Source organism: Pyrus communis, chromosome 14 (genome assembly GCF_041283825.1).
Source record: "Pyrus communis isolate YQ-2024b chromosome 14, ASM4128382v1, whole genome shotgun sequence".
Classification (NCBI taxonomy): Eukaryota; Viridiplantae; Streptophyta; class Magnoliopsida; order Rosales; family Rosaceae; genus Pyrus; species Pyrus communis.
The window spans coordinates 10,626,872-10,698,736 of NC_142578.1; the positions used below are offsets into that span (position 1 = coordinate 10,626,872).

General features: G+C 36.2%; 5 protein-coding genes across 7 annotated transcripts; 4 read left to right on the plus strand and 1 right to left on the minus strand.

The window, feature by feature from the left end:
* The first annotated feature begins 22,508 nt into the window (after positions 1–22,508).
* LOC137711950 (protein LURP-one-related 17) lies at positions 22,509–24,326 on the plus strand. The gene is made up of 2 exons (XM_068451101.2): positions 22,509–22,920; positions 23,677–24,326. The coding sequence occupies exons 1-2, from the start codon at positions 22,633–22,635 to the stop codon at positions 24,073–24,075; spliced, it is 687 nt and encodes a 228-aa protein (XP_068307202.2). The 5' UTR covers positions 22,509–22,632; the 3' UTR covers positions 24,076–24,326.
* Positions 24,327–31,477: 7,151 nt separating this feature from the next.
* LOC137712759 (uncharacterized) lies at positions 31,478–37,174 on the minus strand. 2 transcript variants are annotated; one of them, XM_068451913.2, is made up of 7 exons: positions 36,624–37,174; positions 35,989–36,300; positions 34,479–34,634; positions 34,000–34,340; positions 33,125–33,647; positions 32,873–32,911; positions 31,478–32,338 (listed from the first exon to the last, which is right to left on the minus strand). In XM_068451913.2, the coding sequence occupies exons 1-7, from the start codon at positions 36,802–36,804 to the stop codon at positions 31,818–31,820; spliced, it is 2,073 nt and encodes a 690-aa protein (XP_068308014.2). In that variant the 5' UTR covers positions 36,805–37,174; the 3' UTR covers positions 31,478–31,817. The 2 variants fall into 2 exon arrangements, with proteins under 2 accessions (XP_068308014.2, XP_068308013.2); XM_068451912.2 differs by having other exon boundaries at positions 33,125–33,653; positions 36,624–37,171.
* Positions 37,175–39,146: 1,972 nt separating this feature from the next.
* On the plus strand, positions 39,147–43,533 carry LOC137712571 (serine/threonine-protein phosphatase PP1). Of its 2 annotated transcripts, none has more exons than XM_068451662.2 (4): positions 39,147–39,677; positions 41,204–41,763; positions 42,458–42,664; positions 43,151–43,533. In XM_068451662.2, the coding sequence occupies exons 1-4, from the start codon at positions 39,500–39,502 to the stop codon at positions 43,160–43,162; spliced, it is 957 nt and encodes a 318-aa protein (XP_068307763.1). In that variant the 5' UTR covers positions 39,147–39,499; the 3' UTR covers positions 43,163–43,533. The 2 variants fall into 2 exon arrangements, with proteins under 2 accessions (XP_068307763.1, XP_068307764.1); XM_068451663.2 differs by lacking the exon at positions 43,151–43,533 and adding an exon at positions 42,981–43,044 and having other exon boundaries at positions 39,196–39,677.
* Positions 43,534–46,710: 3,177 nt separating this feature from the next.
* On the plus strand, positions 46,711–50,776 carry LOC137712570 (serine/threonine-protein phosphatase PP1). Its single transcript, XM_068451661.2, has 4 exons — positions 46,711–47,246; positions 48,685–49,244; positions 49,906–50,118; positions 50,453–50,776. The coding sequence occupies exons 1-4, from the start codon at positions 47,066–47,068 to the stop codon at positions 50,462–50,464; spliced, it is 966 nt and encodes a 321-aa protein (XP_068307762.2). The 5' UTR covers positions 46,711–47,065; the 3' UTR covers positions 50,465–50,776.
* Positions 50,777–59,452: 8,676 nt separating this feature from the next.
* Positions 59,453–67,127, plus strand: LOC137712569 (E4 SUMO-protein ligase PIAL2). The gene is made up of 16 exons (XM_068451660.2): positions 59,453–59,814; positions 60,263–60,335; positions 60,438–60,503; positions 60,704–60,769; positions 60,848–60,930; positions 61,265–61,316; positions 61,399–61,470; positions 62,551–62,618; positions 62,706–62,754; positions 62,857–62,941; positions 63,016–63,117; positions 63,238–63,289; positions 63,940–63,991; positions 64,684–64,800; positions 64,887–65,744; positions 66,080–67,127. Exons 1-16 carry the CDS (start codon positions 59,618–59,620, stop codon positions 66,776–66,778), a joined length of 2,691 nt encoding a protein of 896 aa, XP_068307761.2. The 5' UTR covers positions 59,453–59,617; the 3' UTR covers positions 66,779–67,127.
* The last annotated feature ends 4,738 nt before the right edge of the window (positions 67,128–71,865 follow it).

Genomic DNA, 71,865 nt, shown 5'->3' on the forward strand with positions numbered 1-71,865 from the left:
GTAAGAGCGTGCTGATAACCTATTTTATCTGACAAGGTTAAGGGGGGTAGGCGGCAAGGGTAGAGGGATTGAGATAGATGTGTTTGTAGAATTGTAGGGGAATGTTTGTGTTATCCCTTCTACATAGTGCCTTTATTTATAGTAGTAAAAGGAGAGAAGAAATTCCTTCATTCCCAAGGAATACAAGTTGTAATAGGAAATGATAACCAAAATCAAATCTAATTTAGGATTTATACAATCACACTTAAACTAGGAAAGTTTACAACACATTTGAATTTTTTTTAGAATAATTTGGTATTTTATTTGGTATTTTTTTATATTTTTTGTATTTTTTAATATTGAAAATCCAATAGTCTAGATGGAATAACCGTTGGAAATCCAACTGTCAGTAGGGCCAAACAATGGGCTGGACAGTCACGTGGGTGGGACCTTCCATCTCACCCCCGCTGATTCAAAGGGCACAAGCTCTGGTAAGAATTGCAAGGCCATAAGCCCTTTGCCCAATTGCCCCCTTGTTTTCGAACTGCTGAAGCTGTTTTCTGAAGGCTATTTGATCCAATTGGTAGGGCAATTGCCCTACTGCTGGAGAAGCTCTTATACAAAGGTTATTATTTTTTAGAGTGAATAGTTTGCCCTTGTCTTCCGATTGCCCTTGCCCTCCACAAACAGGTGGAGATGTTCTAAGCATTAGGTTGGCACCCATTGTTGAATGCCAACGACGAGTGAATCTGATAATCTTACCAAATAGCGAAAAGGCCAAAATATCACTAGACTTGGTTTTCACTAACACTATAATCTAGTAATATTCATCTTAATTTATAAGTAAGATATTTCAAGTTCAACTCCAATAAATGACAAATTGAAATACAAATCAATATTGTGTTACGGTGGAGGAGAGTCCCGATTAAAATCAGACGAAATATGCGGTGGCGGAGTTATGTTGCGTTACTTCACACTTTTTATCAAAAAGATTGTTGAGCCATTCTCCATTGAACTTGAGTTTTGGGCTTTTAACCTTGAGAGGCCATTTGGGCCCTTATCCATGTTTTGATCTTTTTCAAGAGGAAATATATTTCTCGGAATATTGACACAATCAGATGAATATCTTGTACTCATAATTATTTTATGCTTGGAAATAATTTTTGAAATCATGCAAAAAGCTTAAAAGTAGAACTTGATTTCGAAAACACCAATTTGAATTGAATCGCTCTATTAAATAAGTGAATGTTTGTTGGGAGATATTCCTTCTACTTGCATGTGAATATTAGGATTATAGAGCATTTTTTTAACAGAGGCAGTAAGTGCATGGCAGAAAACTTTGAACATCCTCATCATCTGCATAATATAGGTCAATATTGTACCATCTGTCTTTGGTTTTTTCTTAGTCTCCAAACTCCAAAGCACTTAATTGACTTTTTGGAGTCTCTTTTCCAAGTCATTTTTCTTCAGTTGAATAATATCTAGCTATTTCGTGATTGATCTTATTCAAAATTGTTGTTCTTACTGTTTATTTTGTACCATCATATATCATTTCTTTAATAGAGATGATACCCATACGTATTGACAAATCTTACCTCTATTAAAAAAGTAATACAAATAATGATACAAATAAATAATAAATGTAAATATTATTAAGCGAACTCCTGGAAGCACAATAATAGTAATATTACTTTCGCACCACGTTTCATTTAGTTTATTAGTCTTTAGATTTGCTTAGGTTACTAGTGAAGATTAGGTCAAAGATTTACCACATTAAGATACCTAACTGGATGCCAAGTCACTGGAGTTAAACCAGCAGAAACGCACGTAGCAGACTCCAGTTATATAATATAACTATTGTATTATTATTTTCTTCAAATTAGTAGTGACTAATATCTCAGGAGAGGCCCTACAGCCGGAATAGTCTGATCCTAAACACTGTTATGTGATGTGATCCTGTCCCATATGCGGTTGCGTGCGGTTGCGTCGCAGTTGCCATAAAGTGCATGCATGCATATCTCATGATCTGAGTCATCTCGTCTGGGCGGCTCTCCCAAGACGCCCATCACTTCCTTCCACACATAAACAATAAAGAAAATTAGAGGAAACCCCCTAGGGGACATATCTAACTGATTGTCTATGCTTTGATGGGAACTTCGATCGGTTTGGTTTTAGGAATCTCAATCAGTCGTAGCTATATATTTTTTATTAACTTCCTCGCCAAGGAGTTATTCCTCTTCATTTAGTTGATTAAAAACAAAAAATAAAAAAAAATGTCTATAAATGCGTCATACAATAGGAGAGGAGACGCTCCCCTCTCAACACATATGTAAATTTTTTTATAGATTTCAAGGTAATTTCTTTTGCGTTAATCACAAGTCAGTGAACAAATAAGTTCATCTATGAGATAAATACAAGTAGTTTCCTTTCTTTCAAATTGTGTGAAGTGCTCCTCGGAGATCTTGGAGAGTAAGAGCTAAGTATTATTTTATTAAGAATCTAGAAGGTGTGCTACTTAATAAGAATCAAAATATGGGAAGGTATTTTTTTTGTCCAAATTAGATTTATTGCTTTCATGCATAGTCAGTGACGTGAGGTAGTGGTCTAACAGCAGCTGCAACAGTTCTTTTAAATTTTTGATAGCTTAGCTGATAAACAATGTCAAAAAAACTACTTTATTTAGTTTCTTTAATTTTTCATCTTCACTAATACTCTCTATTTTAACAAATTTTATATATTTTATTATTAATCATTTTAAAAAGAAAAATCTCAACCCAGTTATTTTTAAGAACCACCTTAGCTCTTTATTTTCTCCTTGGCTCACGGCTCCACCCTTGAATTTTATTAATTTTTTTTAGGTTAATTAGCATTTGAAAAGTGACTATAACTTATAGAGCAATTGTTCACTTTGCTATTATATAGAGTCCTTTATAGACTCTATTGGAATTTGGAGATGACTTTTATAAATTTAACTCTTTAAACTAGATTTATATTGATTTTTATAGTCTCCTGGAAATGCTTTAAAACTTGAAAACGTGAAGTAGTGGCGCAGGAGGGTGATCATCACTGAGAGTTAAGGCCAATGTGCGTTTTGGTCGTGTAAAAAGTTGGTTGGATTTGTAGATTAACCCATATTTGTCTGGGCATGTAGAATATAGCTAAGCTACTATATATAATCACATGAAAAGTAAGTACCTAAAGCTTAAATAAGTTGATAAGTATTGAACGGAAATCAAGTAATGGAGGTGGGTCAAAGCATATAATTAGAGTCAGTCGGCTGCTAAGACTAATAGCAACAGAACACCAAAAGTGTCTTCTTATAGCCAATAGCCAGTAGACGGAAAACACATGCTGATACAATTATCATACTTGAACAAAATTCAGAATTTATATTACCATTAATTTTGATACTCTTGGTGGGTACTACTAATGCATGTTACTCTCGCCACTTTCCTGTATAGGTGCGTTTTATTAATGCATATTTCATCTGTAGTAGAGAAAAGGTAATTAAGTTTAATCTAAATAGCACTACTTTTAAATTATAGCATGTGGAGTTGCTCCAATGTGAATTTTGGCATATGTATGGGGGTTATTGATTTGTTAGTGAAGAAGTAAATATATAGTATGAACAAAATATTTAGGAATGTTCTATCATGTATTCTTCTCCATGGTGGAGGAAATATATATAGGAAATTATATGGAGTTCTATACAAGTAATACCAAAAAGAATACAATGGGACTACAAAAAGATTATTGAAGATATAAATTAACCTAATTATTACAATTTAAACCCGAACAAAATTACTCATGCGAAAATGTATGAGCATGGTCATGGCTGTCATGACAGCAATTGTAAGCATATATATTGCAATAAGAATGAGCCTACTGGTCATAAAATTTGTGACCAGAGATATATTTATGTTGTGGACAGAACGAAATATACCTCCAATTGCAGGGCAAATTTCTTTTATTTGTCTTCCTTTCAAGACCATGGCATGTCCAATTAATTTTAATATTACTATGAAACTAATGGCTAAGTTTTAAACTCATCGTTTGGAACAAGAGATGTGTGATAGGAATTTTACCACCTACAAAAGGAAAGATAAAAACACTTACAAGAGAACAAGGTAGTTGTAGTAAGAATACCCATGTCAGGTCATTCCCACATGAATTATTTAAAACAATTTTGCAAAAACCAAATCTTAATTAATTATTTAAACAAAGTTTAGAAAAGGTGGATTTTATGACTTAAAATACTAAAACGAATTTAATTAAAAGTATTAAAGAAATAGGCAAGATTAAAGAAACTAAAAGAAAATAGTTTGTGAAAATCAAGTTGTAAAAGCACTAGGGTTCCCATCATCACCTTAACAATCCTACGTCACTCTCTCAATTACTTATGACTTATACATGCATATTTCATATTTTGAAGGTTAGGTTTTCCTAAATATATTATGCTTGGACTCCCAATCTAGAATGTATATAAAACATACAATCCATCTGTGGTATTTAAATGAAATATAAATATCAAGACTTATTAAGCTTTATGAAAACCCTTGAAAAGCCATGCAACTCCTAAGACATTGTATTCATCCTCAGTGAAATTACAATTGTTAACCACAAGAAGCCTTTGTTAATTTCAGGGACAACCCTTCAACCAAAACCGCATAAAATTACTTTTCTAAATATCCTAATGGTAGCTAAGCATTAAGATAAATAGATAGTTTCAAACACAGTGATTAATAATTTTAAACCAACATGCATAATATCATAAGTAAATAAAAAAGAAACTACATATTCTTGCGAAGGCTTGTGGCCTCGCCTTAGCAAAAGAGAATTAGTTATGCATAATCATAATTAAAAAATTATCATTAAAAATGGATAGAAAACACCTTGTAAAATAAAGTTGAATCTTCAAAAACTCTCTAAGCAAAGTTCTCCAAAGTAGTACGTACAGAACCATAATGGCTAAATAGCCTTATTTATACTATTATAAAATAAAATCTTTCCTAGAAAAGGTTTTCTAAAAACTAGAAACAAAATAAGTTAAAGTAAAGTAGGCAACATAATCCTAATCAGTTATGGAAAATCAACCTAGTAGAGTATTAGCCACGTTTCTAGACCACCGTAGTGTAAACCATAGTGCAGAAATGAAGAACACAGTTTGTAGATAAAGGAAACTTAGATAAGAAGATATGATAACTTAGAGAGAGAGCCAGAGAGATCTTTTAGAGAGAGAAACAGAAATCTTTGTATACATTTTCTTAGTAACAGTAATCCATACAATCCCGCATATAAAGGGAGATCTTATTACAACCATATCTTCTAACAGCATCCTTATCTAATCTTAACAAACTAACTAATTTCCTCTCTTATAGATTGCCAAGTGTCACAATCCTAACCATTCATTTATATACTCTAACATCCCCCCTCAACCTCATGTTTGGAGAAACCAAGCATGAGGTTGGAACAATGAGTGTGGAAAATAGGTGAACTGAGACCCTTTGTGAGAATATCAGCAAACTGCTCCGAAGAAGACACAAACTGAACCAGTAGTTTCTTTGTTGCAACTCGTTCTCGCACAAAGTGAACATCGATCTCAATGTGCTTTGTCCGTTGATGTTGAATGAGATTGAAAGAGAGAGCTATAGCGGACAAATAATCACAAAACAATATAGAAGTATATAAAAGCTTAATTTGCAGAAAAGTAAGTAATTGTTGAATCCAATCCAACTCTACAGTTGTTGAAGACAATGCCCTATACTCAGCCTCGGTTGAAGAACGAGAGACTGTTTGTTGCTTTATAGAAGACCAAGATATAGGATTATTGCCCAAGAACACAACCAAGCCGGTAGTAAAACGTCTGCCATTAAAGTCACCAGCCTAATCAGCATCACTAAAGGCTTTAATCATCAAATCTCCTGAGCTATAAGTAACACCATAGAAAGCTGAACATTTTAAGTATCGCAATATGCGTTTCACAGCAATAAAATGAGCAATCATAGGAGCTTGCATAAACTGGCAAACCTGATTAACGGAAAAAGCTATATCAGGTCGAGTGAAGACAAGATACTGTAATGCACCAACTATGCTTTTGTATAATCATGGATTATTAAATGGTTGACCATCATCTTTAAGCAATCTATTGGAAGGCAAACAAGGAGTGGCAGTAGCTTTGCAATCCAACATATCAGTTTTCTTCAATAAATCCATGGTATACTGCTCTTGAGATAAGAACAGCCCTGTGAAGTACGAGTAATTTGAATACCCAAGAAAAAATGCAGTGGACCAAGATCTTTAAGATCAAATTCCTTGGTAAGATCTGTAATAACCTGTTGAATAGCTACGTTGCACTCCCAGTGATGATAATATCATCCACATACAATAACAATACAACAATTGAACCATCAACATGCTTAACAAAGAAAGAAGAGTCTGAGTAAGTATTACTAAATCCTAACTGAGGCAAAAACTGTGTAAACCGATCATTCCAAGCCCGTAAAGCTTGTTTCAGGCCATAAAGAGATTTATGTAACCGGCAAACCAAGTGTGGATACCTAGAATCCTCAAAACCTGGAGGTTGAGACATGTAGACTTCTTCTTGCAAAATGCTATGAAAAAAATGCATTCTTAACATCCAATTGTCTCAATGGCCAATTGAAATGAGTTGTTAAGGCAATGATTAAACTCACAATTGTGAGCTTCACAACAGGGCTAAAAGTTTCACCATAATCAAGCCATTGTTCTTGACTAAACCCCTTGGCAACCAATGTTTTGTGCCGAGCAATAGTCCCATCAACATTTCTTTTCACTTTAAACATCCATTTACACCCAACCAAATTCTTATGTGCTGGAAGATCAACCAAACTCCAAGTCTTCTGCAAATACAGTGCATCAATCTCTTCCTGCATTGCCTTATACCACACAGGAACTTTTAAAGCAAATTTATAATTGGCAGGCTCAGTCTTTGTTAAATCCACAGATACTGCAGTATCAACAGAAGTGAAAAACACCTTGTTTTAACAATACCACTCTTGGACCTCGTTTGCATAGGATGCAAATTCAGTGGTGGAATAGTAAGAACCACTTGTAAGGTCTCAGGACAAAACTCAGGTACCACAGAGACTAGAGATCCTTGAGCAACAATGGACTGAGATAATGGTTGGGAGGTTGGTTGAGATAAGGGCTGAAATGATGAGTGAGAGGATGGTTGAGGTGAGGATGAGGATAATGTAGTATCTGGAAGTAAGGGCAGTGATGTAAGAGGTGTTACTAGGACATTTTGAAGGTTTGGAACCATAGAGGGATAAGTATGGGAATCAGGTTTGGGATGAGATATAGGTTTAGTACCTAAGGTAACATACGGAAGATCATTCTCATTAAAAATCACATGCCTAGAGATATAAATCCTTTTATAACTCAGTTCATAACAAATATAGCCTTTATTATTGGAGGCATAACCTAAAAACACACATTTAGCAGGCTTAGGTTGTAATTTGTTACTGTTGTAAGGCTTCAAAAATGGATAACAAGCACACCCAAAGACCCTAAGATGTTGAATTTCTGGAATGGCAGAGTATAGCATTTCAAAATAAGACTTATTGTTGATGACAGATGAGGGCATTATATTAATTAAGTAAATGGCAGTGTTACAAGCAAAGGTCCAAAATTTTAAGGGTAAATGAGCATTTTGCAAAAGGGTAATTGTGGTTTCAACAATATGTTTATGTTTTCTTTCGGCCAAACCGTTTTGCTCAGGTGTATAAGGGCAGGACTTATGATGAGATATACTATGGGCAATAAGAAAGGACTGTAATGATTTGCCTGTAATGATTTACCAATATACTTCCCGCCTCCCGCCCCCCCCCCCCCCCCCCCCCCACAAAATCACTTTGCAAAATTTTGATTTTTGCAAAAAAACTAAGTCAACACTGAATTGTAAAATAAGACAAAGATGAAAGAAAGATCTGATTTATTTATTAAGGGAAAAATCCACGAAAATCTGGTACAATCATCAACAAATAGGACATAGTATTTGTAACCATCAATTGATGTACATGGTGCAGGTCTCCACAAATGACTATGAACAATTTCAAAAGGTATAACAGACCTAGAGGAGACAGGACAAAATGGAAGTTTACTAAACTTACCCTCTAAACAACTTTGACAAACAATAGGGTTCACATTTTTTACAATATTAACATTGGATTTACTAAGCATAAGAGATACTATAGAGTTGGAAGGATGACCTAAACGACTGCTAAATTGTAGTCTTTGACAGTGTGTCCAAGGCATGCAATTGTTGGATAAGCTTGTTTTTTAGCCACATGAGAAAGAACAGGAACGAAGGGTATAGGGTATAGTCCATTATTGCATAGTCCTTTATATATGTGTCTCCATGTGGCCTTATCCTGAATCCAAAAAAAAAATGCATCAAATATGAGACAACAATTATTGTCCAAGCAAATTCGATGAACTGACAACAAGTTATGAGTAATTCTGGGAACATAAAGAATAAAATTTAATCTGATAGACTGCACAGGAGTTTTGAGAATGGAATGCCCAAAATGAGTGATTGATAAACCTTCACCATTTGCTGTTTTGCACTGTCTCATTCTAAGGATATGAAAAAGCCAAGGATAAATTGTTCAAATCATTTGTCAAATGATTGGTAGCACCAGAATCTATCAACCATACTTGTGGTGAAGCTAAATTTGATGAAGATGATGGCATAGATGACATATCATAAGAAGATGAGGCATTCATAGAAACTGGCAACTAAGAAGATGGCATATTCATCATAGACGGCATATTATTCATCATAGAAGGCATAGTATGCATAAACTGAGAAGATTGCATTGAACCAGGATAAATTGCATTCATGGCAGTCATTTGGGATCTAGAAGTCTTGGCTTTATGTCTATATAAACATGTCTTGGCAGTGTGATTGGTTCTATCACAAATCTGACAAGACTCAAAAGGTTCAACATCTCTATAAGCACAATTGACAGCTGAATAACCTTGTTGAGAACACAATTGACAAATAACACTGGAAGATGAGGCAACATTATTGAACTGAGAAGGATTTCCAAGAATACCAGGAGCGTAATCATGAACAATAGGTTTAGAATGGTAGAACCACTAGCTCTGATTATTAGAATATATGTTGCCCTGCTTGTTATTCGATTTCCCTTTGCCTTTGTATTTGGAATGATTACCACCATTGAAGAAATTGGATTGCCCAGAATTCCCACTTTGATGACCAGAATTACCATTGTGATTCCCATTAGTAAAACCATTACTGCCATTTTGAAACCCAGAATTGCCATTGTAATTTTGATTCTGAGCCATCAAAGCAGTGGGAAAATTAACAGAAGAGTTACTCTCAAGAGTTGCTTCCTCAGCAAGCAATTGAGCACGAAACTCCTTGAGGGAAATCACATTTTCACGACCACGAATAACACACTGAAACGTGTTATATTCAGCTGAAAGACCATTTAAAGCCAAGATAACAATATCCTCATCAACAAAAGTAACCCCTGTTGCAGAAAGGTAATCTCTAGTCTCCTTGATGCGCTAAAGATATTGACTCACAGAATCAGCCCTTTTCTTGATAGTTTGTAAGTCAGACTTCATTTGGAAAATGGAAGTCTTTGTAACTGTAGAAAAATTTTCCTGAAGACGCACCCATAAATCTCTTGCACTGGTGCTTCCAATTGCACAAGAAATTGCAAGCGAAGACAAAGTAGCAGTGATAAGTTGCATTAGTGCTCTATCATGCATCTTCCAAACCTTAAACTCATCAAATTCAACTCTGGAATTGGAACTAATGGATAGAACCTCTGAATCTGCAGAACTTAAAGAAGTAAACTGAGAGGGGCAAGGATGTGATCCATCCACAAAATTCATAATGCCATACCCATCGAGCACCAATTTCATCTGAAAATGCCATTGAAGATAGTTGGTATCATCCAACTTAATAGAAACAGATGAAGAAACCAATGAAATCAACCCAGTAATTGGGGATTGTAAAATTTGCAATTGACTCACTGTAACCATCTTGATTAGCTTTTGTTGAGAACCAACAACAAACACTTGGTGTGCAGAAATTCGAAGAAAGAGAGAAAAAAGGAATGGGTAGTCGGACAAAACCCAAATAAACAGAAACAATCACAAAGAAGAGAAATTAGGTAGCGGAAGTAAGAAACCCAGATCAAAGAAGCTTGCAGTTAAGCTAATTCGGCGAGTGATACCATGTAAACCATAGTGCAGAAATGAAGAACACAGTTTGTAGAGAAAGGAAACTTAGAGAAGACGATATGATAGCTTAGAGGGAGACAGAAATCTTTGTATATAATTTCTTAGTAATAGTAATCTATACAATCCCACATATATAGGGAGATCTTATTACAACCATATCTTCTAACAGCATCCTTATCTAATCTTAACAAACTAACTAATTTCCTCTCTTATAGATTGCCAAGTGTCACAATCCTAAGCATTCATTTATATACTCTAACACATAGCTCCAAATCAGGCCAAAAACAACTTGAATTAAAGCTTAGGATGTTTTGAATATATTTGCATAAGGGTCCTAAAAGGCCATTTTGGACGCCAAAAATCCCAAATAAGCCCAAATGTGACTTTGACAACACTGCATGCCGCTCCTTTATTTCATCGCTATAAATGAACCACTCCGTAGAAAAATCTGATAATTTGATATGAACAAGTTGAAAGACTTGCGAACACCCTCCAATTGGAATCACTCCAAAGTTCATCTGTTTGATTACTTTTTGCTCAAGAAGAAGTCACATATCCTACATTGGAAATAAACTCAAAATGTCAAAATGTCACCAAAACATACTAAGAATAAAGTAGAATATATAGTATTAAAAGGACTCAACAATGTGCAAAGATGGGAATTTGGAAATGGACAATAGATGGGTTCTACATTTCGTCCCATCCCATTTGTCGCCATCAGGCATTACAAATAATGGACTGCAAGAGCAAGAGTCCACCTTCCTCTGCCTTTGTATATTAGTTGCCAACGGCCAAGAGGGCGATTTTACTATGATACGACCGATGATGCAGCTACAGTAGACATATACATGATGATCACCAAAATAAATGTTCCAAGAAATTGTAATAAAATAATACTAGCATGTGCAAAAGGCTTTTTTACATCATGACGTGCTACACGTAACATATAGAGTTTTTATCCTTTCCACATTTGTGCATGCATAAAAACATCTTTGATTTAGAAACACTTCATACATGTTTTACATGCATTGATTTTATATGTCCATAATTTTCCATATTAAGGGAGTGATAAAATTAATTTTGATTGGGGCTTATCAACTCTCCAACTTTCCCAGAGGTTGTTGCCAATAAGAAATTTGTGTACTTCACGGCAGCAGAGTTGATAGGGGCCACTATAGTAGTCTATAAACTTCATTCCTGCATGGCTTTTATATTCTAGACAATGCAAAATGTAACTTAACAAAATATAAAATAGTAATTTTCTGCAAACATTTGTCCGAAGTATCTACAGTTGGAACTTTTGGCTGCCACATCCATTTGGTATCAAAATGAATAGTTGATTTTGTAAAACTACACGATCCCTTACCCAGAGTAAAGGAACATTATAAATTATCAAAAGAATATAAAGAGTTTTTATATGTGAAATAAGTGAAGAGACAAAGGAATCATGCATACTCCAATTAAAATAAAGTACCATACAAATTAGTAAGCAAGTCAAGAAACTACCAATGAGAATAAAATGATTCTACTTTTATCTTCCAACATTCTAAAAACCTATAAAATAGAAGATAAATTTTCAAAATTATTAGGATTACAAACTCCCAAACCTATACATGTTGATTGAACCAACTCACTCAAACATTCGACTCTGATCGAATTTGGATCCTGATTTCTTCCTTTTGCCGCAACAATTTTCTCACCACGTTTTATATTCTTTCTAATTCCTTGTGCCAAAGAATTCTTCCTGCAACACATTCATTTCTGGTTTCAAATTAAACCACATCTCTTGCTTATCCCTTTAGGCACTTCTCACACAGGACAGAAGACCAAGTAATATAAGCAAAGGAGAATGGTTAAGTAAACCAAACTTAAGCAAACTAAAGGATGGTTAAGTAAACCAAACTTAAACAAAACTAAAACTCACATAAAAACCTTTGGGTATCAATGGAGAAGAGCGTGCTTTCAAATTTCACAATGGAGCAATCGATTTTATTTCTTCGCTTCCGCGAAGCAGTTTTCTCACATGTTCGCATTTTCCCTCCTTCGTTTACACGTTTGCATAGCGAGCTTTATCATGTTTGTAGATTAAAACTTCTACAAAAGAGATTCTTTATGTGTATGTATAATTAAGCAGAAATGAGAGTTGCAATACCAGGACGTGCTCCATGTAGATTGCAGAATGTAGCCATGAACATCATGAAAAAGTAGGCGAAGCACGAATGGGAAGAGGCCATGATGTTTTTTCAGTCAAAAAAAGGGTGAACCTGCAAAACAAAGTTGAATTCCCAAGAGTCATGAAATGGTTTTCTTCAAAAGTGCTTCATAGAATGCAATCAATATGTATGTACATGCAAAACATAGAAATACAAAAACTGAACAAAGTAGAATAAAAACAATCAATCAGTCTTAAATCGTGACCGACTCAAACATAGAAGAGGAACGATGAGCTTCTCAATGCACAATTTGTGTTTTTACTGGACTCTAGTAACTGTTGGCAGCATCGTAGAAGGAAATTGAAAACAAAAATTTACTCAAACCATTCGAAGTAGCAGGAACAATGAAGCTTCTTCCCTCATTCTCTAATGTTGGATTTGTGAATTACTGAATGTGAATGTGGATTTGTGAGCTCTTGGGTGTTTATTCATCTTCTCAGTCAGTTTGCAGCAAGTTACTCTCAGAGTCCTCCACGATCAGGTTTCCTTTTTGCACGTTCAATTTCTTTTCTTTTTTTCTTTCTATTTTATCTCAATTTGTAGCAGTTTAGTTTGAGTCATCCACGATCAGGTTTCTTTTTTGCACGTTTAATTTTTCTTTTTCTTTTTTTTTTTCCTATTTCTCTCTTTTAATTGTTATTTTTTTTTCTTACAAAACTACCCTTAGTAATAATTTCTTTGCATTTCTTTTTAGTTAATGACTTTTTTTGTTTCAGGGTTATTTTGGTCCAATTATTTTTTGTGAAGCCTTGAGACACCAAACTTGACTTCTGGCTTTCTAATAGTAGAGATATATAAATGGAATTAGTGTCATTCTGTATCCAATGCAATACATTAATAAAATTAAACCATAAATTGTTAACATAATAGTGCAACAGAATTAGGGGTTCGTGAAATCACGAAAAAAATAAGATAAAAATACACATTAATGTACCTTAAAAACTTGATAGCAATATCTTCGTCACTCAAGATTAATGATTACATCCACCTTGCATTACATAAGTAATCAATATAAATTGGAAACCATCATATTAAAATGGACAATGAAACTAAAAGCCCCTCACCCTGTAAATTCTGCAAAAATGAGTAACCATTATTTAATTAATAAATTAGTATATAATAATGAAGTTAACAGAAATTTCGTACTTCTTGCAATAAAATAAATGGAATGAGGCTGAAACCTTTCATAGTCGGATGGTGCAAAATATACTTCTTCTGTATTTTTCCTGTCAAACCAACTTCAAAACTGATTATACAAATTAAAAATTTTCAAACGTTCACTTACCCAGAAACCAAAAATGAAAATTTTATTAAATTAATTAAAATAAACTCATTGGCAGAATGTGACACACCTCGACCGAAATTAAGGCGTGCTGGCCGTCACGTGAGGGTGACGTAGCTATGTGCACAGTGCGGAAGCAATAATAATAATAATAAAAGTACGAATAAATAAAAACCAAACTACTAAAGAAGCTAGTTAAAGTAATACGCAAATGTAGGACTAAGCGTGATAAACAATAATCAGAGCACAGAAAGCCTAAGTGCAGTCCAATAGAACGAATACTAATTACACAACACCCAAAGGTGATCCTACATTTGTGATGTTCTGTCAGAACCACCATCAAGTCCTCGTGAGCCACCAAAACACTTCTAACTAGAACTTGGAGGGGCGCAAAACAGAAAGTGTGAGTGGGCAAAAATAAAGCATTTCAATATCATTTCATTCTCATAAGTTCTAACCCCTCTCCGTAAAACCTGTATAATTTCCTAGAAAATAGAATATATAAATATATCATAACCATGCTCAGAGTAGCAACATTCACAAATATGTATGTATGTAAGCCATGTCAACTAACTCATCATATAATGTAAGTAACCCAGGTAATGTCAATCAATGCAGAATATATGTTAGCCGGAGTCACCTAATGTGACCTGTACGGTTGAATCTAGAGCTCAAATTCATAACTCAATCACTACACCTGCACACGAGTCGGAACCACCTAAAGTGGTATATACGACAGGACTAGGTGTAAATAAATACGCTCAAGTACTACGATCACGTGAAAACTGTGCGAATAATCGCGGGTCACCTACGAGTAGGAACCACCTAAAGTGGTCTGTACGACAGGACTGTGCACCTCACTTGGATCCAAGATGAGCATGTGGTGCGGGAGGTGAACATCACGTGAAGAACTGTGCCCTACTCTGGGCGGGAGCACTAACACTGGGGTGCAGGTTTATGAGCTCTCAATGCATCTCACATAACCACTAGTTCACAACCATAAACTATAAACTTACCTGACACTTACCTGTGTGTCCACAGTACTAATCATAAATATATGCAACTACTAATGCATAATTAAAATAGGCAAACACTATGCATGGCATTTAAAACATATAAACATTCAATTTCATTTTCTGGGAAAAATCACAAGTATATAGGTGTATACGGAAAACCAAAAATTCACTCACTGGTATGTGGAAAGGTCGTAACCCCCGAGCCTTGAGTGACTGGGCTCATCCTCAGGATAGGTCTCACCTATATGCAAAACAACTATAAAAACGTCAATTTAAAGCACATAACCAAAACTAAGTAACAACTTCTCATACAATGCTCAAATGGGGTGTTTGGATATACCAACGTGATCTACTCAACCTCAAGAACATTCCCATATTTTTAAAATAATTTTCTGACCTCCCACACGCCGCCACGCGCCGGCCACACGCAGGCACGTGCTTGGCACACGTGTGGTAACCCTAACGACATTAGGGAATATTCCGTACAAAAATGGAATATACCGTTAAATATACCTGACGCCGTTAGTATAATCCGTCAAAGTTGACGGAATGTTCCTTGTCTTCTCTGGTGAGTCTCGCCGGTCATCGCCGTCAGCACCGCCGTCTGCAACTCGAAGTCTCGCAGGAAACTGGAAAATTTTCAAAACTTCATATCTTCTTCATTAGTCAACTAAAATCCATGAATTTTGTACCAAAATGAAGCTTACAACGAGTAGAACAAAACCTTACCACTTTCAAGCCCTTAAATTCATGGAATCTCGCTGGAGAAACCACGAAAATTCCGGCCAAACCTACAACTCGCCACTCCTGGCCTTCTCGACGTCCAATTTCTTCCAAAATGCTTCTCCAAGCTTCGCGAGAGTATTCTAAAGCTTCCTATGACCTTAGAAACTTCTAAAAATCCCACGATCACGTGTGCATGAACAATGCACAAAATCGGGGTTCCCTGGTTCTCGGGTTTTCGAGGGTTTCACATCCAACCAACACCACCAATCAACTCCTGAGCTCGAAGAGAGTCCAAAAACACCAACAATTGTCACAATCCGTGCTAGAAATGGTTGAATGGAAGCTCGTCCGTACAAGTTGTAAGGAAAATGGAATGAAGTCCGAGAGAGAAAAGAGAGAGAGTCACAAGAGTGTGTGGTATGGGTGTGTGTGTGTCCTGTAGAGTCAACCACCAAAAACAGCTAAACAACACAGCAAAATGGCAAATACCCACCAAGGGCAAAATCTTCATTTCACACCTACGGTACAAATAATTCAGGACGGGCTGTCACAGAATGAACATAAAAATGAAAATTTCTACTAATTAATTAAAATAAGCTAATTCGCAGGAGAAACATAAACAACCTTTTGAATTAATCTAAAGAGATACAAACTAAAAATACTAAGATTAAGATTGATAGCAGGAAATGATTGAGAATTGAGAGTAAAAGATAAAGATGGAGAGTTGAGAAGTTGAGAAGTTGTACCGAGGAAGGCTCTTTGTCGATTTGTCTCTCTATTTCATCCTCTACCGCGCCCTCGTTCTCTTCTTCTTCTTTATTTCTACAATGAATGTAAAAACAATTTGCTATAAAATATATATATATATATGTGTAATCAGATAATATGTAGCGAACCTAGTTGAGAAGAAATTGGGAATTTCGTAAGATGGAGACTCTGTACACGTTTATCTTTTCTAATTCTTGAATTTAAATGAGATTTGTGGAAGGATTTATCAAACTGCTTTTTGCTCAACGTGGGTGCAGTTTTCAGTTTCCACGTTCTATTTTTTATTTGACGGATTTATCATGTCTCTTTTGTATTTTTTTTATCAATTTCTTTTTTTAGCCGAATTTTTATCCTTTTTTTTCAATAAAATAATATATTGGTAGTTCAGTTTGATTAGAAACTCTGCTTTTTGCTGAATGTTGGGTGCAATTTTTCAGTTTCACGTTTTATTTTTTATTTGAAGTATCCGTCCTTTTTTATTTGTTTTTTTTTTCATTTTTCCCCAATAAAATAATTTTTTACAAATTTTTATACATTTATATGGGATAATAATCTCTCTCCTAAAATGGAGGAGGAGGAGTGGGGTTATTGGCCACCTTTTCTAGTGAGATTTAATACACGTCTTCCCCTTTTTTATTTTTTTTATTTTTTGTTTGATCTAATAAAATGAATTTTAGATTTATGTTTTTTTACAAAATTGCCCTTGTGTGTTTTCATGTATCAAATTCGGTCAGTTCTAATTTTTTTTTGTTTAAGGGGCTTTTCAGTCCAATTTTTTTGGTAAAACCTTCCGACACCAAATTGTGCTTCTGGCTTTCTAATATTAGAGATTTTCCTGATTCTGAGGAAATTGAACAAATACTAGCTGGCAAAAAGCACTACTCTTGTTGCTTCTTCAATTTGTCTTAGGGAGTTTTAACGAAAAGTCCGCGGTACTGTTCACTTTAACGAAAAATCAAATTTTTACACTAAAAAGTCAAACTTAGTACTATTCACTTTACCCTTTATTTTGTCCTTATCTTTAAAACTCAAAGTTTTCAAGTCATTTTCATTAGTTTTCCTTTTGTTGTCATTAGAAGGGGTGGTGAATAGACCTGGCATTCGTGTCGTGTTTCTCGTGTTCGTGTCGTTTTCGTGTCATACCCGATAGCTTAACGGGTCGTGTCGTGTAATACCCGTTAAAGTAAACGGGTAATATGACCCGACCCGAAATCAACCCGTTAATATTTTCAGGTAATATGACCCGACCCGTTACCCGTTAAGAAAATTATATTTTAAATCAATAAAAATGAAAATGAAAAACATAATTTGACCCAAAAAAATGTAAAACATAATACTAAATCAGTATATGCATACTAAATTTCGGAGTTGACCCCTTAATGAAAGTTGTAAAGCTTTTTATTACGAGTGATTACATTTTTCACACTTCTACAATAATTATTATTAATTTTATTAATTTTTCACTAAAATAAATAACATTGTTCATGAGATTTGAAGGGTTTTAAAAATCTAAACGACCATGTAACCTTGCCAATGGAACTCAAAGCTTACATGTTATTCTTTTTACAAAATCCTCAATTTTCATAGATCATCATGACATAAGATTTTGTGGTATATATCCACTTCTGTAAATATTTTAAATTGACGATCAAATTAGTTCATTGTATTCATATAGGATCAAGGAGTGTAGCTGTAAAAAATCATCAAAATCAGAGTTAAAATAACCGTTAAATCGTGATTTTTCGTTTATAACCGTCGAAACATTTTCTCTCGTTACTTGATCTCTGAATGTTTGTTTTTTGCAATTTCTGGCGTATGCAATCTTGAAGCATATATAAACACGTTTGATGGTTGGATCATTGAAATTAGTTTCATATGATGCGTATCCCATCAAAACGATACATTAACTAACACTTAGAGTTTATTTTATTTTCATTAAGTATAACATAAGATTTTGTGGTATCCACTAATGTAAATATTTTAAATTGAAGATCGAATTCATTCATTGTATTCATATAGGGTCAAGGAGTGTAGTTATAAAAAATCATCAAAATCGGAGTTAAAATAACCGTTAAATCGTGATTTTTCATTTATAACCGTCGAAAAGTTTTGTCTCATTACTTGATCTCTGAATGTTTGTTTTTTGCAATTTTTGGCGTATGCGATCTCGAAGCATATATAAATAAGTTTGACGGTTGGATCATTGAAATTAGTTTTGTAGGATGCGTATCCCATCAAAACGATAAATTCACTAACATTTAAGAGTTTATTTATACTTTCATCAAGTATAACATAAGATTTTGTGGTATCCACTAGTGTAAATATTTCAAATTGAAGATCGAATTCATTCATTGTATTCATATAGGGTCAAGAAGTGTAGCTGTAAAAAATCATCAAAATCGAAGTTAAAATAACCGTTAAATCGTGATTTTTCGTTTATAACCGTTGAAAAGTTTTGTCTCTTTACTTGATCTCTGAATGTTTTGTTTTTGCAATTTTTGGCGTATGTGATCTCGAAGCATATATAAATAAGTTTGACGGTTGGATCATTGAAATTAGTTTCGTAGGATGCGTATCCCATCAAAACAATAAATTCACTAACACTTGAGTATTTATACTTTCATCAAGTATAACATAAGATTTTGTGGTATCCACTAGTGTAAATATTTTAAATTGAAGATCGAATTCATTCATTGTATTCATATAGGGTCAAGGAGTGTAGCTATAAAAAATCATAAAAATCGGAGTTAAAATAACCGTTAAATCGTGATTTTTCATTTATAACCGTCGAAAAGTTTTGTCTCATTACTTGATATCTGAATGTTTGGTTTTTTCAATTTTTGGTGTATGCGATCTTGAAGCATATATAAACAAGTTTGACGGTTGGATCGTTGACATTAGTTTCGTAGGAAGCGTATCCCATCAAAACGATAGATTCACTAACATTTGAGAGTTTATTTATATTTTCATCAAGTATAACATAAGATTTTGTGGTATCCACTAGTGTAAATATTTTAAATTGAAGATCGAATTCATTCATTGTATTCATATAGGGTCAAGGAGTGTAGCTGTAAAAAATCATCAAAATTAAAGTTAAAATAACCGTTAAATCATGATTTTTCGTTTATAACCGTTGAAAAGTTTTGTCTCGTTACTTGATCTCTAAATGTTTGTTTTTTGCAATTTTTGGCGTATGCGGTCTCGAAGCATATATAAACAAGTTTGATAATTAGATCATTGAAATTAGTTTCGTAGGATGCGTATCCCATCAAAACGATAGATTCACTAACACTTAAGAGTTTATTTATACTTTCATTAAGTATAACATAAGATTTTGTGGTGTCCACTAGTATAAATATTTTAAATTGAAGATCGAATTCATTCATTGTATTCATACAGGGTCAAGGAGTGTAGCTGTAAAAAATCATCAAAATCGGAGTTAAAATAACCGTTAAATCGTGATTTTTCGTTTATAACCGTCAAAATTTTTTGTCTCGTTACTTGATATCTGAATGTTTGTTTTTTGCAATTTTTGGTGTATGCGATATCGAAGCATATATAAACAAGTTTGACGGTTGGATCGTTGAAATTAGTTTTGTAAGATGTGTATCCCATTAAAATGATAAATTCACTAACACTTGTGAGTTTATTTATACTTTTATCAAGTATAACATAAGATTTTGTGGTATCCACCAATGTAAATATTTTAAATTGAAGATCGAATTCATTCATTATATTCATATAGGGTCAAAGAGTATAGCTGTAAAAAATCATCAAAATCAGAGTTAAAACAACCGTTAAATCGTGATTTTTCGTTTATAACCGTTGAAAAGTTTTGTCTCGTTTCTTGATCTCTGAATATTTTTTTTTGCAAATTTTGGCGTATGCGATCTCGAAGCATATATAAACAAGTTTGATGGTTGGATCATTGAAATTTGTTTCATAGGATGCGTATCCCATCAAAACGATACATTAACTAACACTTAGAGTTTCTTTGGGTTAAATATTAGGCGGGAAATAGATGGATATAGGCTGCAAAATTTCCCAAACATTAGGCGGGAAATTAATTATTATAATTTTTTTTATGTGTTTGGTATTTTTATATTACTTGATATTTTTTTATTTTTAATGTGTTTTATGATTTTTAATCTCAATCTTTGCCTATAATATACTATAAAAATAAATAAATAAATAAAACTTAAAATTTAAAATTTATATAGAATAATAATTAATAAACAATATATACATATTCATTATATCTATTGCATTTTATAGTAATTTTTTTTTTAGTAGTTTAAAAAATTAAAATCATCAAAATAGCATTTTTCTTATCGTGTCGAAACAGGTTACCCGCGTGTCACTCTCGTGTAAACCTGTTAAGGACCCGTTATTAACGGGTTATTATCGTGTGACCCGATAATGACCCGATTAGTTATCGTGTTGACCCGAAACCCGTTATTTTCGTGTCGTTTACGTGTCGTGTTAACGGGTCGTGTAAGAAATTGCCAGGTCTAGTGGTGAATAACTGATCCACTTTTCACCTCACAACTTTGAACTTTGAATCAACGTTCTTTTCACTTGGCAATTTCCCACCAAAAGCTTAAGAATTAATCCACGTAGAAAATAGAAGATCCTTTTTTTATTGATTTGTGAGTCGTAATAGAAGATCCTTTTCCTTAAACTGTTTCCATCACTCCTTTTATTCTTGCTATGAATTTTATTTAATCTACAAAATGATACCAGCTAGCATAATTCTGTACTTTGAAAGAGGTTATGACCCAAACTTTCGGCAGCTTACTCTCCCTTTTTGAAAAAACAAATAAATAGAGAACCATTTCTTTGGGGTCAACAAATAGTGAACAACACTAAGGACTAAAGTCCCTTATGATAAACTTTTTTTTTTTAATTTTAGTTTTTTTTTTTTTTTTTTTTTTTTTTTTTTGAGATAAGAGAAAATTGTATAGGAGAAATGAGGGAGGAAGAAGTGTTATAATAAATAGGGGAGAAATAAGAAAGAATAAATAAAAATAAAATCTTGAAAGCGAAAACAATTCAGAATAATTTTTGGTTTTTGGTTTTTAGTTCTCATTTTGTCTGCCTTTACTTGTACTTTTCTTACATATAGCACACACACCATCTTTCATCCACTCTTCTTTGTTCCTTCTTTCCTCTAAGTAAATGTGAAGTGTATTAAGTATGTAGGGTGTAGTCAACAAAATGTGGGGTGTGTATAAAACAACCCAAACCAAAATTAAAAAGCAAATGTTATTAAACGAGCCCAAAACATTTTTCATAGCCAATTAGTAAAACGCATTTGATCATAATTTATGAGATAAGCAATAAACTATGGGTATTTCTACATTGCATTCTCTAAAATACGAAGGCTTGGAAATACTATTATCATGGCCTACTGAATGATATATTCGACATAGTGAGTGCTGGACTCCACTTTGAGGTTGTGTGTGGTATGGTGTGCACAAAGAAATTCTATATAAGAAATGATTTCTACATACTTTTTTTTCTGCACGCTTATATTCATTTTTGTTCTTTCTTATTTGATTTTTTTCAGTTTGAAGACAAAACATAAACAATAGTGTGTGAGGAAGAAAGAGTAAAAATCATTGGATCATCTAAAAGGTCGTTAATTTGTAAATGTTTGTATATAAAGTTAATGTATTTAAAAAAAATAAAAAAATAAAAAAATAAAAAAAATAAAAAAAACCTGTAATATTAGTTTGAATGAATGGTCACGGAAATAACTTGAGCAACAATGTTCCTGGGTTTCACGGTTTCACGCCTCTGTGCAAGCTGTTCCCTGCCTAACTTTTATGGTTCCCATCTTTGTCTCGTGCCCATGAATGTCCGATTAAATAAAAACAAACCTAACTCTACAATCAAAAGAGAAAAGTTGAAATATCGGAGACCACCTAAGAAAACATATACGTGTTACCTTTCTGATGCTGATTATGCTAATCACCAATTAGTATATGAATTAATCCTCTAGGAAACCAGCAATGACTTTTCTGGCAAGTTGTCTCTTTCACAGTATATTTTATATAAACGCACAACCCAGATCTCACTCATTCAGATCTACACGTGTCATGCTTGTGACGACCAATATGATACGACAAAGTGTGAAGTTTCATGCAATAGATGTACACAATACAATTATGAATTTAAAATGCCCCACCGCAGAATGTATATTGCATGATTAACTGCAAGGGGGATTGTTCATACAGCTTTTCTATACAAAACGCAGAATTTTTCTACTTCTAGTAAGACCATTAATATCTCAAACATTCTCAGGCTATAAGTATCTGCTTCCTTAACCTGCTTAAGGTTTACCATTTAGTAGAGAGAGAGAGAGAGAGAGAGAGAGAGATCAATAATGAAGATTGTTCGTATGTGGAAATCTTTGTCTAGGACCAGGTCTGTCCATAATCATCAAGAACAACATGACCACCAAGAATACAAGGCTACTGATAACAGTACTTCCGGGGCTTGCACATCATTAACAGTGTGGAGAAAATCCCTTCTAATTAGCTGTAAAGGGTTCACAGTCATCGATACAAATGGAGATCTTGTTTATCGAGTGGACAACTACGTCGGACATCCTGAGGAAGTCATTCTCATGGATGGCTCTGGAAAGTCTGTCCTCACAATGCGTCGCCGAAAGGTAAATATATTTCCAATTGTATATATCGTAATTGTGTGTGTGTGTGTGTGAGTGTGAAAATATACACCAGTCTCTTAGTCATCTGATGGCTGGTGACCAAGTAGTATACATGGTCACCCTCAATCGTTTTTTATATCAAGTTTGAAATTAAAACGCATTTTTTATTCTTTATCTTGATATTAAATTCATGTGATCATAGATGTAGTAAATCAGAGTAATGAGGTTCAGATAAAATTCAACTTGAACAATTACTCAGAAGGAGTCTCACAACATAAAATGCAGAATTTTATGTTGTCGACTGTTAGAAAAAAGAGAATATTTTTTCGAGCTTGCATAACCTCATAAATTAACAAGTATCTATAATAAAAGAGAGTTAAAAAAACAAATTTGTTTGATCTTGGCATCAGTTTTGCTTGGCAGAAGCTTAGTCGACATCTGTTCTCTTAGTCACTTGGTGCTGGTGTGGTGATTTAGTATACAAGGTCACCAAACACTAAAATCACAATTGTATATTCTCCACCCTTGATATCAAATCTAAGGGTACATGTGTGACCATGATTTCCTTGATTGCCATGTGACTCAACATGAGTCTTGCATATCATAAGATACAGAAATTTATGTTGCCCGACTGTTAAAAAAAAAAAAACATTTTTTGAGCTTGTATATACTCATAAATTAAACAAATATATAAGAATAGAGTAGTGAAAGAACAATTGTGCTTGATCTCGATTTTTAACTAACTATTTTGCCTTGCAGAAGCTTAATCTAATTGATACTTGGTTTGTGCACGACGGGGAAGCTGGCAATTGTTGCCCAATAAGATCAACATTTGCAGCATCAAAAAGTATGCCAACGTTTTACGTGAGGAAGAACAAGAACATGCTAAATACCAATCCTAGGAGTATACTTGCTTATGTGTATCGAGAGGCATGTGGCCACAAAAGACATACATATATGATTGAAGGTTCTTTCACGCACAGATCATGCAAGGTATTAGATGAGTCGAGGAATGTGGTAGCTGAGATCAAGAGAAAGGAAGCAAATATTGGAGGTGTTTCTTATGGATTAGATGTTTTTCATTTAATTGTGCATTCTGGCTTTGATTCTGGACTTGCAATGGCTCTTGTATTAGTATTAGATCAGTTGTTTTCTTAGGTTTATTTTCTATCAATTCATTGATATGTATTTATGTTGGACGAAATATGGTTTTCCATACAAGTCCTTATGTCAATTACTACTGAAGAGATCTCAACAAATAAGGATAATATGGAATGCACATATCCCACTCATCGTGAGTAATATATTTTCATCTTATAAATTTTATAATCGGATTCGTTTAGCTTTTTAATTTTCATGTAAAGATCATACGTAGAAAAATTCATTTGAAATCGAAGATTATTTAGCCATCACTTGTGTGAAACAAATCGACATTGTACAACATATTCATGATAAATCATTCATTTATAATATTGTTTGGGCCCAAAATAATATTATTGAGCCGAGCGTAGGTTTATGTTCAGCCCAAAGTTTTTCAAATGTACTATGGGTTGTCTAGTGGTCATAAGCCGCTCAGTTAGGACAGTCGAGTTCTATTGCAAGAAGGAGTGATTTGGATAAGAGCGGATGGGTCGAAGTCCTAGTATGATAAGGAGTCCTAATGCAATGCGGATTCTTGGCCGAATGAGGGCATTTAAGCCTATAAATGAATGCAGCCTGAAAGGGGGTTGAGTTCAAAGTCCTAATAGGAGTAGTATTGGTCTAGATAAGGTTGGTTCAGAATAAGAAGTCTAAATCCAAGTATGGTTTTAACTTGATCGTAAGGAGGATTTGTTGCTATAAATAGAGAGCGGAGTGCACCATTCAAAGCCTCCTCCAATTCAACACACAAATTGCTCTGCGCAAACCTCTCAAACACTTTGAGATTTTTTTTTTTTTTCCTTTTTCCGCCAACACATCTTCAGTTTGGATAAACAGCACTGTGAAGGCAAACGGCGAACATCTTCAGTTTAGATAAACAGCACTGTTGTCGTAGAATCAGCCGACCGATGAGCACCTTTAGTTTGGATAAACAGCACTGCGTCGAGGTCGATTGGTTACCTATCCAAGTCTCGGTCGAGAAGGGTTTTCGAATCCTTATTGGCAGAGGTCATCTCACTAGCCTTCTTGGTGAAGTGAGGTGTTACAAGTTACTACATTCGGTACATTGAACGCGGAGTGATTTTATGATTGGATACTCATAAGTGAGTTTTAGAGTTTGGCGTTCTAACGGCCGAACCACATTTACCATCAAGACATACATCTCTTTTAAGTACCTGTGTCCGTATAATTTGGAGCCGGTTCGACGTGCTTATACTCTTACGAATATAATCACCGTGACCGAATCCGGCGTCGACGATTCATGAACTTCATAGAACTAGCAACCTTGTCTTCAGGCTCTAGAACCCGATGGCCGAGACGTGTTCCTTCCTCGACCGCAGTCACAAGATCAAGAAGTTAGCAATGCGCTGAACGCAACATCAACAAATTTTACTCCTCGGCCAAGCATTGCCGACGAGTTGGCTGATAGGATTAAAAGCACACCACAAAGTAGCACACAAATGTCCTATTGATTTTCCTTATTAACACTAAGATTTGTCAATTGTAGCATATGAAAATAAGGGTCTTTCCCGTAGAAGATTGTTTTATCTAACTACTTAAAATGTCACAAACATTGGGCTGCTGTCCCTACTGGCCAGCCACCGATAAATAATTATTAGACCGACTTACACTTATCTAAAGTCTACAAAATTTTATATGCAAACACTAGACACACAGAGCTACATTCACACAAATTTTTGGGATTTTTGGAGTTGATTTTTATTTAAATTAAATCGAACAAAAACAGAACAGAAACAGATTTTTAAGTAGTTCACAAATTAAGAAAAAACGAGTTAGGGGAATTGCTATCCACCACCAAATAATCATGCAAACATGTTATGTTTCATTCAAATTCCTTTCATTTTTGGATGAAGATGCTCAAGTTGGCTCAATGTTAGAACTCAACCTATTACTCTTTCTTATGTAGTATGTTAAGAGAATGGTATTTTCAACTTAACTTAGTCCCTAACATGCAATCTAGAATGGCATGTTCATAGATTTAACAAGTAGATATCATTAAGAACGAAAAGAGTTTGAGTCATCCCAAGGCATCATAAGTACTAGCGTTGTCTTACTTATCCTAGAAATTGATTCACATGTTAATCGCAATTAACAAGTACTCCTCTAGAACTTATGTAGGTCCACATTTGACAAGGGCAGGCACACACATATTCATAGCATTAGAATCCTAGATATGCTTACTAAGTATGCATCCGTAGAAAACACATAAAGAATTCATCAATGAGGCAAGTAGTGAACCGATTTTCATCCATTCATAAAAGTAATTCAAACTAAATGTCATAACAAACTTGCAATCATATTCGAGGCTTCAAACAGCCCCTAACTACTAAAAATTTAGTTACACAATCCTTAAGTTAAAACAAAACATAGACATGAGTTTGAGAAAATAGAACCAAAAGATATCGACTGAGGCCTTCCCCTTTCCTTCCTTCCCCAACGCTACTTTTAAACCAATTCTTGCTGCATCATTTTCTTCTCCTTAACTCACCCACTAATAGCCATTTGTGATGACAATAAGTGAGAGGAAATGGTAAAACAATTGTAACTCCTTGGGTAGCCTTTATGCCAATTACTCCCTCTTAATCCTCATCTTTAATTCCATTTCCTCTTATATTTGAATAGATGTCAGCTGCTTTATTCTTGATTGCATCAGTTTTGGCTGCTAGATTTATTAGATTTATTGCTTTCAATGCTTTCTTGTCAGTTACAAACTGCTCAGCCTCTTAGGAACTTTTTAGTGTTAAAACGGAACTTCTTCTAGAAAAATGATATTAACAATCCGTGAAATGCTCCAGAAAATAGACATCCGTAGCTTTCCAAGCATATAAGGCTCATTCTCTAATTCATTCTGACATGTCCGCAACTTGCTTCCAAAGTCAGCTGACCTGCACAGGCAGTTTTGACGAATTTGTTATTTAAAATTTCACTTGTGCTATTTTTCTTTTCTTTACTTGACAAATCCTACAAAACACAAAAACAAAGTAAATAGCTCAAAAATACAAGGAACTAACTAAGAAAAGACAAGTGAATTTGATGTAAAATATATATAAATATAAGTTTATCATTGGCACGCCCCGCATCAACCGAATGACGTAGTTAGCTCATTAGTTATTTGGCATGCGCTCCACGTAAGCTTGGTAGTTTTTAGGGTTAACAAATATACATTTGAATGACAAAACAATTTCCGATTCCAACGTATCTTTTTATAGATATGATCTTCCAACGAAGACTAAGAAACTGAATAAAATTTCGATTATAAAATCAATACTGGGAACATTAATTCACAGGAGATGTGATATTTGCATTCCACCACTGAGGGTGCAACTATGATCTAATAAATTATAGTTTAATCGCAAGTGTTGGATATTTCTACTGGTTAGGATATTTTCTTCAACGTATTGTTTTATGTTCAAAACGTCCCCTCCCTCTAAGGTAATTAAAATAGTAATATCATTTGTTTTAAAAAATTTACCACTCATTAGTCATTATATATAGTTTTAGGTTGTTTAAGAAAAAATCATTTCAATTAAAACTATTCATCCATTTGACTCTCGTTACGAAATTTCAATTTTTATTAGAACACTATGACTGTCAAATTTTTTTTTCACAATTAGAAGCCTCAATCATTTCCGAATCACTAATATTTTACAAAATAACCATAAATAGAGACTTCAAAGTTAGCCGGTCTCATCATTATAGAAGAATGTTTGATGAGCCCCTCAACTAGTTACCAAAAACAAAGTTAAAACCCCAATTCAGAGGCTAGTTAAAAAGTTGTCATCTTTTTTTTTTTTTCTTTTCATGTCATCCTGATTAGAGGTGGGTATACGGGTATTTGGACTCGTAGATCTAGACCATATTACCGACCCGATATGAAATTATCTAGTTATTACTTTTAATTTTCAAAATAGTCTCAATTGGGCTAGGCTTATGTAAATACGAGTCCAAAACTAAGTCGATATTTATTTTTTTTTTGGGTGACCTAGCCCTGATCGTTTAAATGTTGTCTTAGCACTTGTTATTTTATTAATAGTCCACAATGAAGCCTATGATCCATAATTTCATCCATATCTAACCCTAAGAAGAAGTAAAACAACCGTCAAACCCTAAGGAGTAAAACTACGATCAAACTTCTTCAAACAAAGATTCTTAAAGAGTCCATTCAATTCCCTAGAAAAATTTGTTGGCATTGACTTTGTTAGACGTAATTCATTTATAACCGAAACACAGAGATTGTTTATATTTTGGGTAAATTTTAGTTTACTACCCTCAAGTTTCGTGGTTTTCAACATTTGGTACATGAAGTTTTTTTTGTCCCAGAGTCATACCTAAAGTGTTAATTTTGGAATAGTCTCATACATCCATTAGTCTGGCTGTTAAGTCTGCCGTTAACTAATGATGTGGCGCCCATGTGGACAATTATTGGGTGTTGTGGAGCCAAAAATAATCACAAGGCGACATGTGAATTTTTGAGTTAAAAGGACAAAATTACCTTCGAGGCACACCGAGATTCCTATGCACGAGCAGTGGGCAATCATCCTCAACCAAGTCAAAAGTGCCCAAAATAGGTAATAATTCAAAACATATTTCATTCATCCTCATCAAATCTTCTCCACAAGATAACTCCCAAATCATTCCTCTTTTATTATATTAATTAGCTAATCAATTAGGAAATTATTCTATTAATTAGCTAATAAATTGATTTATTATTCAATTATTTCTAATTAGCTACAAATCATGAACCTCACCCATATACCAATCAAGTGGTCGTCCTCCTCCTAAAGGGGCCTGCCACACCCCTATAAATACTACCTCATTCTCTCCAAAACCAAATTCCAATTCTCTTGCTAAACTCTCAAAATTCTCCAAACACTTTTCTCTCAAAATTCTAACTTTGGCATCGGAAGTTCTTCAGCTAAAGCCCCTCCCCGCATTCATTGTGGGCATGTGAGGCTCTTGTCCTTATTAGTGCTTTCATTGAGAGTTTAATTCACACGTTCTTAGAAGACAGAGCATTCAAAGTTTCTCGTTTCTTGTTTGTTCGTAAATTTTTTATAATTTCTTTTTCCTAGATTTTTTTTTTTTTTAATTCTTTGAAAAGAGGTGAGGAAAAAATACAATGACGGAAAATTCGGAAACCACGACGAACGAAACTTCCTACGTTCCAAAGATCCAGATCAAATAATGGAGAACGAGACCTAGCCCCACCACGACGATCCACGAGGCTCAAAGCGATGGCAAGATGATCAACTTTGCCACCATGGAGCACCACCACCATGGCAGCCATAGGGACCACCGTGGCAGTTGGGAGTGGGCTAGCTCCATGGCAACAAGCCCACGATGAGCAGCGAGTAGCGAGGTAACCACAAGCCTAAGCCCAAGCCACTTTGCAACAACAAGCCCAGGCGCTAGAAGCAGCCCAAGCCGCTACCCCAACAGTGCAGGCCCAAGCCTCGTCCACTTGGTGCACGACCTAATCTGCAGCCCACGCTGCAAAGCAGCCAAGCCAATGAGAAGGCAAATCAGCAGCGGATTGCAGCGATGGTGTCGGGGAGGGCACTAGCGGAGACAAAGAGGATGCAACGCCGACTATTACCCCAACTGCAACAAACGCCGACTACCACCCTTTCGAGGTCATGGCTGCCGGAGATCCAAGGCCGCTGCATGCATCTCATATCAAAGATCGACTGCCGAAGATCCTTGTCACGACGCCAAAACAAAACCCAGTCACGCTGCACCTACAACTTTCATGTTTTCATGGTGGTGGAGAGTCCGTTGGTCTAAAGTCTGGAGCGAAAACTTCAACTGGATCGGGCATTAGTGCCTGGGTCCAATTTGGCGTTGAGGGCAGTGGGAACTTTGGGGATTTGGGTTCTATGGGTGAGGACATGGTGGGTTGGGGTGCAAGATAAGGAGGAGGATAAGGGTGGGGGTTAGGAGAGGTATGGTGGAGATAGAAAGGGGTAGTCGAAGAAGAAGGTTTACTTTTTTAATTTTTTTTTAATACCACGTAGCGCCCAATCATTGTCCATATAGACACCACGTCATCAGTTAACGGGAGACTTAACAGCCAAATTAATGGATGTATGAGACTGTCCCAAAATTAACATTTTAGGTATAACTCTGGGACGGAAAAAAACTTTATGTACCAAATGTTGAAAACCACGAAACTTGAGGGTAGTAAACTGAGATTAACCCTTATATTTTTGTTTTGTTATACAACATATAATTGAAAACAGATCTGTTTGACCCATAAGAATTGGATCTTATCAAACGGATCCAAATGCGCCAATTCCGCCAATAAAATAAATAAACCCGAAACCGGCTCGAACTCGTTTATAAAAAAAATAAGTTCGAGTCCGAATCCACCAAAAATGGACCCGACCACCCGCGCCCATCCATGTCCTTGATTGCAAGCAAACAACTTTGTTAAAGATAAATACAAATTTTAAATGAAAATGCAAATGTAGATTGATAAACACACTTTTCCTATTTGGAGAAATTTTGCACATCAGATAAGGAACTAAAAATGATACTGATTCTAGTTTCATGGGGCCCTCTAACCAAAAACTAAAGAGAAATATTTGTGTAGGACTCAACTTGCCAAAAGAGAAATATTTGTGTAGAACTCAACTTGCCACTAGATCATGTTGAGTGGCATTATTATCCATTTAAAACTTGTTATGTGTTAAACCAAACCGACGAAGGACTCTCCTTATTAAGTTTAATTTTTTTTCTTGAGAAATTAAAAAAAATTATTATGTAATTGATTAGTTAATTAAAATGGAAAACCAAAAATATATATATATATTTTTAGGTATGTGGGCAAAAAAAAATGAGGAGACCCCTCTTGACCGTTAGATTTAACTTTAATAAAATTATATGGTTGAGATTAAATCACAGGCCACAGAATCTCAACCACATGATTTCATTAAAGTCAAATATAACGGTCGAAAGGATGTTTCCATTTTTTTTTGAAAAATGAGGATCCCTTCCCTTAAAAGCTTCCTATATATATATATCAATAATGTATTTTCATGGGTTGTCTGCAACTGCAGATCATGGGAAGCAAGCAATACATAGTGGCTGAAGAAAAAGAGGGGATTAAAAGATAGATTCAGAGAACTCTTGCCCCATTATTAAAGAAGTCCATTTTTTTTTTTTAAAGGAGTGTACAGGTCAATAGAAGCCTTCTACGAATTGAAGGAAGACCATAAATGAATGGCGAGAGAGCTAAAAATAAGAACAATACAGGTACGATTCCGATGGAATGGGAGAGGTTTGGTAGTTGGATTGCCGTGGACATGTACTGGTGATGGGGTATGCGTTTATATTTCTATTTTTTGTTTTAGTTTTGAATAATCTTTTTAGCTAGGTTTTTATGTTAACATTCTAAAACTTTTAATCTAACAAATGACAAGTTTTGAATGGATTGTAATGTCGCTCAGCATAATCCAGTGGCAAGCCGAGCCCCACACATGTTTTTCTCCGTTGTCACAATATCTAACATCGAATTAAAACTTGCCACTTAGTACTACAGTCTAGTGGTATTTTTTGTTACAACATAAAATTCCTATTCATCCTCCTCCTAAAACTAAACCCTTGCAACCTTTCCCTATTCCCCCTAGGGCATGATATGTACAAATCAACTATTTCCAATAAATCCCTAGAGACATCAGGTTAAATGACGAACCTTGTCAGTAGGAATAAATCTTAAACCCGACTGAGACCGATACTCATCAGTCTAGCCGGTCCCTTCCTCGGTTCCATTCCGTTACCAATAACTTTCTTTGCTTCGCTTGTCTGTTTGAAGTCTTTTCTGGAACCCGACCTGGTGGTGGCATCATATAGGAATGCTTTACTACATCCGCTGTTGAATGTCTAATATCCACAATTGACCCCTTAATTGATCTGCTAGGTGATGACCTACTTGATCTGGGCGTAGACCAATTTATTGGTCCTTTCCTTACAGAACTAAAATTATCGAAATCCTGTTTATCATCATTCAAGGAGAGCTTGGGCTTCTTTGGGGGCAGCATCCGATTCACGCTTCTCCCAGGATTGTCGGACCCAGAAACTGCAACTGATGTTCCATATGCTTCTTCAGGTTTCTCAATTGATTTCAACTTCCGAGCTTTCATGGCTTTTTGTGAAGGCTTCTTTGGCCACCTTATGATTCCATCTGGATTTTTCCTTGAGGGACGAGTTGCCATGTCACAAAGTGTTCGAGCAGCACTTAATATTTTTGGACAATGCTCATCTGAACAAACAAAAAGCATCTCACTAAGAAAAGCACAAAAGCAAAGCTGCAGAAGCAGAAAATAGAAATGAAGTGCACGCAGAGTAGGATACGGCTAAATTCTTTTTTAAGCCAAGAATGATAAAATACATAATTGTGCAATTGATGGGCCTGACATTCAGTTCCTATTTCCTAACGAGGCTATAGCCTATCAGATTTATTTACTTTTCCATTTCAAGCATATATTATGCATTGTTTGGCACATCTCATGACAATTAATTGGAAAAATATCAGCCAAAGAGCTAATCTACGCCTCAGCTAGATCGCGTAATACTACAAGGATGAGATATCTACTCAGTTTGCTCCTGTGACTTTGTATAACCCAACGTAGGCCTCTTGGGAATGAGTTTTAGTGCCAATATTCAATTGTCATTCTTTGTCATCTTCCTCGATACCTCCTTTATGCATATCACTCCACCAACCCAAGCCCCAAACACATGCATTACACTATACATACAAGAAGCATAAAGAGAGGCTACAAAGAGGAAGCTGTACCGTTACAATCTCCCGTCTGCTTCAGCTTGCCTCCAGATTCTGCATTTCCAACAGAACAAAAATTTATTAAAGGCAATGTCCCAAGTAGTGGGACTGATAACATTTCCAAAACTTATAAAAGGCAATGTCCCAAGTAGGACTGATAGAGATGGTAAATATTTCCAGCAACCAATGTAACTTATTGAAGTTTTAGTATATAACTCAAACTCATGCCGGCATTCCCCTTAGAGAAACAAAATGTAAATAAATTACCTTGCGGAATGTAGGAATCTTTCGGAAATGTTGCGTTAGATAACGAATCTTGTTGACACTGAGGAAGACTAATAGATATGGATGGGCAAACTTTATCGTGGGAACCAGCCACTTTTAGCCTTGCAGAAGGAACTAGACTTTGATTATAGCTGAGTGACTCCAAGTCTGTCAAATTACTAGTTGCAACCCACAATGAACTAAGAATATTCCTCTCTATTCTTAGCCATCGGCCTTGGCATGTCCCCCTGCTTGTGGACTGTTTGGCCACATCGGAACTGGTTCTACAGTGCCCATTAGAAGTATGTGACCATGAAAAAGGAGGCAAGCTTGCTCGGCGAGATATTTGTCTGCCTGAACATGGATCAGGAGTATTTCTTGAAGATGAAGCAGGTTTTGCAGCATCCAAAAGCAAAGATTCCAAATCCTTGGGTGGAGGAAGGGCCAAGCGTTCCAAGACATACTTAGGTTCACACAATGGTAAATCAAGGGGATTAGCAGGAGCGTCAGGCTTTCTATGTGAATCCTGTACCTACAAAAAAGAAACGTACATCATCAATCATTAGTAGTTTCATCACTAATAATATGATTGAAATAAACTCTAGCAGCTGGACAACAGAATTAAAATCCTTGTGAGTGGAGCCTAAGACTAATAACTAAAATGTGCAAATGCTCACACAAGGAACCCAAACTCCAGTTAGGTCCAGCAGCATGTCTATGCTGGATTCACAAGACCAATCCAAATAATCATTACCCTGAAGAATACCTTTTGCATGATTTGCCACGTAATCCTTAAACTTCTAGTTTAATCAAACAGGTTAAAAAAATGAAAGTTTTCTCCAGGGCTAATAAATCTTCCATTACCACTGATCACTGACCTCATTACATGAAGACAAACCTGTGATGAATGGCTCTCCTTTATCACTATCGACGCCAGAAGCTACAACAGAAGTTGTGCATAACGGCCATGGCGACATTATCTTGTCTGGATTGCTGTCTACTTCAGCATTAAGTTGGGGCTGAACAGACCTCGGTTGCTGAAGGGTAGAACAAGCCTTTTTAACTGCATGCAGAAAACTATCATTTACATTTGCTGGTCTCTTCCCTTTTCCCCTGCCTAAGCTAGGACACTTGTATGTCCCATCAAGGAGCTCATTCAGTGGCACATCGTCTACCAGCTGTGTAACATCGTGATTATCTGACTTAAGGCCATGTACTCCTGACATTCATTTAAATTACAATTTAATTTTTGCACAGTATGCACATTGATAGTCCGGTAATAATGGAACAAATACACTCCTTTAAGGAGGTCATGATACATTGAAGGAAGGAATTTGGCTTTTGTGGAATGTCATACCATAAAAGTTGTTTCCACCAGCAGCTGAACTGAAGCTTGCCAAACCAGGCTTTACAGAGAAGGAATCGTGTTTAGTCTTTGCAGGAAGTTTGAGATTTCTCTTTTCACCTCGCTTGCTTGTAGAGTTGTTCTTTTGTTTCACCAACTGAGTCTTATCTGGAATGTATAACACAGAAAGGAACAGAATAGCTCTCAGCAGAAACACTTAAAATCCATGAAAAGGAAAATCCAACACATTTAATGGGACACGCAGTGTGGTTAAGTATAGCATTATGGCCATAGAAAATCAAAGCATGCATTTTGGAGACAGCACTTGCAAGTTAATGTTTAAAATTTCGAACCACTCAAATAAAATTAACAGTTAACTTAATATAAAAGAAGAAAAGTCCTGCAAGATACAATGGACACGTAGAACTAGCACCCAAAGGCCACATTTGGGAGGATTAGAAGGAGATCTGACACGAAGGAAACTTATTTCATTGGTTCCTTCAATGTACCATGAATATATTGGGTTGTCCATCGCAATCCAAAGCTAGTGACTAAATGAGGCCTAAAGAAACTAGCTGGGCATAAATTTTTTACTCTCAAAGAATGAGAACTAGTACATCAATTAAACTTTAAGGAATAAAAGAATATGCAGAAAGAAGATTATGGACCCAGAAGATGTAATTCCACAGCATTCTAATTTGCTTGAAATAGTCTCAGACAATATTGCATCCTCAGTCATCGGAAGAAATATCGTAATTTCTATTCCTTCGATTACCTTTTAAAGTTCCATTGCGAAGGTTCAGAAGTTAAAAACGTTTCAGTTCAGCTATTGAACAAACGTCAAAATGATCCATGTGCTGTATAACCGCTAATGTTTAACAATATATTTAAATAGGAAAAAATGCCTCTACATCCAGAGCTTGTATATAATTGGTTATCAAAATATCACACACCTACGAGCTTACATGGGAAATTGACAAAAGGTTTGGTTAATAATATATATATTGTTGACTGTAAATATTTTGAGTGGGTTTGGACAGTTTTAGTATTGGAATATTATCCTCATGCAATATTTTCATTCCGAAATCTCCGTTACTTATGCTTCACTAAGAAAAATATTTACCTTGCCATAATACTCTGATGTTAAGCAACAGACTGACAATAGCTAGATGATGTTGATGTGGCTGACAGCAGTAAGAGCTGTCCGGGAATCTTAATTTTCCCCAACATCAAGAACTGTGACAATAAAGTGGACTTTCCAGCCAAGAAAATTTTACATTCGCCGCATTAAACAACTCCAGAGAAAATAAAAAACACAATAGGCGAAAAATTACTAATCTAACATTTAAGTGACTAATAAATACAGACCAATTAAAATTTCACATGTGAATAGACCACAGATGGCATCTGCCATCTTAAAAGACTTTCCCGGGTCAGTTTTTTTAATTTGGAATCCTGACGATAATAAACAAGCATTTACGTCAAATAACTAATTCACAGCTCCAAAAGAAACATATATTACCTGATGAACCACACTTTATAAGTAAAGATCCAAGCTTATATGACATATCCTTTATCCCGTCAACTTCAACAAGGCTCGTTGGATCTTCAAATCGAGCAACACGTGGTCTCTTAGATAAACTGCCCAATTTTGACAACTTTCCTGGTTTCCGTTCTAACTGTACACTATCAGCACCAGTATCCAACAAAAAACCATTTTTTCCCCTGCCATGTAGATGCCTGGACAATTCTTCACCCTTATAGCTGCCCCGGCACATCATATCACCGAGCTTAGTTGGTTCATTCTCTGAAGTACTAACCGCATTCGTTACCTCTGAGAACATAACCATTCCCCAGTACATAAAATTACGAAACTTTTCAGTAACAAAACGATATACACAACCAAATGAAGAAATCCTGGAAAGAAAACTAGACTAAAACTAAAACTACAAATATTGGAGACAAGTAACAAATAAACAAGGAAAATCAAAGGAAATGCTTAAATTGGGAAATATAATGAGCTGCGATTCCGAAAACTAACAATCACAGCAAACCTCAAAACTTAAATTTGTGAATATACAACTACAAGCAAGAGAGAAACATAAAACCCACAATTCAAATGTCAAATAAAACTAAGAAAACAGGCCAAGAAACCACCTTTATCCCTCAACGATGAGCTGCAAGCCTCGGTGTATGAGGTAACTCGAACCGAAACGCGGTCCGAATCACAAGGTTCTAGCTCCTTGACTGTAACCCCAGCTCTCACAAGCGCCTCCACACCCAAAAACTTCGGCACGGTGGCTACATCCACGGGAAAACTCAAGTCCACCGCTTCCATCGCCTAAACACTCAACCGATAAATTTACAACACTGAGCCGATAGATTCACAGCAGGAGTCGCCGAACACCGCCCTGCGATCCATAAGGAGGAGGAATCAGCTAAAGTGATCTGGGAAGGACCATTTGGGCGAATTTTCTCGGGAAAATGTGCAGGAAATTGTGGATTTGGTGCGAGAAAGTGAGAGAAAGAGAGAGAAAATTGGGGACGTTGCGGCGAAATGGGGGTTTCCAGTCTAGGGCAAGAACAGGAAAGAGTGAAGAAAGAGAAGTATTTATAGTTTTCGGGAAAGGGTGAGGTGTGTTTGGTAACGGCAACTGAATGGGGAATATTCCGGTTAGGCTAGCGTCGGGCAACCACTTTTGCTCATTACCATAATTATGATTTATGTTTATTATACGTCTTCAATTAACTATGATTAATTTTAATTTTAAATATTTATTTTCTAATTTTGATAAAAAAAAATTAAATATCTCTACTAATTAATAAAACACTCATTGTCAACTATAATTTTATGAAATTATCAATTTACCTCTCTAATTAAAACATAACATGAATAAGAAATATGGGGCATAAATGTAATTTCACACAACCAAATTTTGTCTTTTTTTTTTTTTAAACCTCATCTACAAGTAATCCTAACATATAAAAAAAATAAAACACACTTTCCACTCCTACATTCTCTATCACTCTCTTCCTCTCTCCTTCTATTTCAAAAACAAAAATAAAAAAATTTCTCACCCACTTTGTGTGTGCCCATATTCTAGTAGTTAATTAAAAGAACACGTATCAGATAATGAGGTGTATGATGAATATAAGTGATGAGAAAAAATGCACACATAACGATGGTGATTCAAAACATCTGTCTTTTGTATCTCTTTCTCCTATTATAAAAATATCGATGTACTAAAACATAAAACACATGTTTTTTTGTTGGGTATGGGGTTATTTTTATGACGTGGCATTATCCAATCCAAATTACATGAGAAAATTGGGGATTGCTTGCGGTGCCATATCCAAAGGGAGCACCAATGAGAGAGAAGCATGTGTAGTGTTGGTGGTAAGTCAAGTCAAGTGGAAAATGGAAAAGGAAAAGCAAAAGGTCTGATGAAATTCCATTTTAAGCTTATTTTCTTCTTTTCTTCTTTTCTTATTCAAATTGTGCTATTTTAATTTTTGAAACTCAATTTTCGTTTTATTTTTTATTTTTTGAAACTTTATCATTAAATCTGTTAATTTTTTTACGTGGCATGAATGAACAAATTTACTATTAAAAATTTGACAACCAATAAAAGAAGCACATGTAAAACCCCCTATTCCTCCCTCACTAATACTCACTAACATTATACAGTAACGAAAAATAAAATTCACCTTAACTATCACTCTGGTGTGACATCCAACACGCCGGCAAAACTCTATTTTCATCTTATTCATTTTTTTCTACTTCTATCTTCTTTATGATGTTCACTCGTCGGGTTGAGACTGTAGTTAAACTACAACCACACTCTTCTCAAACTTTAAAATAGATAATGAAGCAACTATGCAAAAGGAAAAGGAAAGTCAATCATTGAGCAAGCAAAATATAAACAAAAAAACATGTTGTCACATTAGTTGGAATTTTAAGATTTGAAATACGAGTCATTATTATTCAATGTGCATGCATCATTTTGTAAAAGGAAATTACATTAGCATGTCACGCAAATAGGAGGATAACGTAATCGGAAATCGAATGTCTTACTAATTCCAGCCATGTGACATATTTCTTCACATATTTAGTAGTGTAAATATTTACGAAAATTGCATATATAGTGGGTGAAAAATCGAATATACCACTTTGTTGAGTTAATTCTCTAGATCATAATTAGCAAGAAAATTCAAATAAGATCGAAATATAGGAAACAAAAAATTCTTGGCATTACGAATTCGAGTCTCGTAATTGTAACCAAATCACAATTCATAAAGATAATAATCTTTCTATATAATTTATGGCATCACATTAGAAGTGGTTAAAAATACTTATCATAACACACCACATTCTTGAATTTTGATTTCTTTATGATTCGCAATGGTACACACAGATCATTAAATTTGCGTTTTTAAGGATGCAATGAATAGGAATCTAATGGTCAAAATTTTTAGACCCTTCTCAAATATCACTGGTATGAAAAAATAAAATAGGCAAGTGGCATTTACCATAGTAGTGGAAAACAGTTGAGTTCTTATATAACAGTGTGAGTTCAAATCCCGTCAGTGGCTAATTTAACGTCTAATTTAATCCAACAAAATATATTGTTTAATAAAATAAAATAAAATAAAAAAATAGTTGTATGATTTCAAAAACCCACCAAACAAAGCAAAAATAAAATAATAATAAAATACCCGCCATGTCCTCCCCCAAACCCCAACTCGGACTCACTTCTCAACTCTCTCCTCTCTCTCTCACCTCTCTGCGTCATTTTACCAGCCGAAAATGGCCGCCACGCACACCTCCACCACATCTTCTCCAACATGTAAATCCCTAGATATTATTTCCCAATATCTCTCCTTGTGATTTCGACACTCTTCTTGTTCTTCTGATTCTCTCTCTCTCGGATCTCCTCTCATTTTTCACCTCGCCCGAGAGCTAGGGTTTTGGTATTCTGGGTTCGTTTGCGTTATTGGGTTTATTTGTGGGTGGGTAGAGAAGACTTGCTGTGATGGACGAGAGTATTGTCGACGATCTTATACGAAGGCTTGTGGCTGCGAAGAATGGCCGGACCACCAAACAGGTGCAACTGACGGAAGCTGAAATACGGCAGCTTTGCTCTGCCTCCAAGGAAATCTTTCTTAGTCAGCCGAATCTTCTGGAGCTTGAAGCTCCAATTAAGATTTGTGGTAAAGGACTAGGGTTTTTAATTGATTTGTGGATTGAAAGTTTTGGTTTTTCGTTTCGGATGAATTGAAAAGTTGCTTCTTTGACTTTGTTTGCATGTTTGTGTTGAATTTGGACTTGGTTGTGTGAAAGAGTAATGTGGGTAATTTGCAAATATAAAAAGGGTTTGATGGTTGGAAATTGGAATTTTGTATGTCTGGTTTGTGTAATTTGTTGGAAAGAAAATAAGTTTATTTTTTCAGGTTATGGTTCATTTGATTAGAGCAGAAGGGGCAATTACCAGTAAAAGGGTTACTATATCCATATGTATTAATCTGTTAGCTGTATGGGTGAAATTTCATATATACATATATATGTTATATATATATACATATATATGTTATATATATATACATATATATGTTATATATATATACATATATATGTTATATATATATATATATATATATATTGCAAAGTGGAAAGTGATTTAGCACATTTTGGATTATTACTGGTTTATTCTTGTGAAGTAAAGTTTATGGTCAGAGGATTTAATGTAGCTTTTCATTAGAAATTTTTGCGACTTTGGCAGACGTTTGAGCATTGCAGTATGAGGTTTCGTATGAGCCTTTCAGTAATTCGTTAGCTTGTCCTTTGTCTTTTGTTTTGGCGTGGTTGCCTGTTGGTGTGTTAAATAGGCTTCTTACTCTGAAGAATAGTTCTTAGGTCATCCAGGACTAGTGTCTATGATGTGGCTGTATTGTGCTTTTTTTCTACTTTTACATTAGACAGGCATCAATTTTTGCGTCTCTAGTTCCATGTGTGCTTTGTGTAAGTAGGCATTCTCTGAAGTTGGATTTGGTGGAAAGCCATTGAAGTTCGTCATTGTGACGAATGAGAGTACCCTTTTTTGAGGTGGAGATTGACCCATGAATGTAGTCAAAATTTGATGCCCCCCCCCCCCTCCCCCAACCCCACGTGTAAATGTCGAAAGTTGATGTTACCATGCATTAGCCGTTATATTTGATCCTCATTTATTACACTGGCATATACAACTTGAATGTCGGCTAAATTTTCTTGTGTTTTTGTAGTATGCCAGTCTTGTAGTGTTACATCTCACTCGAATTGTTATAGCGCACAAAATAGCACATATAGCTTCTATTTATTCGATGCGGAGGGCAGGCATAGCTTTTGGACTCCACTTTTTTGTTTATTAGGTTCCTTTCACTTTCCACCATTTAGCGCCGTGACATCTAAGGAATTTCAGTTGTTAAGTAATTTTATACTCATGACCACCAACCTTTATTTGGTTTGCATTCTCATCTTCACTCTTGTCTTTATGAAATGGAAGCAAATCCGTTTCTGTCGATCACGGTGAAAGGATCTTGTTTTAAATAACTATCAAAGACCGATTTCGAATTGAATCTACAATGTAGATGTATATTAGTTTTTATTTTATATTTTTATAATGGTTTCCTAAATTAAAAACATGTGAAATTTCTGTTGATTACTAAGATGACAATTCTCATCTTCCCTCTTTGTTTCACAGGAGATGTTCACGGTCAGTTTTCAGATCTTTTGCGACTGTTTGAGTATGGTGGGTACCCACCGGAAGCCAATTATTTATTCCTAGGAGACTATGTTGATCGTGGTAAGCAGAGCATAGAGACAATATGCCTTCTCCTTGCATACAAGATCAAATACAAGGAGAACTTCTTTCTCCTCAGAGGCAACCATGAATGCGCTTCCATCAACCGCATCTATGGATTCTATGATGAGTGCAAGAGAAGATTTAATGTTCGTATATGGAAGACATTTACTGACTGCTTCAACTGTCTTCCTGTTGCTGCTCTTATTGATGAGAAGATCCTTTGCATGCATGGCGGTCTATCTCCTGATTTGAAACACTTAGATCAGATTAGGAATATTGCACGGCCAGCGGATGTGCCAGATCAGGGTCTTCTCTGTGATCTGTTATGGGCTGATCCCGATAAAGATGTTGAAGGTTGGGGAGAGAATGATCGTGGCGTGTCATATACATTTGGGGCTGACAAGGTTGCTGAATTTCTCCAGAAACATGACCTAGATCTTATTTGCCGTGCTCATCAGGTGCTATGAAGTCATTTTCTCTCTTTTTGTTTTTTTCTTTTTTTATACTGAACTGGACCTGCATGCTCAAGTATACACAAAGTCTAGGAACTTAAATATTTGGCCTCATGTGATGCATCTTCAAATAATCACTTTTATTGTACAGTTAAACTTGTCATCACAGTAATATGGATGATAATTTTGAAGTAACTTTATTTAAAATTTCATCTTTCGAATTTGGTGAACATGTAAAAGCACACGGAGTAAGTTATAATTAGAGATTATGTGCGTGTTTGCATGATTTATCTGTTTTTATGGGTCGATTTCCACTCCTTGTCATATTCATTCCACTACTCATCATCTACATTGTCATTGTGGCATGTCCATTGGGTTGTTACCCTAATGGTGTATTGGTATCGAATGCTAGTATGCCATGTGCCGTGTTGAGATTCTGGGCGCAGGTATAAATTTTTCAATAAATAGCTGCACACTTGAAAAATTTATTCACAGGAGGACTTCTTGTGTTTCACCTGTTCCGTCACGTACTCATTTAATTGATTGGATACTCTCTTTCAATTGATGCTGGAGTGAAATTCTTTATATGATTAGTTGTGAACATGTTTTTGCCTGGTCTGAGATGCAAACTGAATTTTATTAGTAGAGTCTCTCATTGTTTGTCCATTTCTTAAAAAATTTCTTGGGTTTCATTTATCAGGTTGTGGAAGATGGATATGAGTTTTTTGGAAAAAGGAAGCTGGTAACCATATTTTCAGCTCCAAATTACTGTGGGGAGTTTGATAATGCTGGTGCCATGATGAGTGTAGATGATACATTGACATGTTCCTTCCAGATTTTGAAAGCCTCTGAGAAGAAGGGAAAGCTTGGGATAAACATGTTAAGACCAGGAACTCCTCCTCACAAGGTACAGAAATTTAGAAATAGGAATTACTTCCAAAAAGCAATAGGGGAAAAATTGCAATAAGTTTTGGGAATAGCCACACCATTTTTTTCTTCCTACGTGCCTCTCTTTGTTTCTGGCCTACGGATTTAATAAATTAAACAGAAGCAATGGACAGAATTAGACGGGGGTATGTAGGGGAAGAAAAAGGGTGTGTGGTTATCATTCCCTAAGTTTTTAACGTTTCGTGGAGAGTTAATCATGATTGTATTAATAGTTACGAAGCTTTGATGAATCAAATGTAAGAAGTATCTTACCTGGCATCCTTGGATACTTACAGTAGGTCAAATAGTACTGAATGGAAGCCTAAAGTAATTGGCGATGTGAATTAGTTGTTATGGGAAATCTGTAAGTTAATTCATCGATCGGTGACATTGGAGTTTATCCAAGTTTATCAACTGTGTTTTCTCTGAAACCAACGATGTTTAACTGCATACTTCTCTCTCGCAGGGTAAGGGATGAACGATTGCAGAAGCTTTACTTGTAACTTCTGAGAACTCCTTCTGGATCATCCTGTGCTGTTTGGTCTTCTCTCGACTGCAAGGTTTAATTATTCACCTCTGCCTTCTTTTGTGCCGTACGGAAGTATGAAGCTGAAAATTCACTTCTACAGTAGCAAAAGAGCCATTAGTGTATCTGAATGAGTGCAACTTTTTTTTTCCCAGAAAAAAAAGAGAAGTGAAACCATCTGTATAATTGAAATTTCGGTTCCATTGTGTTGAATTGTAGAAGTTATTGTTTCATGGCAAAACCTAAATTTTCTGTTGCTTGCAATTGACTTTTACCATTTCCCGGTAGTTCAGCCGGGAGTGTGTTGCTCTCCTTTACCATCATTTTGGTGCTCTGTGTAAGTTTCTCAGTACATGACATTGCATTATTTGATTGGGACGCCTCATGGCAGTGAACCTTTATTATAGTAGAAGTGTGGTTATTCCAACATAGTCTGGTGCAACAAACGCACCTTTACAATAGGAGTGTGGTTATTGAAAATCATGAAGTCGATCAGATTTGGACTTCTTGTTCGGTTTTTCGTGTAACCTCAATGAAGAATGAGAAATGTTTGTTCAATGTGTTGCAAAGGTTTTCTTATGCAATGAATTGTGAATGAATGAATGTGAAGATTGGATGGGTTTTTTTATTTATTCAAACTATAGAGGATAGAAAAATAGAAGTGCAAAATCGCATCCTTTCAACTACCCTTCAACAGGTGCGTTCGAGAAAATGTCGTATTTGCCCTCTAGCTCCAGAAACTTCAGATTTTCTAGATTTTGAAGAAGCCAACTTTACAGAGCGATGTTGCCGATATGCAATCGGTTTGATGCGTACATTAGAAGATTGAAGGTTAACGTTACAAAGAACATGATCAAAAGAAACAAGATCTTAGGTTCCTACCAATTTTCTTTTATTTTTATGTTTGAATTAAAAGAAAAGGTCACGAGACGACTACATATAGTTTCGTAGTATCTTGATCAACGCAAGAAATCATTGAAGAAACAAGCTCTTAGGTTCCTACCAAATTACCAATGTTCTTTTATTTTATTTTTTTGTTTGAATTAAAAGAAAAGGTCACGCGATGACTATATACAGTTTAGTAGTATTTTACTTCACTCGTAAATAATAGATCTCAGATCACGAGTTAAATATTACTTAACCCACATCCTTCTTGTTAGGTAGACTAAATTTGTAAATCATGTAATGTGTCACTAATAAAAATAAACACGTTAATCAACAATTCAGTTTAGTAATATTCCAACATACCACGTACCTATCACAATAGCTAAGACCATCTTCAATAGATTAGGTTATAGGGCTATGGGTTCTTTTATAGCCCACAATGAGGAAAAAACCATCTTCAATAAAGGTCCAGGCCAAAGGAAAAACGAGACCTAATGGGCCAAACTCCAGCCCATGGCCATCGAGCTAGGGAATTGAAGCCAGCCAGACAGCAGCCAACGGTTGCATGACGTCATGTAGCCGTTAAATTTGAATTTTTTTTTAAAAGGATAAAATTTTAAAAAATATATTAAAAATCTTTTTTTTTTCTTCTATAAATACCTAAACCATTTCTCACATTATTGTCACCCTTCAATAATATGGAGAGTTACTCACTTTAGCGACACGTGTCACTGGAAATTATATCCAAAAAATCATTAAGATTATATAAAGATAAGAAACCCGGAGGTTTATTCATTTAGTAACAAGTGACACTCAAAATATGTCCAGAAACCTTATTTTAATATGATAGTTTAATTCAATTAACCAATAAAATTAAAGAACAAATTTAAAATAATAAATTATTGAGGAAGCTAAAAATAGTCCCTTTCGGTTGGAGATGGTATATAAATATGATCTATCACTGTTTATTAAAAAATAATTTCTTACAGAGTTATAATTTGGACATGGGCTAAATATAGCCCGTTCGATTGGAGATAACCTAACAATTGACATTTTATACGTTCAAAGTTAAAACATTTATACATTGTAAACGTTTGCACCTATGTTTTTTCTATGTATACAATTATCCCATTCTCCCTCCGTTTTAATATTTCAAAATTAGATGCCTCAAATCTCTACTTTTCCTCTGTTGGTTTTAAGAGTTCTAAAGTGACCCTGTTTCAAATCATAGACACGCTTGTTGCAAAATCTTGCATACAAAAACCATTTCCAAAAGAAGAAAGTGAGAAAAGAATGTTAGCCACGTTGTGATCCGTTGGAAAATTTAGCGTCTAATTGCTATATTAAATCATGTAGAAAATTAAGAAATAATTTGTGCAATTATATATCAAAGTAATGCGTGCACATGAGTAACCATTGTTAAATGAACATGACATACTAGATTAGAAAAACCCGAATATATGGTCGAGGCAAATGTTGGACATCTATCCTTACGACAAGTTTACGCCCTACTATGATACTTATGGTTGATCGGCGCTTGTCTTCTAGGATACAACGACCAAATCGTTGTAATAGTTGCAACACTCTAAATCACAAAGCTCCAATGAACCACGAACGTGTTTAATACTTTTTTATATGGACTCAATGGGACACTACAAAACTCTCTAACAATAGTGCATTATATGTTTGAATATATGAATAGAAAAGTTATTGAATGATTATAGGGGCTTCCTATTTATAGAATTTGAGATAACTCTTTGAAAAACATGTGATCTTTCATGAAAAGCAAAAAAATTGCAACTCTTTATTAAGGCAAACACATATTTCCACCAAAAGAGATTATTTTTAATTTTCATTCAATTAATAAATTTAATATAACAATAATATTACATTTTCCAACATGATGATTTCCACCTCCTCTTCGAAAAGAACACATAAATAATTTCAAATAACATATATTTGAATGGTTTGGAGGGCATCAAAATTTCATGATTTTCAACATGGATTCATGATCATCATCAACCAATCATAGTGTTTGAAGTATCAATATTGATGGAAATATTCATATGCAAATTTATGGAAATATCAATAGATATATTTCACTCGGTATCAGTTGTCTTCGATAAAAATGATAAAAATTTACTCAAAAACTTGAAAATTTAAAATGAAACTTTAAAAAATATCAAATGAAACCATAATACATGTATGAATTAAAGAATTGTTAATTAAATACTATGTAAACAAATAATTATGTGATATGTGAGAAAGAAAACTTCTTTCTAATGACTAGTAATAAAGTAAAACATCTCATTAAAACTGATAAATTATACCTAACTCAATCAAAACTTACTTTTATAAAACTAGCACAAGTCTTGAGCGCTCGACTCGACCAAGATGAACAAGGGGCCACCCGAGCGTTAGAAACACGTGGACAGACGAACAGTTTTATGGAGTTTAATTGAGGTTGTTGGAGTTCAACTTTTAGGAGTCTGATTAAGGGTCCCATCATTGCACTAACAAAACAAAAATTGTGTCCCTGTACACTCCATACACGTGCGAGTCACGTGCTGCCAAAAGTTTCCAGATAGGGTTGGCAAGCACTCCCAACACAGCCAAGCCGAAAGAAAGAGGTCCCCCCTCTAAAACCCCAACTGTGACTCATTTTTCAACTCTCTCTCCTTCCTTTATCGCTCCTCTCTCTGTCATGTCACCAGCCGAAAATGGCCGCCACGCACACCTCCACCACATCCTCTCCAACCCGTAAATCCCTAAATATTATATCCCAAATTCTCTCCTTTTGATTTCGACGCTCTTATTGTTATTCTGATTCTCTCTGTCTCTCGGGTTTCTACGCGTTAATCGCATCTTTTATCCTCTCACTTTTCACCTCGACCAAGAGTGCTAGGGTTTTGGTATTCTGGGTTCGTTTGCTCTATTGGGTTTTTTTTTCCTTTTTCTGGGTGATTTGCTATGATGGACGAGAGGATTGTCGACGATCTTATACGGAAGCTTGTGGCAGCGAAGAATGGCCGGACCACCAAACAGGTGCAACTCACGGAGGCTGAAATACGGCAGCTTTGCTCCGCCTCCAAGGAAATCTTTCTCAGTCAGCCGAATCTTCTGGAGCTTGAAGCTCCGATAAAGATCTGTGGTAAAGAACTAGGGTTTTTAAATGATTTGTGGATTGAAAGTTTTGGTTTTTTTGCTTCAGATGAATTGAAAAGTTGCTTCTTTGACTTTGTTTGCATGCTTATGTGTTGAATTTGGACTTGATTGTGTGAAAGAGTAGTATGGGTAATTCGCAACATGTTAAAAGGGTTTGATGGTTGGAAATTGGAATTTTGTTACTGTGGTTTGTGTAATTTGTTGGAAAGGTAATGAATTTATTTTTTTAGGTAATGGTTCATTTGATTAGAGCAGAAGGGCAATTACCAGTAAAAGGGTTACCATATGTATTAATCTGTTACCCATATCGGTGAATTTCATATATGTTGCAAAGTGGAAGGTATGATTTAGCACATTCTGGATTATTACTGGATTTATCTTACGAAGTAAAGTTGATGGTCAGAGGATTTAATGTAGCATTTCATTAGAAAATTTTGCGACTTTGGCAGGGTTATGTAACAAAACTTTTGAGCATTGCTAAAGGGTTGCAAGGTTCTAGTCAGATTGAGGTTCCATATGAGGCCTTTCAGTAATTCGTTAGCTTGTCCTTTGACTTTTGTTTTGGCGTGGTTGCCTGTTGCTGTGTTAGATAGGCTTCTTAGTCTGAAAAGTAGTTCTTAGGTCATCCAGAACTAGTGTCTATGATGTGGCTGTATTGTGCTCATTTTCTACTTTTAGATTAGACAGGCATCCATTTCTCCGTCACTAGTTCCATGTGTGCTTTGTGTAGGTAGGCATTCTTTGAAGTTGGATTTTGGTAGATAGTCTTTGAAGTTCGTCATTGTGACGAATGAGAGTACCCTTTTCTTGGGGTGGAGATTGACTCTTGAATGTAGTCAAAATTTGATGTTTCCCCCCTATTGGGGAAATGTCAAAAGTTGATGCTACCAAGTAATAGGCTTTATATTCTATCCTCATTTATTACATTCGCACATACAGTTGAAAGTCGGTCAAATTGTGTGTTTTTGTAAGTTGGCCAATCCAGTAGTGTTATGTGTCAATCAAATTGTTATAGTGTGCAAAATCCCACGTATAGCTTCTAGTTATTTGATGCGGAGGGAAAACACGGTGGACTACACTTTTAGCATCGTTTCACTTTCCACCATTTAGCACCGTGCCTTGTTAAGGAATTTCAGTTAAGTAATTTTATATTCATGACTGTCAGCCATTATCTGGTTTGCATTCTCATGTTCACCTTAGTTTTTTAAAATGGATGCAAATCCATTTCTGTTGATAACGGTAGATCTTATATCATTTCAATAACAATTAAAGACCTATTTCTAGTTGAATCTACAATGTAGATGTGTATTAATTCAAACGATTAATTAAGAACCGTTTTCATATTTGTTTCCTAAATTGAAAACATGTGAAATTGCTGTTGATTACTAAGATGACAATACTCATCTTCCCTCTTTGTTTCTCAGGAGATGTTCACGGTCAGTATTCAGATCTTTTGCGACTGTTTGAGTATGGTGGGTACCCACCTGAAGCCAACTATTTATTCCTAGGAGACTATGTTGATCGTGGTAAGCAAAGCATAGAGACAATATGCCTTCTCCTTGCATACAAGATCAAATACAAGGAGAACTTCTTTCTCCTTAGAGGTAACCATGAATGCGCTTCCATCAACCGCATCTATGGATTCTATGACGAGTGCAAGAGAAGATTTAATGTTCGTATTTGGAAGACATTTACTGACTGCTTCAACTGTCTTCCTGTTGCTGCTCTTATTGATGAGAAGATCCTTTGCATGCATGGCGGTCTGTCTCCTGATTTGAAACACTTAGATCAGATTAGGAATATTGCACGGCCGGTGGACGTGCCAGATCAGGGCCTTCTCTGTGATCTATTATGGGCTGATCCTGATAAAGATGTTGAAGGTTGGGGAGAGAATGATCGTGGCGTGTCATATACATTTGGGGCTGACAAGGTTGCCGAATTTCTCCAGAAACATGGCCTTGATCTCATTTGTCGTGCTCATCAGGTGCTATGTAGTTGTTTTCTTTCTTTTTGTTTTTTCGTTTGTGACTGAACTGGACCTGCATCATCATGTATACACAATGTCTGGGGACTTAAAGATTTGACCACATGAGATGCATCTTCAAATAATCACTTTTCTTGTACAGTTAAACTTGTCATGACAGTAATATGGATGATAATTTTGACGTAACTTTTTTTAAAATTTAGTCTTTCATATTTTGGTGAACATGTAAAAGCACACGGTGTAAGTTATAATTTGAGATTGTGTGTGTGTTTGCATGATTTATCTGTTTTTCTGAGTTGATTTCCCTTTTTTGTCATATTCATACCACTACTCATCATCAACTTTGTCATTGTGGCATGTCCATTGGGTTGTTATCCTGGGGTATTGGTATCGAATGCTAGTATGCTATGTGCTATGTTGAGATTCTGGGCGCAGGTATAAATTTTTCAATAAGTAGTTGTACACTTGAAAATATTTATTCGACAGCAGGACTTCTTGTGTTTCACTTCACCTCTTTCAATTGATGCTGGAGTGAAATTATTTATATGAATATTTGTGAACACATGTTTTTGCTTGGTCTGAGATGCAAATTGTATTTTATTATCAGATTCTCTCAATGTTTGTCCATTTCTTATTAAATTTATTGGGTTCTGGTTATCAGGTTGTGGAAGATGGATATGAGTTTTTTGGAAAAAGAAAGCTGGTAACCATATTTTCAGCACCAAATTACTGTGGGGAGTTCGATAATGCTGGTGCCATGATGAGCGTAGATGATACATTGACATGTTCCTTCCAGATTTTGAAAGCATCTGAGAAGAAGGGAAAGCTTGGGATAAGCAACAACATGTTAAGACCAGGAACTCCTCCTCACAAGGTACAGAGATTTAGACATAGGAATTACTTCCGAAAAGCAATAGGTGAAAAACTGCTACGAGTGTTGGAATAGCCACACCATTTTTCTTTTCATACATGCCTGTCTTTATTTCTGGCCTTCGGATTGAATAAATCAAACGGAAACAACGAACATGATTACAGTAGGCCAAATAGTACTGAATGGAAGCCTAAAGTAATTGGCGGTAGGAATTAGCTGTTATGGGAAATCTCTATGTTAATTCATTGTTCAGTGGCCTTGAATTTTATCCAATTTTTATCAACTGTGATTTCTCTGAACCCAATGATGTTTAGCTGCATACTTTTCTCTCTCGCAGGGTAAGGGCTGATCGGTTGCAGAAGCTTTAATTGTAACTTCTGAGAACACCTTCTGTATCATCTTGTGCTGCTCGGCTTTCTCTCGGCTGCAAGGTTTGATTATTCACCTCTGCCTTCTTTTGTGTCGTACAGAAGATGAAGCTGAAAAGTTATTTCTACAGTGGCAAAATAGCCATTAGCGTATCAGAATTAGTGCGACTTTTTGTTTCAGGAAAAAAAGAAAGAAAAGTGAAATTTAACTGTGTAATTGAAATATCGACTCCATTGTGGAATTTTAGAAGTTTTTGTTTCATGGAAAAACCTAAATCTTCTGTTGCTTGCAATTGACTTTATGCCCCAATTGGAACTCCACCATTGCCTGGCATCTCAGCAGGGAGTGTTTATGTTGCTGTCTTTTGGCAGGACACACATGAAATGGGTTTACCATCATTGTGACGCTGTGTAATATTCTTACTGCATTATTGGATTGGGACGTTACATGGCAGCAATGTAGTAAAAGCGTGAGGCGTGGGCGAGGCGTTTGAGGGATAGCCCAGCCTAGGCGTGAGGCGTGGGGCGAAGCCTTACGGGACCTTAAATAATAGAGGATTGCTGAAAAAAACAGAGGAAACAGGTGAGAAAAACAGAGGAAACAGAGACTCTTGGGGTTTTAAAAATAAAAGAAAAACATACTTGGCCAAAACGACGTTGTTTTGGGCCAAGTCATTTAAAAAAAATTAAAGACTTGGCCAAAACGATGTCGTTTTGGGCCAAGTCTTTAAAAAAAAACAAAAAATCCCTATTCTTCTTCGCGGTCGTCTTCCTCGTGAAGACGCCGCACAGCCTGCAACCCTAAACTCAGATGGCAGAGCTTGAAAACAGAGCAGTTGACTTCGATTTTGGGTTGCGGATGGATCTGGGAACGCCCGCCAACCACCTTTAGGCGCGCCTTAGCCACCTAGTCTTGCCTCGACAACGCCTCGGTGAGTTTTCGCCCACTCCCACTGGGCAAAGGCATTATCACTCCCGCCCCGCCTTTAAAGCCGTCTGGGCGCACATCAGAGCGCGTCTTTTAAAACATTGCGTGGCAGTGAAGCTTTACAGTAGAAGTGTGGTTATTGAAAATCATGATGTCATTAATCAGATTTCGACTTGTTGCGTAGCCTCATTGAAGGATGAGAAAATCGTTTGTTCGATGTGTTGCAGAGGTTTTCGTATGCAATGAATTGTAAATGAATGAATGTGAAGTTTGGGTGGGTTTTTGATTTATTTCTCCCCTCTAGCCCTCTAACCCCTCCCTCAAATCCTTTCTTTCCCTCCGTCCTGGTCTCTCCCTCTCCTGTTTTTTTTTCTGCTTTCCCTCTGGTTTTCTTTTCTTTCCCTCATCTGCATTAGCATCTGATATCCTTTGGTGCTGTGCTCTGAGCTTTTGTCTCAGTTTATTTTGAGCTCTTCCAAGTTGTTCCTTCGGAGGTGTGCTCTGGCGTACGGTGGCTTTTAAAGTGCTTTTTGCACTATCTGGTAGGACTATGGGAGCGCTCATTGCACGGGTAGCTTGGCCACCTTCACTTTTCTTCCATCCATTTGTGGTTCCTTGGTTTGTCTTATTGATGATGTTGGCATCGTGAAGGTGCTGCAACAAGCTTGGAGGACTTTTTTTTCAAATCTAGGGTTTCAGTTGGAGTTTTCTCTTGTTTGTGGTCTTTTTGAAGTTTCCATTATGTTGGATTGTGCTTTTACTTGTTTGTTTTGGGCTTTCCTTCTCTTGAACTAGCATTCTTTATTAATAGATTTTATAATGTTTGACAAAAAAAAAGAAAAAAAAAAAAACCAAGAGAATAGAAAAATAGAAGTGCGAAAATTGCTTCCTTTCAACTCCCCTTCGACGGTGCATTCGAGAAAGAGTAATGTTAGGGAAATTAAATTGGTAAACAAAATTTTGTAAACTAAATGACACAAAAGTTGATTGGATTATTACTCAAGTATAGATTAACATGTTTATTTCTTATTGGTGATACATCATTAAATTTAGTTTACAAATTTAGTCTATCTAACATTACCCTTTGAGAAAATTTGTAGATTTAAGAAGCTAACTTTAGAGGGATATTTTTTCGATATGGAATTGGTTTGATGCGTACATGGCATAGATTGAAGCTTCACGTTACAAAGAACATGATCAATGCAAGAAATCATTGAAGAGATAGTAATAGTTGCTAGACGACTCTAAATCTCTACTACGGTTTAGTGTTCACTTCACTCAATAGATCTCAGATCACGAATTAAATATGGTTTAACCAAAATCCCTCTCGTCAATGCCTACACTTTATTCGGCATGGGGTATCCCTGCTATTTTACCAACGTTTTTGGCATATTTTTGAGCATGATGTGGTGGAGGTTGTTCGCTGCTTTCTTAATTCGGGAAGACTTTTGAGGGAGGCTAACTTCACTCATGTTGCTTTGGCGCCCAAAGTTAATGAGCCTCAAGATATGTCACAGTTACGGCTCATTAGTTTATGCAATGTCATCTACAAGATAAGAGCTAAGGTGTTAGCCAATTGGCTCAAATCAATTAGCGTGCGGAGAGAGATGGTTCTCTAGCTCTGAAACTGGACCTCAGTAAAGACTGGTTTGGTACTGAGGTGATTCTGAAAAAAGCTGGTATCAAAAAAAGCTGGGAGCTGTTTTTGTGTTTGGTAAACATTCAGCTTCATCTTTTTTTCACAGTTTTAGGTGAAAAAAGCCAAAAACAAAAACTGCAAAACCCAGCTTTGAAAAATCGGCTTTCTTTCACATCTGTTTTACATAAAAGTTTACCAAACACTATAATACTGTTTTTTTTTTCAAAAGCACTTTTACAAAAAAAGTTTACCAAACACTTTGCTGCTTTATTTCACAGCCGCTTATTCTCACATCACAGCATAATCAGCTTTTTTTCAAAGCACAGCAATACCAAACCAGTCATTAGGCCTATGACAAAGTGGAATGGGCGTTTTTGGAAACAATGATGTTTAAGACGGGATTTGATGGGAAATGGACTAAGGCGATCATGACTTGCGTGAAATCAGTCTCATATTATTTTTTAATTAATGGAGAGTCGCAAGGTTACGTGGTACCGACCAGGGGACTACGGCAAGGGGACCTCACATCTTTTCCTCATTTGTGTTGAAGGTCCATCGGCTCATTGCAAAGAAGTAACAAACAGGAGTTTTGAGTTGTATACACGTTTGTGACGGGGCACCAAGTATTCATCATTTGCTCTTCGCCGACGATAGCTTTCTATTTGGTAAGGCCAACGTGGATGAATGCGTTGTCATCCGAAATGTCTTGGACTTATATTCCAAATCATCGGGTTGGGTTAAGCAGGGAACTTCAGTAAAAGTAGTGTGGCTTTTAGTGCTAATGTGCAGGACAATGAGCAACGGTCACTGGCCAATTTTCTGGGGGTTCAGTTGGTGGATCATATGATAGATACTTGGTGCTACCTACCTTTGTGGGTGTGGGAAAGAACAAGAAACAAACCTCTTTCTTTCATTAATGAGAGGGTTGCCAAACGGCTTAGAGGATGGAAAAGAAAGGTGCTTAGTAATGCTAGCAGAGCACTCCTTATAAGGTGGTGGCTCAAACTTTTCCATCTTATGCAATGAGCTGTTTTCATTATTGAAAACTTTTTGCGACGAATTACATCAGTTAATAACGATGTTTTGGTGAGGAAGTGATCTGAAGGCGCGTAAAATCCAGCGGTGGTCATGGGACATTATGTAAACTAAAGGCGGAGGGTGGTTTGGGATGTCGAGACCTTTATGCCTTTAACTTGGCAATGATGGCTAAGCAAGGGTGACGGCTACTCCACCATTCTGATTCCTTGGTGGCAAGACTATCCAAATGGAGTCAAGTTGGATATGGCATGCAGGGTGTGCAATGGAGCGCCCGAAAACCGATGAACATATATCAAAAGACTTTGGGTTTGCGCAAACTGTCTGGTTTGCATCTCCTTTTGTGATCCTGATATCCTCCAAACATCAGGATGGGCACGTGCTGGGCAACACCCGAGGGTGATGAAGTTATTTTAACATGCATGCAAGTTATGAAGAAAGAGCAACCGTAAATAAAATAAGTAAATTTAAATATAATGAAATATGCCAATGCAGAAACATGTTCAGAGCATACAATTAATCAAGAATACTACGACAAGATTATTATATAATAATGAGATTACAAAGAAAAGGGGTCCTACACCGAGAGGACTCGAAGGTACCGATACGGGAATGCCTCAACACCCGGATCGTACGCCTTGATTCTAAGTCCTGAAGGGGGTGCAAAACAAAAGGGTGAGTGGACCAAAGTTTATAATAATAATACTAAGTAAAACCAATTTTCTTTTGAACATATTAACCCCCTGTTTTGAAAGCACACATATATATAATACTACATACTAGGTTTTTCTAAAAACCCTAACGTGCGATGAAAACATCTAAACGTGTAAGTATAAAATAGTGCTCACTAATGATAACATAGTCGCCCGAAGGCAAATCCAAAAAACCTTCGTAAACCCAAAATAATAAAGTACTCAACTAAGGGTATCATAGTCGCTCAAAGGCATATCCATCACCCGAGGGTGAAGCTATACGACCCTGGGTTACGTCAGTGAAGAAATATGGTAGGTTCCATCACCCGAAGGTGAAGCCGTATTACTCTGGGTTACGCTAGAGAAGAAATATAACATAACACACCGACACTAGTTGTGGCTAGTGAAGCTATCTGACACTAGTTTCGCCAGTAAAGCTGAGAGTATGTCATAAATATCTCATTGCTCCTCAATTGTGTCCTATGGCCATAAACGTATACATACTCAGGTTGCGTGTATGTGTTGTATGATTACCCACTAGATAAGCACCAAAAAACGTAACCAAAATCTCATACCAAGTGTAGAATACCAAAACCTTATCATCCGAAATCATAATAAATCCATCATGTACCGTAAAGCGTAAAAAGCCAGGGTTCGTAAATCTTTCGTAAACGTAAATTCAATAAATCGTAAATAAATCATGAAATGTAAAATCATGAAATCATACTTTTCATGAATGCAACCCTAGCATTTAATCAAAATCATGCAATTTAAAAAGGGGACCACTCACTGATACTCCGTCGCCAAAGAGCCGTTTGGGCAAGAAAAGACGGAATCGCCACCAACAGCTGCACCTAAGCACATAAAAGGACTAATTAGTAAAACCTTACTAAGACGATTGAATTTGGGAAAACGGACGTCAAATTCGGATTCGAGACGTCGAAGAACCTAAGGAGGGATCTCGGGCTCCCCCACACGCCGCTGCAAGCGCCACTACGAGAATGCTGTCAAAAGGCCATGCGTTACAGCACGCATTGCCACATACTAATTTGGGTCGTCGAAAAGTTGCCGGTGCCACCGTGATTACCGTCGTGGATGGTGGCGAAGCATAGTACCTCTGGTGGAAGTGCGTGTGCTCCACGTGCTAGGCACTGCAGCACCACACGCAACCCTATGCACCCGCAAGTACGTTGTACTCGCCTTCCCCAATTTCTGGAAAATCTCCAGATTTTCTTCCAATTTCCAGAGCTCATTCCGAGCTCAATACAACTCCAAAATCAAGTGATTTAAGATCCTATGTAAAGCTAGAAATGTGGAAAAGAGATTCATACCCTTTTGAGATTAACGGAGGTCAGAGTTTGCCGAAAAAGTGATTAGAAAGTGGCCAAACGGCCATAGTTTAGGTTTTTCCATAAAGTGTACAGTACATTCCTTCGAGTTTTCCCTTGCATCCACACATGATTAATGCCTAAAACTACCCTAATATAATACTAGAGCACGATCCACAAGGTTCTAGGGACTTACCTTCATCGAAAACGGCGAGAACTCACCAAAGAAAGGGTTGTATGTTGAAGAACACTGTGCAGTGGTGGAGGAAGGGGTTTGTTTGGGGGGGGGGGGTGTTCTCCATTGTTTCTAGATTCATGGTGATGGAGGTGGCACTATTGTTGTTGTTGTTGTTCGTTGTTTGTTTGTGTTGTGCCCTCGGGGAGGGTGGTTCATAGAGAGATAGGGAGATGAGAGAAAAGAGAGTGAAAGGGTTACGAGAAAGAGAAGAAAAGGGAAAAAGAGAGAGAGCTAGGAGACAACAAGGCAAGGGTAGGCCCCACTGGCTCACCAAACAAGGGAAAGAAAAAAAAAAAAAGGGGAAAAATATCTCTCAAATTAGAGAATTACCAAAATGCCCTGATGTTTCGAATTTCGTAAAATCTTCGTTCTAACTTCAAAATTAATTTCTCTTGTGTCCACGCGTTCGTAGTGGCAAGAACTACAAGGATACGCTAACAGATTGGGTTATACGTCTCACAATACGAGAGTCAACAAAAGTCAATGATTTCGCCTCGAAGGGCATTTTTGTAAATTCACGCTTTCAAATTATAAAAATGGATTAATTACACTAACATCCCCTGAGGTTTATCGTGTTTTCAAAAAGCCCCCTCATGTTTGAAACATAACACTAACACCCCTTGAGGTTCTAATTCACTTTCACAAACCCCTTCAGGGCTGACATCACTTTAAAATAATTTCTTAAAGACAAATTTGCCCCATTATTAATTACTTTTAAAAATAAGAAAGGCTTTTTAAAAATACATATAATAATAACCAATATAAAGAAAATAGATTTTTTTTTTGTTGGACTTCAAAAACATACATTAACAATTAAAAAAAAATGAAAATAGAAAGCCACCTATGCATCTTTGGATCTTTCTTTTAATTTTTTTTTTCTTTTTGTTCTTGTCCTCAAATCGGCACCTCAATCTCTTCGTCAACCTCCTTCATTCCTTGTTTACCCAAACTGAAACCAATTTCGACAAGAAAACGATATGGAAGAAAGCCTTGATTTCAAACATGGAGAAGAGTACCTGATTTGGCTTCTTGGAAGAAATTACCCGACCACATTCATACTCTGAAACTCCCAAAGGATTTAACAGGAGAAAGATTTGTTCTGCTAGGGTTTTTCCAATTAAGAAAAAAAGGATTGAGATACGAATTAACAGCGTAGAGGAAGAAGGTAACATGATTTCTTCAATTTTCTTTTATTTCCTTTTATTGTTTAATGTAAGATTTTAATTTTAATTTTTATTCTATTTATTTATAAAGGATTTTTCATAAAGTAATTAATAATTAGGGCAAAATTATCTTTAACAAATTATTTTAAGGTGATGTTAGCCCTAAAGGGGTTATGTGAAAGTGAATTAGAACCTCAAGGGATGTTAGTGTTATGTTTCAAATGTGTGGGGGTTTTGTGAAAACATGATAAACCTCAGAGGATGTTAGTGTAATTAACCCTTATAAAAATCGTAAAATTGGGAATGGCCCATTACATTTTGGCTTGCGTTCGGTGATCAATCACAGTATCCCTACGAAGGAATGGTTACTAACTCTGGTGGAACAACATGCTTTTGACTTTGATTTATTTTGTATGATTCGATTGGCTGTTTGGCAAGCAAGAAACTCAAGAGTGTGGAAGGGTACCCTGTGGAAGTTGTTCAGCGAGCCATTGCTTGGTTTCAAGATTTCTAGTCGACCAATTTCAGGCCGACAGCGTCCAGACAGTAGATGTAGCTCCGGTGGACTGCTTCTAGGGAATGATGGGTAAAGATCAATGGCGATGGAGCTAGAAAGGACTTCACGGTCATGGGTTTGATTGCGGAGGATGTGATACAGTCATTCCTGTCTAAATTATTCTTGTATGTCCTTGGAGTTGCGATGGGGTTGTCCATAGGTTGACTAAGTTTGCTTTGTCAATTGGAAACGACATGGTTTGAATTAAGGAAACACTTGCTCTTGTTCAGGATCTCCTCGCAGAAGCAGGGACGGAGCCAGAATTTTTTTCTAGTGGGGGCAACCGAAAACAACTAAAAAAACCTTATTATAGTATGGTTATACGCAATATGATATTAAAGATTGTTTCAAATGACGATGTATTATAATTCCAATGTCACAAAAATTTTAATATAGTAGTAGAAAGTGACAAAGTGATGAGAAAAATGTAAGTACATGATAGACGGGAGAAGGTTTTTTCGGTTTGAATGATAGAATAAGAGTACTATCGCTCATATAATATTTGATATGATGTATAAGTAGAATGAATGTATGTTAGATATTAGATACATATATTTTCTTCAAAGATAACCCGTATATATTATATAATTGTAGTTTGCAACTAAACAAACAAATTACTTGAATGAGAGCATCTGCCTCCAGTGAACCTTCATTGGCTCCGTCCATAGGCGCAAGATGTGTTGGAGCTTGGATTGAGTTTCTTAATACATTGTCTTCGTTAAAGGAAAAAAATACGTACCTGAAAGAAGGTGAAGCTTAATGTGGACTGTTCTCGGATCAATGCTACTGGAAATATAGGTGCAAGAGGAGTTCTTAGAGTCAACATTGGCGGCTTAATGGATTCTCTGTCAACTCGGGCAAAGGTCAGGTGGTTGATGCTGAAATTTGGGGGCTATATTTTGGATTGAAACTTAGAATTGACAAGAATATTTCAAGATTATATGTGGAGATGAATTCGGCTCTTGTGGTTAATCAATAATATGATTGATACCAGTTTTTATTCTCATGTCAACATCATTTATCAGTATAGACAACTTATAACACGTATAACAGAATGTGAGTTAGTGCATATCTATCAGGAGAAGAATATGATGGCTGAGAGCATTACCAATTGAAGTTATAATATGAATCTTAACACTATTATTTTGAAGATTGAAGCTCGATTATTTGATGATATAATGGGGTCCTAGCACTTGAATTATTTGTAATAACTCTTCGCTAGTTTGTGGGATGATCTACCCCCTTAGTTTACCAAAAATAAAAAAATAAAAATTACCTAGACTTTATTTATTTATTTTTTGTTGTAAAATGCCTGCACAGTTGGAAATTACGAGTACTGTGTCCTGGGTCCCGCGTAGCTTTCCAGAACCCTTTGTCTAATTTCTCCTGCAATTTTTGTAACATTTGAAACGCCTATAGAGAGAGAGAGAGAGAGAGAGAGAGAGAGAGAGAGAGAGAGAGAGAGAGAGAGAGAGAGAGGAAAGAGAAAGGAAGAGAGAGAGAGAGAGAGGGGCGCGTGTAGGTGTGGGTGTGGTGGGCGTGTCTGTGCGAGCTAATGAGTGGAACAACGCTAACACCGCAGGCGGTCGGCAACTTTGTCAGTCTGAAAGGCGTTGGGCAGCAGCAACTCTCCGCTTCCCTCGTTAACTCCTACCGAGTTGCCGCCGTCGCTGAGCGCTTGGCAGCTCACGTCAAATCTGGCTATCGCGGCGAGGCCATGGAGTTCTTCAATCTCTGCCTTTCCCTTTCCAGGTAAAAACCCTTCCCCCATTTTTCTTAAATCCCTTATGCTTTCAACGAAGAAATTTAAGATTACTAAGTATTTTAAAATGATGGTATTTGAAATGACGAGATTTTATTTTCTAGAATTTGTAAAATTTTTTGTTTGGTTAATCTAAAAAAACAGTGGAATTGAATAAGTAATTTGTTATTTTAATACTCTCAATTATAAAAATTAGGAAATGACACATATTTATATCGAATTTAAACATGAAAATTGGAGGTTCCAAATTCCAAGTTTTTTTTCCATGCAGAAATTCTAAATTTCTATGTTTATGAATCCAAACAAAGGAATTGATGCATGTGAATTTATAAATTGTGACTTTTATCCAAATTTCAAGTTTATTTTCTTCATTCAAACATAGTGATTGAATTCCTCAATTTTCCTTCCTTTTTATGAAATTGCTTTGGCAAAATGCAGAGGCATTGACTATGCCGTTGCAAACAATGAGGTTCCGGCGATTGCTCAAGATTTACCTGGGTTGTTGAAGCAGGTACTGAAGTTTTCTTCTTCTAGTTCGTGAATTCCCGGTTTCAGTTTGTTTTCCCCTTTATTTTGAGGGAAAGATTTGTACTTTAACTCTTGTTTTGTGTAGATATGCCAACGCAAGAGTGATAAGGTTTTGGAAGCTGCTATCATGGTGCTGATGATTTCTGTTAAGGTATAAACCCGAATGTGGTTCATTTTATGTAATAAATGCGAAAATGGATGCTAACCATTTATCCAAGTAGCATATCCTGCTTGCCCATGTTCATGTTTTTGTTATCCCCTTTTTGCTTGATGCTTTGTTTGGTTTTTGTTTTGTATCCAACTTTGAACGTAATCATGAGTGTTGAGCTGACTTTGTATTTTACTTGGCAGAATGCTTGTAGGACCGGATGGTTTTCGGATAAGGAGACTGAAGAGCTCTTTTTTCTAGCTAACGAGGTATGCTGTTAATTTGTTTATTATTGCTCAAATCTGTCTTAGGTTGATGTTGCTGATGATCTTCTTGTGCAATTATAGATAGGGAGTAGCTTCTGCAGCTTGGGGGATGTTAAAACTGGAGCTAGCTGTTCTCTTTCTGTTATAGACACAATTATGGAAAGGTGGGAACTTGTATCGTGCTTTAATTTTGTACATTTTGTTACAACATACATGTGTATACACGCGTATAATATAGATTTCATTTGATGTTTCCTTTTAAAGGATATCATGTTAGCCTAATGATCCTGCACCATGTTCATATTAGAATTTAGAATTTAGAGTTTAACTAGAAATGGGTAGAAATTTTTTATTACAATGACTTCTTTAGCTTCTAAGGTTCAAAATATTCTTTCTTTGCTCATCCTAATAATCATGCTTTTGGTATCAAGTATCAACGGGTGTCCTTTGCTGAGGTTGCAAATGATTTAGAAAGATCTCCTTTTGTGTGTGGTGTAGGTTTTATCCAATGATGAAGATGGGCCAGATACTTGCCTCTCTAGAAGTCAAGGTGGCTCTTCATTCCCTTTTTCAACTTTTTTTCCTATCCCTTTTTTTGGGTTCGTTTTGACGTATGTCTTATCATGTTGTAGTCTGGATATGGGGCGCATGTGCTTGATTTCCATATTTCGAAGAGTACACATTATTCCCCTCAAGAAAAAATTGTAAGCATCTTATAAAGTTAGATGCATTTTTGTTTGAATGTTGGAGTGGTTGTAAGTTCTTGAGTCTTGTAGTTTATTTAAACATGTATGCATGAATGTCATACATCATACACAAGTTATTATAATGTTGACTCCCTCTGGATCTTGCTCTTTGATGTATCCGGCAATAGACTAAACTTAGCAAATTAGAGAATAACTAGAAACACACAAGATTTATGCTGGTTTGTCAGAACTTTTGCCTACATCCACTTGTGATTTCCCTGGGTAGAAAACCACGACTTCTTTGATTAATAATAGAGTTATAGTACTTTTGTAAAATCCTAGAACTATTCACCCTTTATCCCTCTTAGCTGTCTCTGGCTTTTCTCACACATTCCCTAGCCTTGCCACACCCTGTTTATAAGTATAGGGTGTGGTTTACATGCCTATTTTCTGATTAAGTTTCCTATTTTATATGGAATAGGAAAGTACACTTTTTTCCATTTCCAAATTAGACTTCTTGGATTCCTAATCTAATTGTACAAGGAAACTTTGATTCTTTCCTAGTCCTTTTTGGAGAAGAATCGGTGCATACAATCCTAAACAAAATAGGACACTAACTTTGACGAGCCAAAATCCTAACACAAGCAAACACATCATTCATGAAGGCTGACCGAATGGTCATATCTGGTCCAGTGGAAGGCTTATGTCTCCTTCTAGATGCTTATTGTTCATTTCAAATAGTAGTGAGTGAGATGCATCTTAATCTTCCATATCTAATCTAACATTTAGGGTGCAAGTCCTTAATTTAGGTCTTTAGCAGTTGTTAGATTTGATATGGATGGCTGAGTTCTTATCCTCTGTGCATCCTAGCTGTCCATGTCTATCTAACAACAAAGAAGTATGTCTATATTTATCTTATTAGAGAATAACTATACATATAATTTGTGTCATCATAACTTTATTATTCGGTTATAAACTCGTGGTGGTATCTCTCTTTGTTCTAATTGTTTACGTTATACTGTTTTCCTTTTATACATGAAATTGGAATTATGATTTGTAGAACTTATTCTGGACCTCACCCTTTCTGTTTGCCTCAAGCGATTACTTGTAGCACAAACAGATAATATAGAGACATCTGCATGTATTATAAGTCCACCACAAGTGAAGTACGGCTGATTTTCCTCTCAACCTTTTAGTTTAGTTAGAGGTGTTTCCTATTTATTCTAACAACATTTTTTTTTTCAATTCTGTAGCTTTCTGCTAAATGGAAAGGGAGTAGATAAAAGGATCAATGTTACAATGGTATGTGTGGTTCCGCTTACTGGATAACTAAATTTGACAGAATTTGGATTGTAACATAGTATTCATTTTGTAACACCCTGTGCCTTTCATTTTCTTTAACAGGATACTGGACCCCAGTTGCCTTCAGTTGTGACTGGAATGCTCAAGTTTGGATCAAATCTTCTGCAAGCTGTGGGCCAATTCAATGGTGAGTTACGTTCTAATTATTGTAGTTTTCTTGTACTATATTCATCCAGCTCTGACACATTGAACTATTTTTAGGTCATTATACCATAGTGGTTGCCTTTATGAGTATCACACCATCACCTGACACTCCAGTACTGAAAGATTATTCGCAGTTCACTGTGTCTCCGTCAGATTCAGGTATTCTCCATAGGAAACGTCAAAAGACACTTTATTTTATCTTGTAGTATCAGGAATTTGCAAAGCATTAGGCTTTTTACAATGGTATAGTTTGTTTAATTGTCTTCTTTTAATCATTAGATCCTGATTTAATTGAGGGGCCATCAAGAATTTCTCTCAATTGTCCCATAAGGTATGCCTTGATATTTATTGCTTGTAGCTTTAATGTTGCTATAATTTTCTTACTACATTTGTTTTTGAATTTTATTCGTTTATTTATAACCTTTTACGTCGGAGATATGTATTCCTGGGACATTTGATTTGAAACGTATTATCAGGATTTACTTAAAGTAGAAATGTTAATGCTAGAAACTTTATGGGATATCTGCTAATTTTCAATCGATTCTGATCGGGAGAGGTTGAGTTGCTTCATATGAAGATATCATAGGTTAAATGTTGATGCCTATTAATGTGATCCTTCTCATCCCATATATTCTGAACTTCTGAATCTCTCATTGAAGAAACATTTATGTTTTTCGCTGAAATATTGGAACATCATTTTTTTTTTTTTTTTTTTGCGTGTGTTTTTCATCAGTTACGCCGGCTGCTTCTATATTGTCAAGTGTTGAGTTCAACAATCAAAATAGCATTTTGTTCATGTGTCCTGGTTTCAGTGAATAAATTTGTTAGGTTTGAAGTGTGTTTCGTATCTTATCTACTTTTTTGTTGTCTATTTCTCTACGTTAAAATAGATGAAAAATGTGTAGTTTGGTAATCCTTCCATGATTAAACTTCATTGCTATGATGCTGATTATTACATTTTACTTTTTATCTGTAAAACAGTTATACACGTATAAAAACTCCTGTCAAAGGTCATTTGTGCAAACATCTTCAGGTGAGTGCTCCATGCATCCTTTTCTCCTATTGATGCCTTTGGTTTTAAATTTTTGTTTGCAACTTCCTTTGTAATCATTATGTAACAAGCTTTTGAGACTTGTAACATTGTTCCTCGATTTGTATGCATCTTGCTTGCATGATTGATTCTACTGGACCCCAGAGTTTTTTGTTTTTTAAATTATGTACTAGAGGTGTATTCTAATTACATTGATGCTTTCCACCTCCATTATATGTGCAAGTGATTTAATGTGCTGCTTCGAGGTCACATGGTTTCCAATTTATACGTTGGAGATATTTCTTATGAGTTCGGGTTCAGATTTAGTATCTTAAAAATATTTTATGATTTTTTTTTGCATTCTTTGGGAGCAGAAAGAAGACAAAAAGTAAAATTTTCTTTGTTTGTGCTATAGGGGTTGTAAGGAGGATAGAAAAGGCTGGATGAAAGTTTTTGCTTTGTCCCACCAAAATGTTCTCTTGTTAGTTGTTGAGGTTTGGAGGGGAAGTTGAGAATTTGGAATTGGATTTGTTGTTCTTTATGTCCTGCGTTGATTTTTTCGGTTTCGAGCTTTGGGTAATTGGTGAAATTTGAAGTTATTCTGTGATTGTAGTTGTACATGGTAATATATTTTCTTGTAAATATAGTCAATACTGTCTTCTAATATAATTTTCTGTCGCTTATATGAGCTATAGTGTTTCGACTTCAGTAATTACGTCAATATAAATTTAAGACGACCTTCGTGGCGCTGCCCCCACTGTAATCAGTATGTCTGCTATTTGGACCTCCGCGTTGATCAAAATATGGTTAAGGCAAGTGGCTATTTATTTGCATTCTTCCTGTCTGTTTGTGTTATTTTTTACCCAATATTATAAAATCAGTTGCTTTTCTCCCCTAGGTCCTGAGAGAGGTAGGAGAGAATGTTGCTGAAGTAATAATCTCTATGGATGGATCATGGAAAGCTGGACTGGAGAATGATGATGATCTAGGTCAAGCACATGATAAGGCCTTTCAAAACGAAATTTCTGAACAGGAAGAATCTACCCGTGTCTCATCTGCACTTCCTATTGTTTTGGATCTTACTGAGGATGATACTGAGATGGACACTTTGAGTGCTTGTGAAACCGAAGACGTAAAACCTCTTTGCAACACAAACAGGGTTAATCAAACTGTTCCTGCTCATCTAGAGGACGACTTTTGGTCGGGCATTTTCTTACCTAATGGCTCATTGACTTCTGGTATAAGGTCAGACACCCAGATGGATGGTGGTATCTCTCACTCTGGTCCTGCAAATTATTTACACCTGCCTGTGTTGACTGATGCCGTTTCTCCTGTGCTTGATCGAGGAACTGAGAGTCGTGTGAACACTGATCTTGTGGCATCTGCAATGCATACTCAATATTCTTCCAATAATTTGCAGTTACAACAGCCGCAGTTTGCAAGTTCAAATGCTACTGTTAGCAATGAGTATGGGAGACTTGCTAACACAGTATTACCTAGGACACCAACAGCAGTTCAGGCCCTTCCTGCCCAGACGTCAGGATTGCAGCAAAGATCTAGAACTAGTTTCAATACTCCCCCTAGTGCCTCTCTTAGTTCTCAGGTTGGCCAGTCTATCACACCCACAGCAAATGGTGTCCCTGCAGTATGTAGTGATGTGGAAAGACAGCAACACTTTTCTAGGCCCCGAATGAATCCGCCTCAAGTGTCAAATATTGCTCCATCGTCAATGCAACCGCCCTCACAAACAACACAGGTTAATGCTCCCTTCTTTTCTTGAAGTCCATTTTGTTTGCTGGTGGTGACCATTATAAATACAAGTTGGGAACCCTGGGCCTCAAATTCTTGATTTTTAATCAACACTTTTCAGTTTGATTGGCTCCTCAAATTCTTCATTTTTAATCAACAATTTTCAGTTTGATTGGTTCCTCAAATTCTTCACTTTTAATCAGCACTTTTCAGTTTGATTGGTTGTTGGCCAAAGCATTGTAGAGACTTTTTCATTGCTAATTTACGGAATTCCAATCTAAATGAAATTTTCTTGGTGTCCATTTTGTCATGCTAATGAGTTGCATTTCATTAATCTTGCAGAACTGGGATCGTCATGGCCAATCTGCCCAACAGGTTGTTGGCCTTCCAGCTCCGAGTCAACTGCAGAGTGCTAACCGAACATCTCTTGGGCTTATGGAGTTCCAAAATGCACATCTGCAGCAAGCTTTTAATCCACGGAGTCCCCAGACTGTAGGTCAGCTTTCAAGCGCCAATCGATCATCTTCACATCTCTCGCGGGCCCATATTCAGCAAGGAAGTGTACGAGTTGAGACTGGTCAAACGTCTAGTTCTTTAGACAACCAACAAAGGTTTGTGATTGGTCAGCAGCAGCGAGTTGCTATGATGGCCAGGCAGTCTCCATCGACGCCAGTTCAAAATCAATCTCCAAGAAACAGGCCAATTTTGCCAGCAAATGCTGAAGGTTTCAGGACAGCTGCGTTGGAGCAGAGCAGAAACGTAGTAGAAACCGTGCAAGCAGTATCAGGGGCAGATGGATCACCAGACTTGTCATCCGGAGAGAACTGGCGACCAACAGGTCGGATGCGTGGAAGCCTGTCAGGTCGGGCTTACTCTGCTGCTCTCAACCAGTTCATCATTCAGCCAACCCAACCAACTCCTGCTGCTTCAAGACCCCCGTCAAATCTGTCTGCTCCACCACATCTTGTTGCCGCTCAACAGTCATTGATTGCCAACGTGAGCACTCAGGTTCCTCAAACAAAAAATAGTCATCCTCAGTAAATCGATCTTTGAGTCGAAGGCATATGTACTCTGCCAGGGAGTTCTTGTAGGCTGCTGTATATAAGGTAGTAGGTCAATTTTGTGTTCAGTGGTCAACCGGTAAAGTTAATTTAGGACTATGTTCCGGTCAATTAGGTGATATTCAGGTCCGCTGAATTGGGCAAACTTCGACCGGAAAAAGAAGAATTGGACAATTGGGGGGGTCGGCTTGTAAATTTAAGCATGCAGCTTCTGACTGCAGTAGTTATAATTTTCCATGATAATTTATATGTAAACGTTCTGAGTTGTGATTTGCTGAGTAAGAATCCTGATTGGTTATGATTGTAATAGTCATTGAACTTTTCCAAAACTGAGGAGTCCCAAGTTCAGTTGCGCATGCCCGCTCTTTTTGCGGTCGTCGGCAAGTGCTGCAATTGACACGAATGATCGTAGCCGCATAGGAATTTTTTTACTCGAGCTGAACTTTGTCGTCCTCTTTTGCACCCAAATTCTAATTCGTGTTTCAGTAGTTAGAAAAATTTAAGGTTGATTATTCTTTTACTTGGTGGCTTTCACTCAGCTTTGAGATGGGATGACATGATGAACTTACCACCTCAATTGCGGAAATGATCATTTTTAGCATTCGATCAAATATGTCGTCAATGTTGGAGTGAGCAATATGTCAGCATTTGATCGATGTCTTTTGTATTTTAATTTTAATCCGTTCATCTTGAGATTTGTAAATTCATCTCGATTTTCACCCAATCTTCCAAATAAATTCTCTAAAATGATAAATAAACATGCCGTTTTCTTCTACGTGAGGGTCTGGAGTCTGAGAGAAGCTCATCGATGACCAGAGTGAGTGGCACTCTTCTGAGAACTCTCCCTGCTCGGCCTACTCAGCCACGAGCCACCACTCGCAAACGACAGCGTTTCGTATGTGATCCGACTCCCATCCTCTTACCATTGTCCAAAAGCTTTTTCATGCAAACCTGTCTATTGGGTCATTGAAGTTTATGGATGTAGTTTCAGTGACCGATGATCAAGAGAAGCATTGCATAGTAATGGCTGATTCATTTGGCAGGCTACAGTTGGTTTCATTTGCTTGGGCTATTCAGTTTAGAGGTGAAGATGCACTTGGGCAGTTATTGTTCACTGCAGACATTTTTTATAAAGAAAATAATATTTAATAAATAATTGATTGAATCACTAACTTATTGTAAGGTACTAATTTTTTTTTTTTTTAAAAAAACTTTGCTAATTTATCACCGGCACTATGCACCTCTTAAGATGTTTTGAACACAATATTCATCATTTTCCTTATTTTTTATTATATTTTTCTTTCCCCTTCACTTGGGCACCATCAACTTTTACTTATCCTTTCATTTTTTTTATTCTTTTCTCCCTTCCTACTTATATTTATATTATATTTTAAGATGACCAAATTACCAAATTACCACTGCATTATTTGATATATTATATTGGGATGCTTTTGGATTTTTTTGGTTGAGGGGCAATTCTGTCCTAATATTTTTTGTCGAATGGCATGACCCCAAATTTTTGTCGGCATGTGTGACCCCTTTGGGGCTTTCACTTTCTATTATATAGAATGTAGTGTACTGCGAGCCTTTGTATAGCAACTTTGATTTTCTTTTGAAAGTTTGAGGTTTCATCATAAAATCAATTGGTTATACGAGGAGAGACCTAATTACTATAAGCACATGTAAGGTCTATTCTTTCCCCAATGTGAGATTCATTTTTGGCACGTCCCCTCACTTGTGGAAAATGATCAAGCCTAACATGTGGACTAGGCACACTAGTTGCTGTCTAATAACATGATCAAGCCTCATGAATTCGTGCTCTCGACACACTAGTTGCTGTCTAATAAGAGTAGATCCTACCATTACACAAATCAAACAGAGGATCCGAATCCTAAGTATATATGGCCATCCAGTCTCAAACCCATAAATTTGTGCTCTCCTTCACGTGATGAGATAAGTAATTAAAAGATCATACACCGTATTCAGAAACTAAAATCTGAAAGCAAAATCAAGTCCCATGTCCTCTTGATTCTTGGAATAAGCATAGTTGTTACATAATTGCACACTTATTTTGGTTCTTTTTACAAAAGCTTGTTATCCAAACATGCTATAGAAGTACCTTATGTGTGGTTACGTTGAGGACAAAGTACCTAATAACATAGATATACATACTTAGATATAGGAGCATGCATGGTATCCACCCAAAGGACAGCCACTGCTGTCTAGAATTCCCTGTTGGCTAGGATTCCAGCGTCCGGCAAGAAGTCACCTTTGTCTTGTATGCTATCCCGGACACGTTGCTCAACTATTATGGACTTCGCTGCTTCTAAAACCATCTGTGTGGCCACCAGAAGGGACTGCGCGGCTTTGGAATCACCTCCCTCCCACAACGCGGTGATGGCATTGTCCAGGGGAGTGAGTCCTAGAGGGATTTCCCACCTGGATTTACGACCAGCTTTCTCGAGGTTAGTATAGCTAGAAGTAAATGGAAGATAAAAGCTCGTTGTGGGAGGGAATAAAGTGTTGAGAGCTGCAACCGGAGCGTCTTTGAGAAAGTAGGATTTGTCGCCCGCAACATAAGCCACCACATTGGTATTCTCCTTGTCTATTGCTAGGATGATGGTGCTTCCAATACGGTTTGAAAGATCAACCAAAATGAATGTTTTCGAATTCAGCACTGATATATCATTTACCGTGGTCGTTCCACTCGTCAGTAGGCCGCGCAGTGCACTAATAAAGTTCTGTTATGAGTCGTCGGTGGCATCCTGAGTAGAGAATTCGATGTCTCCCGACGGCCCTCTAGAACTCGGACGTTGAGGCAACTTGCGAGAACAAGGCATGCAGCTGCTAGTAGGAATCTCATCTTGTGCATTTGTTAAGGGGATATGGGTTGAGTTGTGTTGGTACCGTGCACAATGGTTTGTATTTATAATCGGTTAAAGTAACTAAAACAGATGATTAATTGAAAAGAAAATAATAACAACAAAATACTTTTTTCTTTGTTGAATCATGTCTGTATTTTACTTTGATTTATTCAATTTAATAGTCTGAGATGAAGAACTGTGTATGAGAGAAAAAAGTCGAGCATGTTTATAATTTTCTGCATTATTGAAACCTACTCATAGCCTATCTTCCGAATATAAAATGTCAGTTTTGGATTAAATTTGTTAGAGTAATGCTACACTTACCACATATTTTTACTCTCAGCTGTATCATTTCTTTAATGGAGGAGGGGCTCACTAGGATATGTGGGTCTAATTTCTATTAGAGAGATGATACAAATATTTGGTAAGAGTACCATTTTTGAATTTGTAAACCATCTTCATCATAAGAATTTCAGAACTAATTTGGTCTAATTGGTTTATTAGTCCTCGTGGTGATAGAGCAGTTGGAAGATGGCCCATGTGGTAAAAGACATAGGATTCAAGCCCCTGTGGTGAAGTCTGCCAAAATTAATTTAGATCCATAATTAAAAGTTCTGTAAACTCTCCGCTAATTATTAGTACGTGAGCCACACATGTGTGGCTAAAACAAAATTTTCCATTAATTGTTAGCATGTGAGGCAAACTTTATCTTTTTAGCCTCATATGTGATGCTCACGTGTTAACAATTAGTGAAAATTGACTGAACTTTCAATTTTATGCCTACCTGATAAACTTCACCATAGTGATTTAAATTCTAATTTTTTATCTTGTGATTACCCTATTATCGAGGAGACTATTAATCTAATTACGCCCTCAAATTCTTTATACCAATAGTCTATCTTTGGAACACTTTATCACTATTGAGTATCATTGGTCCGATTTCATCTAAAAAAAATATAGCAAAAATTAAAAACAAATAGCCAAACAAAGGACACCGACACAAACGAAACTTCATTTAATAATTAGCTGCATTATTGAAACCACACATAAAATATGGCGAATATGAATCACATGATAGCATGTGAGGCAAATTTTATCTTTTTAGCCTCATATGTGATGCTTACGTGTTAATAATTAATGAAAATTGACTGAACTTTCAATTTTGTGCCTACCTGATAAACTTCACCATAATGGTTTAAATTCTAATTTTTTATCATCTGATTACCCTATTATTGAGGAGACTATTAATCTAATTACGCCCTCAAATTCTTTATACCAATAGTCTATCTTTGGAACACTTTATCACTATTGAGTATCATTGGTCCGATTTCATCTAAAAAAAAATATAACAAAAAATAAAAACAAATAGCCAAACAAAGGACACCGACACAAACGAAACTTCATTTAATAATTAGCTGCATTATTGAAACCACACATAAAATATGGCGAGTATGAATGATAAGTATCAGCAAAAACGAAGCCTTACTCATATAATAATCACCAGTGGCTACAACTTTCTAGATGAAGTGTCGTGCAATCTCGTCATTCTGTAAATATAAGTATTGTGAGACATGCTTTTGTTAATCATGTTCCCCATTTTAGGCTGTGAAACGCTACTAAATTGTGCGCTGACCTTTGCATTTGATTTTTTAACTTTATTAAATGTCGTGTGATTAAAATGAAATAGAAAAATCGGGGATCAAAACCGCAACATTTTCTCTTGTTCACTTCTCTCCTTGTCCCTTTTTGGCCTGCAATATGTTTCTCCATTCCCCACCATAATTTTCAGATGAATAATGAATCAGCCCATTAACATACAAAACACTCAAATTAAATTTAGCCCCACCAACATTTTCAGTCATGGATGAAAAATAATAAGAACTGCTGAAAATGAATCAGCCTCATCAAACATATATTTCTATGTTTCAAATGGATGATTTTCTGTTTGTTTTGATTGGTTGTTGGGAGGGTTTCTTTGCTTTTAATCTCAGATTGTAATGAATCAGCCTAACCAATATTCCTTGGATGTCCGGTTTAAAAGAACCTCACCTGGTATGTAGCATTTCGAGAAATACATCCAAAATATTTCGTTAATTTAGCTATCTTTTAGGGTTTCAGTATATAGGCACATATGCCTTACTACGAGGAATATAATTATAACGATACGAAAACTAAATACAAGAGATTACAACCAATTATAAAA

Bases quoted from the DNA above. Each gene is read 5' to 3' on its own strand.
- LOC137711950 (XM_068451101.2), top strand. From the start codon at position 22,633: ATGAAGATTGTTCGTATGTGGAAATCTTTGTCTAGGACCAGGTCTGTC. The intron at 22,921-23,676 runs GTAAATATATTT...TTTGCCTTGCAG, and splicing joins TCACAATGCGTCGCCGAAAG to AAGCTTAATCTAATTGATAC.
- LOC137712759 (XM_068451912.2), bottom strand. From the start codon at position 36,804: ATGGAAGCGGTGGACTTGAGTTTTCCCGTGGATGTAGCCACCGTGCCG. The intron at 34,341-34,478 runs GTATGACATTCC...AATGAATGTCAG, and splicing joins TGGTGGAAACAACTTTTATG to GAGTACATGGCCTTAAGTCA. The intron at 33,654-33,999 runs GTCAGTGATCAG...TCTTTTTTGTAG, and splicing joins GTTTGTCTTCATGTAATGAG to GTACAGGATTCACATAGAAA.
- LOC137712571 (XM_068451662.2), top strand. From the start codon at position 39,500: ATGGACGAGAGTATTGTCGACGATCTTATACGAAGGCTTGTGGCTGCG. The intron at 39,678-41,203 runs GTAAAGGACTAG...TTTGTTTCACAG, and splicing joins AGCTCCAATTAAGATTTGTG to GAGATGTTCACGGTCAGTTT. The intron at 41,764-42,457 runs GTGCTATGAAGT...TTCATTTATCAG, and splicing joins TTATTTGCCGTGCTCATCAG to GTTGTGGAAGATGGATATGA.
- LOC137712570 (XM_068451661.2), top strand. From the start codon at position 47,066: ATGATGGACGAGAGGATTGTCGACGATCTTATACGGAAGCTTGTGGCA. The intron at 47,247-48,684 runs GTAAAGAACTAG...TTTGTTTCTCAG, and splicing joins AGCTCCGATAAAGATCTGTG to GAGATGTTCACGGTCAGTAT. The intron at 49,245-49,905 runs GTGCTATGTAGT...TCTGGTTATCAG, and splicing joins TCATTTGTCGTGCTCATCAG to GTTGTGGAAGATGGATATGA.
- LOC137712569 (XM_068451660.2), top strand. From the start codon at position 59,618: ATGAGTGGAACAACGCTAACACCGCAGGCGGTCGGCAACTTTGTCAGT. The intron at 60,770-60,847 runs GTATGCTGTTAA...GTGCAATTATAG, and splicing joins TCTTTTTTCTAGCTAACGAG to ATAGGGAGTAGCTTCTGCAG. The intron at 64,801-64,886 runs GCAAGTGGCTAT...TTTCTCCCCTAG, and splicing joins TTGATCAAAATATGGTTAAG to GTCCTGAGAGAGGTAGGAGA.